Consider the following 72,089-nt stretch of genomic DNA (forward strand, 5'->3'; position numbering starts at 1 on the left):
ATAATACTCTATATTTTTTTTGTTTTTTTTTGTTTTTTTCAATTCTATTAACTATAAATATTTCTAAACTATACTTACCTATACTTACCTTACTTACCATAACTTATATGATTATATTAAGGAGGCGATCCTTGTCTTTGTTCTTCTTTCTTCTGGAATGTGGGGCCAGACGCAGCAAGGTGCTTCATTCTCCTCCTCTTCATTCCTGCAGGACTTGCTTGTAGATCACTGCAGTGGTGTCCAGTCTTCTTCTCTTCACTTGATCTTCCTCTTCCAGAGGCTCAGGGGGCAGCTTGCTCTGATGACTATGGAGCTGGTGTTTCATCAAGGGTTTCCAAGTTGACAAAAAGAAAATCCCTCGAACAAGGCCTGGTCCGCTGCTGAAATAGGTGTTCTGACCTCTGCTGCCTCCAGTTTGTCCAGATGGAATGGTTTAGGACGATGATGAGGTTCAGTTGGCTATAACAAGACAGAATTATAATATTAGGATTATGTCTTTCGATAACAGTCCTCTTTTAAAAATTAGGGCAGAATTATCATTGTCTTTAGCCTTTTTATGGTGTAAAAATGGTGCAAATAATGAGGCACCTTTTGCACCACTTATTTTCTCTATAAAATGCAACTTTCTACACTAAACTGGTGTATGAGTAGGCATAGGTTTGATTTTTCTGTCACACAAATTTTGAGTTTATGAAAAGTTTAGAAATGTTTTAAAAAAGAAAAAACTACTGCACTTCATCTACTTTACCTGACTTCTATGCCACAAAAAAGGGGAAGATGTACTTCATAAATATGGTGCTCTTTTTAAACACCATGGAGAGAATTTATTACACCCTGCACTCCAAAATTCGAGCTTGCAATTTTTTTGGGCTTTTGTGAACATAAATTGTGGCTTTTTGCGTCTTTACACTGCTCACTCCGGTTTTGAAAAGGGGTTAGGACGGTGGTTAGTTATGTGGAATAGTTTTACTCCATACTTTGAACTTTAGAAAGTCGCAAAAATAATCTCAAACTCACACCTATAGCAGGGTGGCGTATAAAACCCGGAGCAGCATTTCTACACAACAGTGTTAGGTTTAAAAACTTACCAAATTTATCAAACAATATGTGACATTTGACTTATTTGGCGAAAAATATGCTAGTGTAGACTCAAGGTAAACTGACTTCAAATATTAGCCTCATGATCAATGATCTCCTTCCTCTCTTCACATGGTACATGATAAAAGTGGATGCCTGCAGCAACAGAAACTGTAAAAATCTATTTTAACCCCCCAGTGGTAACTGCAGGGAAATGCAGTGGATTTATGTTGGCAGCAAAAGAGCCCCCCCACTACTAGTCCTATAGCACTGGTGTGGTCTGCCTCCATGTAGAGTACGCCTTGGGTGGGACAGCAGCTCTAGATGTTATTATCTTTCCAGTATTAGTGCCACCAGTAATACTCAACAACTTCAAGATTACAATGAATGTCCTCTTCCTAACAGTGCTTCTCTTATAAAGAATTAGTTCTGTAACCTGTAATAGAAGAGGTAGTGGAACAACATTTGGTTATGTACTTACCTCAGGTGTGTATGGTGGAGGCAACTCTAGGGCTTCCACAGAGACCCAGTCCATACGCTGAAAGAATCGGTGCTTTCTGATGTTACCATTCACTCCTAAGCGTCTGGCAGGATCTTTCCGAAGGAGCTAAAATGATCAAATAAAAACCCGTAAATAGAAGAGATACAGCCAATAAACCATGCTCACAGCCATCACTGTATAAACCGTAGTACTAATACCTTGTATGACTACTGACCTTTCTAATGATGTTCTTAATGCCGGAGGATGCATCATCGATTGTCTGATGGTACGCACAATCACTGGTAACCATTTCTTTCAAGATGACACCGAAAGAATACCAGTCTACTCCGGCGTTATACTCCTTCCTAGCCAGCATCTATCAGGAGGAAGAGAGTAGATACTGAATTGGTCAACATGTTCTACAACTGAGGTCACCATACTGAGTTATCACTATAATAATCTGGGTGATTATGTAATACACTGAGATTTGATGATCTCTAGTTATGGCTGCATGCAGCCTGAATTTGAGATGATGTTAAGCTTTACATATCTTTATGACCTATAACGGGTGAGGGTCTCTACCCTGTGACTACCACCAATCCCTCTCTGAGACTGTGCTTCTTTGTTTCTGACTCTTGGATCTCTAACTCTGTTGTCAGAATGTCTCATTCCCTGAAGAAGAACTGTAATGGGCATATGTCGGGCCATGTGTATGATCCGTGATGACTTATACAATTACAATATGGAAAGTCTCTATTCTGCTCACCTCAGGAGCTATGTAGCCGATTGTTCCAGCGTATGAAGTGGCTGTTCGGTCTCCATGCATGTTGACAAGTGCGAGACCAAAATCAGTGATCTTTACATGGCCCGTTTCAGCCACCAAGATGTTCTCGGGCTTCAGGTCTCTGTTTAATATAAAAAAAACTATTTGTTGGAGAGTTGATCCTACAATTTGATATATTTGACAAATGGCTGATTAGACTTTACGGTGAACCCTGGAACAGACAATTAAAGTGTAATTACCTGTGGATGACGCCCTTTGAGTGCAGGAATTGGATTCCACAGACGAGTTCAGCGGCATAGAATCTGACAGAAAGACAATGAACGAGTGTAACATCCTGGGATAACATAAGAAGTGCTAAGATATTTCTTCTGGTCCATAGATGATTGTCCACAAAACACACAACAAATCCTGTCAGACCCCAGTGACCAATAATGGGTCAGTCAGGCTTCTGATGAGGTTCTGGTGACTAGAATATGGCCGCAGTCTACACTATTGTTACCACAGAAAATACTAGAACCCTAAATGCACATAAAACAACACAGATATAAAGAGAGACGATCTTATATCTCATATACAGTTCTGATCAGATTTGTAGTTAATAGAAAACTTTACCTTGCACTGGGGATGTCAAGCTGGTCCTTCATCAGTAGGTAGGTGTAAAAGTCCCCGCAGCTCATGTACTCCAGGCCGAGCAGCACATGCAGCTGTTACACAGAACAGACATACAGGTATATTGCTACACATGGTACTATAGGGCAGTATAACTGTACTCTTTTTATTAGTTAAGTTCTAGTTGGTGACCATACGAGACATTGGACTTGAAAGCGATGTCCTTCTGTATGATCATTTACATATATGATTACATATAACACTTAACCACATAAATATGTATATATATATATATATATATATATAACTTTACATACTGATGTCAAAACTGACCATTATACAGAGATCAGTGGAGCTCTATAGTCACCACATATATCTTCCTATAGAAGTCTCCTGCCATAAGTTATTTTTGCAGGAAGTATAAGGCTACATTCACACAACCATATGTATTTTGCGGTTCGCAAATTGTAGATCCACAAAATATAAATAGTGTCCGTGTTGCTGTTCACATTTTTTCACAGACTCATTGACCCATTTTTCCATGCACCATGTTTTATTAATACAAAGAAACAAATTGATCTTTGCCCTCACTTCAGAAATAAGGGAAGCGGTTCTTCATAAATACGGTGCTCATTCTGAAAACCATATTTCTCAAGTATCCTGACATAAATACAGTGATCTTCTTTACCCCAAACTGTTCTGTCCAGTTTCCCTTCATACAGTGAATATAATTCAAAACTGTAATCTTGCAACCACCACTAGGGGGAGCTCATTGCTGCATAGGAATTTCTACAGTTCATGCACTTTCTGGTAGTTTTATAATGTTGATACTGAATTCCTGTTTTAAAATGTTTTTATAGTCCTAGAATCAATGCCCGATGTTATTCACCAAAGTCTCACGCAACTTTGGACTTAACCATCTTTGCTCCATCAAATCACATACATTTTTATGCTGTACGGAGACAGGTCCCGATACAGCATTAAAACGAAGTGGATCCGAAGCTTGATTCACTCACCCCTAACTGACACCACAAATTCTTCAACTTCTTTTCAAAAGGGGTTACTTGGTGTGAAAAGGTTGAGAACCACTGCTATAGGTGGCAAGGCCAATTCTTGTATTAGACATTTTGGTAAAAGAGGCCCAATGTGGCCCCGACTATATTAATAATATCAGTAGTCACTTTAGGCCATGGCACACCTTAGGTGACTGGTAATATTTTTTTACAGTAGGGGTACATTATCCCATTTACATGACATGTACGTAATAGACTGAGGTACCCGTATGATATGTTGTCAGAAGATGAGATCAGTGGGGCCCATAAGGCTGTGAAGGACGCGGTACATATAATGGCATTTCCTAATATCCTGTAGTCCATACTCTACCTTGGTCTGAAATGCAAAGTCTGCGTGGACAAGGAAAGGACTCCCAGATGCCAGCTGGAAAACTCGTCGCTCCACCATCACAGACTCATCATAACTTTCAGCAAGCAGGGCTCTTTTGCTGATGATCTTAACAGCAAAGTTTTTGCGGGTAGATGGATCTTCCGCCAGCAGTACCGTTCCAAAACTTCCCCGGCCGAGCACATGATGGAATAATAATCTCCTTTTGATGTTATCGGAGACTGTGCTGCTGGAGCCGGTTGGCCGAACACCGCTGCTTCCTAGGAGGAGAATAAATAGAGGAATTACACGGGGCAGATTTACTAATCCTGGCTCTAATGTGGACAGATTAAGGCAATCTGAAGATGCGCCAAATTAATCACAGTGACTGGATGATATCTCAGTTGCATGGCTAGACACCTTGGTCTTATTTTAAACCACCTATTAGTTGGCTTACTTGAGGCATTGGTGTCATATTGCTAGGGTATGCCCCTAATGTCTGATAGGTGCAGATCTCAACTCTGGGACCTGTATCTATCTCTAGAATGGGGCCCCTAAAGTGAACAAGAGCCACTGCACATGCACGGTGTGCTCTGCATTGTCCGGTGTGTTTTCCAAAAAAGCGCGCTCGGCTTTTTTCTGATCCCCATAGAAGGGAATGGGGGGTGTCCTCTAGTGATGAGCGGCAGGGGTCATATTCGAATTCGCAATATTTCACGAATATTCGTTAGGAGTAGTGTTGATTGCGAATTTTCGTAATGCAAATTTTTATAATGAGAATATTCGTAATGCAAATTTTCGGAATGAGAATTAATGAGATCGTGAAAACTCAGATCTGATAGTATATTCTAACCCCCAGGCATTCCCATGGTGACGGGGACGCTTGTCGGGGAGGAGTATGCCAAAGTGGAACAACTGTACAGATTTAAAAAAAAAATACGAATATTATAAAAAACAAATACTGTATATAAGTTTCTTAGAATATTCGTAATATTCTAAAACAAGAATATATAGCAATATAGCGAATATTCAAAAAAAATGAATGTAGAACAATTTAGCTAATATAGTGCTATAATCTTTTTTTTTTTAATAGTTGTAATTTTTTCCCAATCGGAACTTCAGATGAGAAAAAAATTACAACTATTAGACAAAGAAGATTATAGCACTATATTAGCTAAATTGCTCGTTTGCTCGTTTTTAGAATATTCGTAATATTGTAAAACAAGAACATATAGCAATATAGCAAATTATTAAAATTCGCATTACGAAAATTCGCAAATCAACACTACTCCTAAAGTCAAAGATATTGCAGCCTTCTCATTGGCCCACAAGCTAGAAGCAGGGAGGGATCATGTGTACTGATTTTAAAAAAAATCTCGAATATTTGCTATTTTGCTATATATTCTTGTTTTAGAATATTACGAATATTCTAAAAATGGAATATATCAGTTTTTTAGAATATTCGTCTTTTTTTCCATCTGAAGTCATGATTCCTCCCTGCTTAACTTAAGCAGGGAGGAATCATGAGTGATGAAAAAAAAAAAGATAAATATTCTAAAAAACGAATATATTCGATATAGTGCTATATATTAGTTTTTTAGAATATTAGTAATATTCTAAAACAAGAATATATAGCAATATAACGAATATTCGAGATTTTTTTTAAATCAGTACATCTTCAGATTGCCTTAATGCGTCATAACCCGGCAAACCCGGGCAAGTGCCAGGGCCCAATGCTCCTGGGGGGGCCCACTGAGCTGCTATGAGCACTTCCATCAATACAGATGGAAGCTCTCATTGCTGTCATTTCACTTATGCAGTACCCCTTTGATGGGCCCTCTGAGTCACATGAGACCTGCTGCTGCAGAGACTCAGACACACCCCTTCAACACACGACATGCTGCCTTAGGAGAGAGACCGGCAGGACTGGAGCAGAAGTGTGAACACATGTTGTCAGTGAGTCTGCACTGTGAAGGGCTGGAGCAGAAGTGTGAACACAGGTTATCAGTGAGTCTGCACTGTGAAGGGCTGGAGCAAGAGTGTGAACACAGGTTGTCAGTGAGTCTGCACTGTGACTGTCTCTTCTCTGTGGGACAGGAGGAGAGGGGGAGGAAGGGGGGGACTCTTCGATCTGCTGCTGGATGCTGCTTCATTCTATTTAGTTGTTTTACTGTTTCATTAAGCAGTTTGCCTCCATGACACCTGCCCCCCCATATCCTGTCCTATCACATCCTCATGGAGCCCCTGCTGTCTCCTTTCCTCCCTCATGTATCCAGAGCTCCTGTTCCATCCTCCTATCTCCTATTGCTGCCCTGCACAGACCTCCTGCCACTACTTGTTGTATGAATCCCCCTCAGAGCCTTTTCCAACCTACTTGCTGTGTCCACCACTCCTGTCCATCCAGGGCCCCGGGCCCCTGTCTCACTCCTCTGCCTCTCATTATGGTGGCATCTGAACCCCATTCACCATAAGAACCTTCTAACGTCACAGGGTCATGTAACTGTGCCCCCACCCTGTACTGTGGCCCTCACCCCGTACTGTGCCCCTTTATACCCTGCACTGTGCCCTCTTACCACACCCTGTGCAGTGCCCCTAGTCTTTCCCTGTACTATGCTCTCTTATACCCTTTTATCTGGTCACTGTATCGTGGTTTTATCATTGTATGGCGGTGTTATCACTGTATGGCGGTGGTATCCAAAAACTGGCAATATCTGCAGGATACAAAAAAGGGGACTGCTGCACATTTGTATACATCAAACTGGTAGGAAAAACATCATGTGAACCCACTGGGGGGGGGGGGGGGGTACTAAAATTTGCTGTGGGGCCCAGTCAGTTCTAGCTAGATCCCTGCACATCTCCTTCTCTCCTCTAGGCCTGGGCCAGGGGTGACGTGGGGGGAAGGGGGTACTAAAATTTGCTGTGGGGCCCAGTCAGTTCTAGCTACATCCCTGCACATCTCCTTCTCTCCTCCAGGCCTGGCCCAGGGGTGACGTCATGACGTGTGCGCAGGGAGCTGCGGTTAGTGAATGACAGGACCGCCGGCTCCCCTGCGCAACAGCAATGATTGGTATGTGAGGGGGCCGCTGGGGGGTCATTACACTGTGAGGACCCCTTACACAATATAATGACCCCTAGTGGGCCCCATTTAGTATAATGATCCCCATTGACCCTCCGTTTAGTATAATGAACACCAGAGCACCCATTCAATATAATGACCCCCAGTGCCCCCTCCATACAGTATAACCCCCAGTGTGGGGGCTACTGGGGGTCATTATTCTGAATGGGGGATGACTGGGGGTTATTATTCTGAATGGAGGGCCACTGTGGGGTCATTATACTGTGTGTGGGGCCACTGGGGGTCATTATACCGTGTGAGAGCCACAGGGTGACATGTAAATTTAAAAAATGCCTCAAGGGGGCCCACTGGGATTTATCGCTCCACATGAACCTGGAGCCGGCCCTGGGTAAGACCTACATCTATCTGACATTGGTGGTATATACTAGTGATATGCCACCAGTGTCTCAGATGACACAACCCCTTTAAGTAGATTGGAGACGGAGATTGACTGTGAAGTGCTCTCTGCATTAAGCCATTTTATAGCCCCTCCCCTCTGTTCTGAGTGACAGCTGTAGCATCCAACCAGGAGACTACTACAGCTATCACTCAGAGAGGCTGTGAAGCAGCTAAATGCAGGGTGCACTTCCTAGTTAGGCTCCGCCTCCAGTGCACTCTGCCTCCAGTGCTCATATTAACACTACTCTTGATGATAAAAGCTCCACAAAAGTTATGTTTATCCTGCTGTCCCCAGTGCTTTTTATTTATGTCGGTTAGGCTACTTTCACACTTGCGTTCGGAGCGGATCCATCTGGTGTCTGTACAGACGGATCCGCTCCTATAATGCAAATGCTTGCATCCGTTCAGAACGGAACCGTTTGCATAACAGTTTTTTTCAGATCTGATTTTTCACTTTGTGAAAACTCAGATCCGACAGTATATTCTAACACAGAGGCGTTCCCATGGTGATGGGGACGCTTCAAGTTAGAATATACTAAAAGAACTGTGTACATGACTGCCCCCTGCTGCCTGGCAGGTGCTGCCAGGCAGCAGGGGGCAGACTTCCCCCCTCCCTCCCTCCCTCCCTCCCCTACATTTAACTCAATGGTGGCCAGCGCGGCCGGCCCCCCCTTCCCCCTCCTGTTTTTAACTCATTGGTGGCCAGTGCGGCCGGCCCCCCCTCCCCCCCTGTTTTTAACTCATTGGTGGCCAGTGCGGCCAGCCCCCCCTCCCCCCCCCTGTTTTTAACTCATTGGTGGCCCGTGCGGCCGGCCTTCCCTCCCCCCCCAATTAAAATGACCGACCCCATCATTGGTGGCAGCGGAGAGTTCCGATCGGAGTCCCAGTTTAATCGCTGGGACTCCGATCGGTAACCATGTCAACCAGGACGCTACTGCAGTCTTGGTTGCCATGGCTACTTATCAAATTTAGAAGCATTATACTTACCTGCGATGTCTATGACCGGCCGGGCGCTCCTCCTACTGGTAAGTGAAAGGTCTGTGCTATAAGCAATGCGCTGCACAGACCTTTCACTTACCAGTAGGAGGAGCGCCGGGCCGGTCACAGACATCGCAGGTAAGTATAATGCTTCTAAAATTGCTAAGTAACCATTGCCGGCCGCACTGGCCACCAATGAGTTAAAACAGGGGGTGGAGGGAGGGGGGGCCGGCCGCACTGGCCACCAATGAGTTAAAAACAGGGGGGGGAGGGAGGGGGGCCAGCCGCACTGGCCACCAATGATGGTGAAGCGTCCCTGTGTTAGAATATACTGTCGGATCTGAGTTTCACGATCTTACTCAAATCCGATGGTATATTCTAACATAGAGGCGTTCCCATGGTGATGAGGACGCTTCAAGTTAAAATATACCATCGGATTGGAGAAAACTCCGATCTGATGGTATATTAATAGGGACTCCTGACTTTACATTGAAAGTCAATGGGGGACGGATCCGTTTGAAATTGCACCATATTGTGTCAACGTGAAACGGATCCGTCCCCATTGACTTGCATTGTAAGTCTGGACGGATCCGTTTGGCTCCGCACGGCCAGGCGGACACCAAAACGCTGCAAGCTGCGTTCGGATGTCCGCCTGCTGAGCGGAACGGAGGCCAAACGGTGCCAAACTGATGCATTCTGAGCGGATCCGCATCCACTCAGAATGCATTGGGGCTGTACGGATCCGTTCGGGGCCGCTTGTGAGAGCCTTCAAACGGAACTCACAAGCAGAACCCCGAACGCAAGTGTGAAAGTAGCCTTAACAGTTTAGCGTGGTGAAAACAGACTTAACAAATTCATATGGTGTTTCTTATTTTTGTAATAATGTTTTTTTCACCCGTTTTTTTGGGGTCAAAGACGTCTTTTTAACATTTTAGCATGCTCTGGGTCTCACAATTTTACTCCCAAAGACCTATACAAATAAATACAAAATAACTACTACTTGTTATTCCATCTGTTACTATATCTTACTTATACTTCTCTCCAGGGCTTTTTTTCTCAGAGAAAAGGTGGTGGAACTCACCCCCCCTCCCCTGGCCACGCCCCTACCCAACCCTAGGACTGCCCCCTTACCCGCCCCTAAGACCGCCCCCTACCCACCCCTAGGACCGCCCCCTCTACCCAACCCTAGGACCGCAAGTAAAATTGGAGGGGGGGGGGGGGTATAAAAGTCCAGCCCAGCAAAGAAACCCCCCAGATGGGGATGGCACTGTTAATGGGGGATCTGGGGATGGCACTGTTAATCTGTTAATGGGGGGATCTGAGGATGGCACTGTTATGGGGTGGAGGATCTGGGGATGGCATCCACAGATCCCCCATCCTATAATAGTGCCATCCACAGACCCCCCCCATCCTATAACAGTGCCATCCACAGACCCCCCCATCCCATAACAGTGCCATCCACAGACCCCCGCCACCCCATAACAGTGCCATCCACAAACCCCCCCCACCCCATAACAGTGCCATCCACAGACCCCCGCCACCCCATAACAGTGCCATCCACAAACCCCCCCCCACCCCATAACAGTGCCATCCACAGACCCCCCCCCACCCCATAACAGTGCCATCCACAGACCCCCCCACCCCATAACAGTGCCATCCACAGACCCCCCCACCCCATAACAGTGCCATCCACAAACACCCCCACCCCATAACAGTGCCATCCACAGACCCCCCCACCCCATAACAGTGCCATCCACAGACACCCACCCACCCCATAACAGTGCCATCCACAGACCCCCCACCCCATAACAGTGCCATCCACAGACCCCCCTCCTTAACAGTGCCATCCACAGACCCCCCCCCCACCCCATAACAGTGCCATCAACAGACCCCCCCACCCCATAACAGTGCCATCCACAGACCCCCCTTAACAGTGCCATCCACAGACCCCCCCACCCCATAACAGTGCCATCCACAGACCCCCCCACCCCATAACAGTGCCATCCACAGACCCCCCCACCCCATAACAGTGTCATCCACAGACCCCCCATTGCTGCTCCAGTAGAGACTTATAAAATGTGTAATTAAATGAATAATGATTCCTGCTGCCCCTCAGTAAGATAACTTTCAATATATTGTACTCACAGCCGGCTACTGTTATCGTAATGCAGGCGGCCGGGCAGACGAGCGGCAGCGTCACTGACTGACGTCACCTGCCTGGGCCGCCTGCTTTATTCATAAAGTAGGCGGCGCACGCACGTGACGTCAGTCAGTGACGCTGCCGCTCGTCTGCCCGGCCGCCTGCATTACGATAACAGTAGCCGGCTGTGAGTACAATATATTGAAAGTTATCTTACTGAGGGGCAGCAGGAATCATTATTCATTTAATTACACATTTTATAAGTCTCTACTGGAGCTGGGGGCCGGAGCACAGTGAACGCACCGGCCCCCTGCTCCTCCTCCCAGTCCCTCCCCGCTGATACATCGCAGGCTGCGATGTCAAAAGGTGGCGGAACGCCGTTCCGGTGCGTTCCGCCAGAAAAAAAGCCCTGCTTCTCTCTATATATACTTTACACTAATAATAACCACCACACAAAGAAAGAAAATCCTTTATTGTACGAGATCCAAAAACATACAATTTGTATTATATGTGACAAACTTACTTAATGTTTGTTACCCTAAAATAAAACTTTACTATGAAAAAATTGGTGCAAAGGAAAACTGACTTGGTTGTCCATAGCAACCAATCAGTTTCCACTTTTCATTTTGCAGAGCCCCTTGTGAAAATGTAAGGATCAATCTGACTGGTTGCTATGGACAACTAAGACAATTTCCATTTGTACCAGTTTTGAAAAGTCTCCCTAAAGTGTGTTTGCAGGTAATGCAGCTGTAAAAACATATTGGGGAAGATTTATCAAATCTGGTGTAAAGGAAAACTGGCTTAGTTGCCCATAGCAACCAATCAGATTCCATCTTTCATTTTGCAGAGCTCCTTTGGAAAATGAAAGTTGGAATCTGATTAGTTGCTATGGGCAGCAAAGCCAGTTTTCCTTTACACCAGTTTGATAAATCTCCCCCATTCAGTTTTTCCAATATGCTTAAAAACACATGACTCCCGCCCCCCACCCCTGTGTATCCCCAGCTTTTTACAGGACAACATAAGAGGAGAAGACGTCATTTCCATCAGTGTTCGGCCATTTCCCATGATACAATCATTCCAGGTGACAGAGCAGCATTAGACATGAGCTGTGTGTGCAGTGGGTATCATTGTATGGCTCCCCATACTGATCACATGTACATTATCTACCTGAGCCTCCCTGCTCGTCCTCTACATCTTCTTTCTTCTGGCCTTCTTCACCTTTCTTGTACTTCTTGGCCCCACTTCCTGAGCTGAAGATGGCTGCTCTCTTCTTGGCTCCCATCTTCTGGATCTCCTCTTCTCCTTTCTTCTGGACCGGTCCTTTGGTCCTCTTGACTGAAGACTTCCTCCCATCAGCCGATGAGTCCACGTTCAGTCTTCTTCTCTTCACTCCTCCCTTCTCCTTTTCTTCCTCCGCATCCATTTTGTCGCTCTGCTTACGTCCAGCAGACATATCCTCCTCCGTCGTCGGTCACTTCTAACTGTCACTTCTAACTGTCACTCACTGACATTCACATGTAATCATCACAATTGCCCTGGTCATGTGACCAGCAACTGACCAATCACATTCAAGAGAAAACTTTCATTTTGCCAAGATATAACACACAGACATTTACAATTCTGTCCAATATTGTTTAAGATGAAAAGAGCAGTTTCTGTTTCTACAGAGCATCTTATGAGTGTGATTCAAGTAATCTCAGTGGCAGCGGTGTCCATATATGTGAGAGGGCCTTATGGCAAGGATGAACATTGGGCTCCTTCTGGTGGTGTATAACTCTGCCACACCCCATGGATGTACATAAAGATTATAAGGTCCCATGACAAAACTTAATATATCCGTCCCTACCCGCAGTGGTCCAACAAAATAACACCCCTTTATGGGGAGCTCTGTTAATACTGACTCAGCATGCATGCGGAGTGCCGGTATCTCCTCCCTGCAGTGTATAACACCCTGGGGATGAATCTGGCTTAGACTTAGATGCCAGGTCAGAAAGCAGAGCTCTGTGCCTCACTGAAGCCTCACCCACACTGACTTCATAAATATGGCGCTTAGTTTGAACACCTCTCTTTTTAATGCATTTACACCAGAAAACTGGTTTATAATTCTCATCTATACAATTTTAATCTAATTTCCCTTTATATTGTAGATGACAAAACTGGCCACCTGCAGCCACCACTAGAGGGAGCTCAGTGCATAGGAATGCATATGGGTATCATTGAACCCAATCTCTATGCACTGACCTTCTCCAAGGAGTGGGACTTCATTGTCCTCTTTGATTGTGCGTCCTATAGTAGTGGTGTTATCTCCCTTCATGGTGACTATGACACTGCAAGACCCTTAGCCACCACCTTTCCATGATCCTTGACCCTTGTAGAGAAAAGAATCCTGCGCAGGTTCTCACCCATTACACTAAAACTGTGCTCGAACCTTGCTTGTGAACCAAGTTCAGGGGTCTTGTGAGCATATGCCAGGCCAGTAAGTGTCAGCATATCTGTTTTTCCACTAAATCCTGACAGAATCCACGGTGTATGAACTTGGCCTTAGGATACATTCAGACAGCCATATTTTTTTCAGTCCACAAACCGCAGATCTGCAAAACATGGATACTGGCAGTGTGCAAGTTGCATCACGGTGCAGACCCATTGAATTCAATGCGTTTATTGTCTGCATGTTGTAGCAAAGTATAGGATATGTCCTACAGTATCTTTTGCAGCATGGCCGCATAGATGCAAAAGCACAAGAAAGAGCTTATGTGTGCCCAAGTCTGAATTACCTCAGCAGGTCCTGATGACGGCGTCTTCTTGGATGTAGACATTTTTGTACTGCAAAACTGTGGACCACTAAAAAGGGTCTGCCTGTAAAAATTAAATAAAGAATTTAAAATGAAAAAATACACCACTTTTTAATAACAGTGTATTACAATGTGCCCAGGGTTGGACTGGCCCACCAGAGTATCAGAGGATACTCTGGTGGGCCCAACTTCCCAAGCTCTGACAATAATGGACCCCTAATAAAACAAGGCCCTTAAGGTCCAATATACAGTGGTCCCTCAAGTTACAATATTAATTGGTTCCAAGACGACCATTGTAAGTTGAAAACACTGTAAGTTGAGTAATCGGTTCCAAAATCCCAAAATGTCATCCAAGATAAGAGAAAATGAAGATTTAAGAAAAATAAGCAGATAACTAAGACAGATAAAACGAGTCCTTACATATAACAGTCAGGAATAGCTGCCAACTAGCAACTAATACAGCTAATTTACCAGAGAAGTGGCCTTGATTGGTTGGAGTCTGGGGCATTGTATGTGGAGTCTAGTTTCAACTTACCATGGGTCAGAAAAGACTATTGTATGTTGAAAATATTGTATCCTGAGGCCATTGTATCTTGAGGGATCAATGTACACAGAGAGTGGGCCCTCAGAATCGTTTCATATGCTGGGCCCAAGGGACTACAGTCCGATGCTGAGTCTGCCTGCACTTTTAACAAACTTTGACTGATTTGTCATGATATATAAAAAGTTTTGATCAGCACTCAGACCCCCACTAATCAACATCCTTGTTATGTCATTAATACATATCAAAAGTTTGTTAATAGAACACCACACTGTAAAGGGGTTTTCCCATGACAGCCACAGGATAGGGGACAAGTGGTCAGACAGTTATGTAGTGTTAATCGAGCACCAAAGTACTCGGGTGCTCTGGTGCTCGAGTAGAACCCTTTGGGATGCTCGGGTGCTATACAAAGCACCAGAGCACAGTGGAAGTTAATGGGAGAACCAGAGCATTAAACCAGGCACCCCCTGCTCTGAAGAGGGGAGGGTGTCCGGTTCACAGGAAAAGGTCAGAAATTGATGGAAACACCACTGAAATTGTTCGGGAACAGCAAGGGGGGGGGATGTCTGGATGCATCTTGGACTCCCAGGTCGCTGCTGGAAACTATGTTATCCGAGTAGTGCGCCACTTTTACAGACTGACAATAATACGCACAAAACCGAATATAAAATCGGAAATTTCTTTAGGAAACATTCTTTCCTGTATATTTACTTGTATATAAAGTGCAAGTGCTGCCAAAAATTACAAGGAAGAGGCACTCCGATACAACCTGTATATCACATAAAGGAGGGCCTCATTCACATTGTGGTACAATTGTTCAGGTAGTAGGACTCCTATACTCATAAAGCCTATGCACTAAGTGAAAGGGCTGCCAAAAATTACAAGGAATCAGCACTACAATACACTCTTTATTACACATAAAGGAGGGCATCATACACACCCTTGAAAAATTATGATGGGTGGCCTGCTGGTGACCCTCAAAAACTATTGAAGCAAGGGCCTGCTGATCTGACCCTCTAAAACATTAGGGGCGAGTGCCTGCTGCTGATGTGACCTTCTAAAACATTAGGGGCGACGGCCTGCTGCTGATGTGACCATCTAAAACATTAGGGGTGAGGGTCTGCTGCTGAGCTGACCCTCTAAAACATTAGGGGCGAGTGCCTGCTGCTGATATGACCTTTTAAAACATTAGGGGTGAGGGTCTGCTGCTGAGCTGACCATCTAAAACATTAGGGGTAAGGGTCTACTGCTAAGATGACCCTCTAAAACATTAGGGATGAGTGCCTGCTGCTGATCTGACCATCTAAAACATTATGGGTGAGGGCCTGCTGGTAACCCTCAAAAACATTATGAACAGGGGCCTGCTGGTGACCCTCAAAACATTATGGGCGAAGGCCTGCTGGTGACCCTCTAAAACATTAAGGGTGAGGGCCTGCTGGTGACCCTCTAAAACATTAAGGGTGAGGGCCTGCTGTGACCCTCAAAAACATTATGGACGAGGGCCTGCTGGTGACCCTTTAAAACATTAAGAACAAGGGCCTGCTGGTGACCCTCTAAAACATTATTGGCGAGGGGCCTGCTGGTGACCCTCAAAAACATTATGGGCGAGGGCCTGCTGGTGACCCTCTAAAACATTATGTGTGAGGGCCTGCTGGTGACCCTCAAAAACATTATGTGTGAGGGCCTGCTGGTGACCCTCAAAAACATTATGGGCAAGGGCCTGCTGGTGACCCTCTAAAAATTATGGGTAAAGGCCTGCAGGCAGGGCCGGATTAACGTAGGGGCAGGTGGAGCTGCAGCTCCAGGCCACTGCATGAAAATAGGCCCAGCAGCCCGCATAGGCCAACCGGAGCTAGGCCCGCATAGGCCGCCTCGCTGAGGTTGCCTGGCGGCCGCCCCGCAAGCCTTTAGTAGGACCGAACCGTGCCGACTGTCAGATGATGACAGGGCCGGCGCGCAAGGAGAAATCTCCCAGGCCGGCCCTTTACAGAACTCACCAGGACAGTGACAGCTGACAGATCAGGTCAGGTGACAGGTCAGCTGTGCACGCCGCGCTGCGTCGTCACGTCAGGCTCCTCCCCTGGGGCCTAGGCCATGCCGTAAAGTGAAAGACCGTGACGGCTGCTGCGTGCGGGAAGTTCAAAATTCTTCCTGCGTGGAGTCAGGGGTGCTGCCAGCGGTGAGTCGCGTTCAGCAGCCTTCAGTGTACTGCCCAGAAAACAACTCATAGGCGGTAAGTAAATCAGCATTGGCTCAGCTCACCTATTATACTGTATACTGTATAATTTATACATGTCATTCAGGAGCATGGAAAAGCTGGGTGATGATTTTTTTTCACCTACCGTAGCTTTTCCATGCTCCTGAATTGCATATCTGCTTATAGGCATATATATCTTTATAATAGCTGAGCCTGATCTATTATAAACAGATATGCCATTCAGGAGCATGGAAAAGCTAAGTGAGAAATAGTCACCTAGCTCTTCAATGCTCCTGAGTGGTATATCTGCTTATAATAGATCAGCTATTATAAACAGATATGCCTAAAGGCAGATTTGCCATTCAGGAGCATAGCATGGAAAAGTTATGTGAGAAATTGTCACCTAGCTTTTCCATGCTCCTGAATGATATATCTGCTTATAATAGTTCAGCTATTACAAACAGATATGCCTAAAGGCAGATCTGCCATTCAGGAGCATGGAAAAGCTAGGTGACTGTTTCTCACCTAGCTTTTCCATGCTCCTGAATGGCAGATCTGCATATAATAGCTTGGCTATTATAAACATGTATGCATATAAGCAGATATGCCATTCAGGAGCATGGAAAAGCTAGGTGACTATTTCTTGCCTACCTATTTTTCCAAGCCCCTCAATGGCATATCTGCTTATAATAGATTAGCTTTTATAAACACATATGCCATTCAGGAGCATGGAAAAGCTAGACGTGAATAGCTTTTTCATGCTCCTGAATGACATATCCAGCAGCACTAGTTAACTCCTTGGGGGGTGGCTATGCATTAAATATACAGCCATCTATATAGATGGCTGTATATTTAAACTGTGGCCAGAGATGTACACTTAGGCTAAGTTCACACAGCAGATTTTTTACACGCAAACCCGTGCGTAAATCTGCTTCAAAATTACGCATGAACTTTAGACCAATAGACTTGAATGGGATTACGCAGACCCGTTCACACTTCAAACTTTATGCATGTGTATTTGCATGTGTAATTTAGCGTAAATTCACACTTTATTTGTGCTATAAAAAGTTGCTCTGCGTTGCAATTTCATTTTCTATAAAAAGGCCCATTAAAATCTTCTGCACCAGGCCCATGATGCTCTTAATCCGGCCCTGCCTGCAGGTGACCCTCTAAAACATTTAGGGTGAGGGCCTGCTGCTGAGCTGACCCTCTAAAACATTAGGAGCGAGGGCATCATAATACATAAGAAGGTTGATATGTTGGAGGAGGAGAACGAGAAAAGGGAGATTGAACCATGTACCCTTTTTAGTGGTGGAAGGGGTGCATGGGAATACAGCGTATTCAATACACCATAAAAGCCACATTTAGAGTGCCTTTATGTTCAGTCGCTTTCCTCTGGAGGAGTAGAGAAGTCAGGAGCAATCCAGGCCTTGTTTATTTTTATAAGAGTCAATCGGTCAGCATTTTCAGTTGACAGGCGGATGCGCTTATCAGTTATTATTCCCCCAGCAGCACTAAATACACGCTCTGACAAAACGCTGGCGGCAGGGAAGGCCAGCACTTCCAAGGCGTTGAGGGCCAGTTCATGCCACATGTCCAGCTTGGACACCCAATAGTTGTAAGGCACACAGGGATCACTGAGGACGCTGACATGATCTTCTACATACTCCTTCACTATCTTCCAAAATCTTTCCTTCCTTGTGACACTAGACCGCGCATTAAGTTGAGGGTGCTTGCGGGGTGTCATAAAACTGTCCCAGGCCTTGGAGAGTGTTGCCCTGCCTCTATTTGAACTACTGTGTGTTCCCCTCCTTTCCCCTCCTCAGTTGGCCAAGGAACTATGTACTCTGCAGCCAGTGTTGTCAGCTGGAAATTTTTGGAGCAATTTTTGCACAAGGACCTTCTTGTATTACACCATTTTGCTCGTCCTCTCCACCACAGGAATCAGAGATGAGAACTTCTCTTGGTAGCAGGAGTTGAGAAGGGTGAACAACCAGTGATCGGTGTTGGCCAAAATGCATAGAACGCGAGGGTCACAGGAAAGGCAGCTTAATATAAAGTCAGCCATGTGTGCCAGGGTCCCAACAGAGATGACTTCTCTGTCCTTATCAGGAGGATGACCCTCAATCTCCTCATCTTCTTCCTCCTCTTCTACCCATCCATGCGGAACAGATGGAATAAAACTTCCATGGGTACTACCCTTTGTAGCGGAGGCAACCGTCTCCTGCTCCTCCTCCTCATCATCCAATTCGCTCTGAGAAGACGAACTGAGGGTGGTCTGGCTATCACCCTGTGTACTGTCTTCCCCCATTTCCACCTCTTCCACATGCAAAGCGTCCGCCTTAATTGTGAGGAGCGAGTGTTTGAGTAGACACAGAAGTGGGATGGTTATGCTGATAATAGCGTTATTGCCGCTCACCATCTGTGTTGATTCCTCAAAGTTGCGTAAAATCAGACATCAATGCCCACTCATCGCTTGTGAAGAGCGGAAGCTGACTGGAAAGGCGATGACCATGTTGCAGCTGGTATTCCACTACTGCCCTCTGCTGCTCACGAAGCCTGGCCAACATGTGGAATGTGGAGTTCCAGCGCGTGCTCACAATGTACAAAAGTTGGTGAGCTGGGAATTGCAAGTGCTGCTGCAGCGTTGCCAGACCGGCGGAAGCTGTTGATGACTTGCGGAAATGGGCACACACGCAGCGCACCTTCACCATTAGCTCAGGCAAATTGGGGTAGGTTTTGAGAAACCGCTGAACCACTAGGTTGAACACGTGGGCTAGGCATGGTATGTGTGTGAGCTTGCCGAGCTCCAAAGCCGCCACCAAGTTACGGCCATTATCAGACACAAACATGCCTGGTTGTAGGTTGAGTGGCGAGAGCCACAGCTCAGTCTGGTCCCTTATCCCCTGCCACAGCAATGCGGCAGTGTGCTGTTTGTCACCTAAGCAGATCAGTTTAATCACGGCCTGATGCCGCTTCCCCACTGCAGTGCTACACTGCTTCCAGCTACTGACTGATGTCTGACTGGTGCTGCAAGATGATAATTCAGAGGTGGAAGTGGAGGAGGAGAAGGGGGGGTTGCAGCCACTAACATAGGTGGTGGCGGAAACCCTGATGGAAGTAGGGCCCGCAATCCTTGGCGTCAGTACCTGTGCCATCCCAGGGTACGACTCGCTCCCGGCCTCCAAAATGTTCACCCAGTGTGCCGTCAAGGAAATGTAGCATCCCTGGCCAAAAGCACTTGTCCATGTGTCAGTCGTTAAGTGGACCTTCCCAGTAACTGCGTTGGTCAGGGCACGGGTGATGTTACAGGACAAATGCTGGTGTAAGGCTGGGACTGCACACAGTGAAAAATATTGGCGGCGGGACGTCCATCGACATCAGGCTGCGGAAAGCTTCAGTGTCCACAAGCCAAAATGCCAACATTTCCAGGGCCAGCAATTTGGAAAGGTGCACATTTAGTGCTATGGCCTGTGGGTGGGTGGCTGAATATTTGCGCTTTCGTTCAAAGGCCTGGTGTATAGACATCTGTATGCTGCGCTGGGACGCAGAAGTGGATGTGTTAGCTGATGGTGTTTGCGAAGGTCCAGGTGCATGGCGGGAGGCATCCGGGCCTGCGCCTTGGACAGGGGATTGGCCAGCACGTAACACAGGGGAAGAGGAGGCAGTGGTGTGACCCGCAGTCACTGATTGTGGACCCAGGCGTTCAGCCCACCTATTAGGGTGCTTTGATGCCATGTGGCAGATCATGCTGGTGGTGGTGAGGTTGCTAGTGTTCACGCCCCTGCTAATTTTGGTTCGGCACAGGTTGTAAATGACAATTCTTTTATCGTCCACACTTACCTCAAAAAAGCGCCAGGCTGCGGAACACCTACCCCTTGGCAAGGGAGATTGCCGCAAGGGGGTGCTCCAGGGAACAGTTGCGGGCCTGTTTGGTGTGGCTCGCCTTATCCCTTTTGCCTGTTGCGATGCTGCGGATTCCTTCCCCACTGTACTGCTGTCCTTGCTCGGCTTGCCCCCTTCCCAGTAAGGGTCAGTGACTTCCACCGCCTTTTCTTCCACTTCCTCACTCTGGTTATCCTCCTGACTTTTTAACCTAACAACAATCTCTGTTATTGACAACTGTGTCTCATCCTCATCATCAACCTCTTGAGACACTAATTGCCGTTGACCTTTTGGCAACTGTGTCTCATCATCATCATCCACCTCATGAAACACTAATTGCCGTTCCCCACCGTCATCTTCTTGTGACTGTGGATGCTCAAGAGTTTGGGAATCAGGGCACAATATCTCCTCATGTCCCTCTTCAAGCGGGCTTGTCGAGAGGCCCAAATCAAGGAATGGCGATGAAAAGAGCTCCTCGGAATATCCGAGTGTGGGAGCACTTGATTGCCAAGACTCTCCATGGTGGGAGGAAGTAGTATCAGGGTTAGGATTCTGTTGACCAGACTCTTGGCTACTGAGACTGGACTTTGTGGAAGACAGGGTAGGGCTTAACTGACTGGAAGCATTATTTGCTGCAATGCAACCGACCACCTGGTCGCACTGGTCTGACTACAAGAGTGGTTTCCTGTGCCGCCCTGCAAACTTGGCAATGAGCTAGGGATCGTGGATGAGTGTGTTTCTTGTGCTCTGGCAGTAGGCACAGTTCCCCATCAGCAGCACGGCCACTTCCCCGTCCCTTACTGCTCGCCTTGCGCATATTAAATGGTATATATGCTTGCAAGTATGTCACACGTACAGTAGCGCAGGTTTTGTAAGTGTATGCGCAAATGAATGTCACTGAATGTCACAGATATTTAAGATGCGCAAACGTTATACAGGAAATGTAGCGCAGGTAATGTCGCTGTCACCAGCGGCTAAGAAAAAATGACACTGAATGTCACAGATATTTAGGATGCGCAAACGTTATACAGGAGATGTAGCACAGGTAATGTCGCTGTCAGCAGCGGCCAAACAATTGCACGCAATTTAGCGCAGGTTGAGCTAATGATATATATTGCAGCCAGATAAAACAATAGTCCTTAAAAGGACTTTTGGGGTTCTAACACCTTTCAACACTAAACCCTGCCTAAAAAATACATGACGCGTTTCGGCCAGCCAATCACTGTAATGCCAGTAACCAACATGGCTACAGCATTACAGTGAGTGCCAGTACTTCCCTGCATGTTTATTGGCTGCGAGTCAAAATGGTGTTGGGCCGAGCATGCTCGCCCAACACTACACCTAGGATGTCATTCATTATTTACTAATAACTCCTCTAGCTGACGGTGGATCTGCCGAAGTTATGAAGAAGCACCGGCTACAACATAATTTCGGGGTATCCAGCGGCAGTCTAAATGTATGCCAGCTTATTTGGTGGCTTACATTTAGACCATTTTGTATGCCTTAAACAGACATAGAAAATTATGAATGAGCCCTTTCCCTTCCCCACCAGCGCCATGCTCACTTTTTTAGACCACTGCAACTCCCATCCTCCATTTTTTCCTCCCGGGCTGCCATTGCAATAAAATCTGTAGCTTCTGTTATCATGGATTTTCCTATTGTATTGGAAAATGAGAAAAAAAATATTTGCCGGGTGGAAATGAAAAAACCCACAAGTTAATTACATTTTGCCTTTAAAGAGGACCTTTCAACCATTATGACAATGTGAACTAAGTATACATACATGGAGAGTGGCGCCCGGGGATCTCACTGCACTTACCATTATCCCTGGGCGCTGCTCCGTTCTCCCGCTATGCCCTCCGGTATCTTCGCTCACTAAGTTATGGTAGGCGGAGATTTCAGTCACTAAGTTATGGTAGGCGGAGTCAGCCCTTGTTCTGCTGTAGCGCTGGCCAATCGCAGCGCAGAGCTCACAACCTGGGAGGTTCTTTTCTCCCAGGCTGTGAGTTCTGCAATGCGATTGGCCAGCGCTACAGCAGAACAAGGGCAGACTCCGCCTACCATAACTTTGTGAACGAAGATAACGGAGGGCATAGCGGGAGAACGGAGCGGCGAGAGTATAATTGTCCAGTCAATCTTATCCCCGAAGCAAAATTGCCAAAATCTTGGTTATATAATCTTTCTCAACCCGAAAGAGCAGCTATGCGGGAGTATATTGCCGAGAGTTTGACAAAGGGACAAATTAGACCATCTAAGTCTCCTTTCGCCGCTGGCTTCTTTTTCGTAAAGAAGAAGGACAGACCCCTTAGACCGTGCCTAGATTTCCGGGAACTGAATCTCATTACTGTCAGTGATCCTTATCCCTTTCCCTTGATTCCTGATCTATTTGATCAGATTGTTGGTGCCAAGGTGTTTTCTAAGTTGGATTTAAGAGGAACTTATAATCTGATCAGAATCAGGGAAGGAGATGAATGGAAAACGGCCTTCAATACCCCCGAGGGTCACTTTGAGAACCTAGTCATGCCCTTTGGTTTAACTAATGCTCCAGCAGTCTTTCAGCGCTCAATCAATGACAGTTTTCATCATTTGGTGGGAGGTTCGTTGTTATTTAGCTCGATGACATACTAATTTACTCACCCGATATGAAGACTCATCTGGATCATTTGAGACAAGTGTTATTGATCCTACGGGAGAATAAATTGTATGCTAAGTATGAAAAATGTGTGTTTGCTATTTAGGAGCTGCCGTTTTTGGGGTACTTGCTTTCTGCCTCCGGTTTTCGTATGGATCCCAAAAAGGTCCATGCGGTACTGGAATGGGACTGGCCGGAGAATCAGAAAGCCCTGATGCGGTTTTTAGGATTTACTAATTACTACAGAAAATTCATCCTGAATTATTCCACCATTGTCAAACCTGTGACAGATATGACTAGGAAGGGCGCTGACTTCTCTGTCTGGTCAGATGAGGCATTCCAGGCTTTTTCTGCTATTAAGAAATGTTTTGATTCTGCTCCCATTTTGATGCAACCTGATGTGTCTCAACCCTTCATTGTAGAGGTTGACGCGTCAGAAGTGGGAGTCGGAGCAGTCTTGTCGCAGGGTCCCTCTCCTAGCAAATGGCGGCCGTGTGCTTTTTTCTCCTAGAAACTCTCGGCCGCTGAGAGAAATTATGATGTTGGGAATAGAGAGTTGTTGACCATTAAATTGGCCTTTGAAGAGTGGCGTCATTGGCTAGAAGGGGCTACCCATCCGATTACGGTATTTACTGACAATAAGAATCTGGCTTACCTGCAATCTGCAAAGCGTTTAAATCCTAGGCAGGCTAGATGGTCATTGTTTTTTTTATCAGGTTCAATTTTGTGGTCACCTATCGCCCTGGGATTAAAAACATCAAAGCGGATGCGTTGTCATGTAGCTTTCCAGGGGGGGGGAGATTCGGAGGATCCCGCTCCGATTTTGGCTGATGGGGTGGTGGTTTCCGCTCTTTACCCCGAGCTGGAGACAGAAGTGTTGGGGGCTCAAGAGGAAGCACCTGATTCTTGTCCTCCAGGCAAGTTGTTTGATCTTTCTGAACTGCGATACAAGGTGTTCAAGGAACATCAAGATACTGTCCTTGCGGGACATCCTGGAAGTAGATCCACTGTAGATCTTATTTCCCAGAGATTCTGGTGGCCAGGGTTGCGTAAAAGTGTTGAGGGTTATGTAGCAGCTTGTGAGACCTGTGCACACTCGAAGGTGGCTCACACTCGGCCATCAGGATCTCTTCTTCCTTTGTCCATCCCATCTTGTCCTTGGACGCATTTGTCCGTGGACTTCATTACTGATTTGCCGAGTTTCTCTGGGAAAACTGTGATTTTGGTGGTAGTGGACCGCTTCAGCAAGATGGCTCACCTTGTACCATTATCAGGTTTGCCCAATGCGAAAACTCTCGCTCAGGTTTTTATTGATAACATTGTGAAATTACATGGCATTCCCTCTGACGTAGTGTATGATAGGGGGACGCAATTTGTTTCCAGGTTTTGGAGGGCGTTTTGTTCTCGTCTGGGTATTCAGTTGTCTTTCTCTTTGGCTTTTCATCCTCAGTCAAATGGTCAAACTGAGCGCACTAACCAAAACCTGGAGACCTGAAGTTGCCGAAGGTGTGTGCGATTACGTCAAAACACGCACCAGACTTGGTTGAGTGGCTCACTTAGCCTTCCGCTTCTGCACCCTCCTCATCCTCTCTATCTGCACCCTCTTCACTCTCTGCTGTGTGCACCTCCAAAGACACCACCACCATATCCCCTCTGCTCAAGTCAGAGGAATTATTTTGCCATCCATTACAAGACCTTACCGATGTGCATCCATTCTTGGCATCGGATCAGGAAGAGGAGGTAGCAACGGTCGCCACCCAGCAGTCTGACAACAGTATCCAGATCAGCCCAAGGAGGGTGATCCCCGCTGTTGCTGCCTACTCTGAGATCTCTAATGTCAGTGGTGGTGAAGGGGACGATGATGATGTGTCTATGGATGTCACATGGGTGCCCACAAGAGAGGACGAGGAGGGGAGTTTAGAGGGAGAGACGGAGCAGCAGATAGGGAGGAGAAGAAGGAGAAGCAGGCAGAACTTAAAGTGCACAGGAGGTAAAAAGGAGACTGCTAATGTATCTGGAACGAGCTATCCACCATGCAAGGTCACATGTGGCGCTCCCAGGATGCTGGCACATGGCCCTGCAGTGTGGGCTTTTTTAAACGTGTCCGCTGCTGACAATAGTGTTGCCATCTGCAGCCTGTGCTGTCAAGTCGCGGTAAGCCCAACACTCACCTAGGGACGACCGCCTTAAGAAGGCACGTGGCCTCCCATCAAGGAGCCCAGTGGGAGCAACACCATCAGAACTCTCAAAGACACACTCCTGGTGCTCCATGTCCTGCCTATTCTCCTTTCCCTTCTCCTCTCTCCTCCCATTTGTCCTCCACTCCACCTTCCACCGTGCCGTCAACCCGTTCATCTGGCAAATAGCAGGCGTCCGTGGCCCAAATGTTCTAGTGTAAAAAGATGATGACGCCAGATAACCCTCTTGCCCAACAGCTAACCGCCGGCTTGTTGGAATTGCCAGCCCGCCAACTACTGCCATATAAATTGGTGGACTCGGAGGCCTTTAGAAAATTTGTGGCCATTGGCACACTGCAATGGAAGGTACCCGGAAGGAAATATTTCTCCCAGAAGGGCATCCCGGAGCTATATGGCCACGTTCAGCGGCAAGTGAATTTATCTCTGGCACACAGTGTCAGTGCCAAGATACATCTGACCACAGACACGTGGTCTAGCAAACACGGGCAGGTAAGGTACATAACTTTTGCTGCCCACTGGGTGAACCTTCTGATGGCTGTCAAGCATGCAACCCGTGGCACCCATGTGGATTTGGTGTTATCGCCACGGATTGCATACAGGCCTGCCTCTTCTCCTCCTTCTACTCCATTCTCCATCTCCTCTTCGGCTGACTCCTCCTTTTCCTCTTCCACTGCGCCCCCCCAAGCTCCCCAGAACCTATTTGATGTGCCAGGTGAGACGTTGGCATGCTGTGCTGCGGCTGTTGTGCCTGGAAGCCAAGAGCCACACTGGTCCTGCACTCCTTTTAGCTTTGCGGTCACAGACTGATGAGTGGCTAACCCCGCTCAATTTGACAGTTGATAAAGTGGTATGCGACAACAGTGCCAATCTGCTACTAAGCACGCTGTAAGAGGGCAAAATGACACACGTGCCGTGCATGGCACATGTCCTGAACTAAGTCGTGCAGCGATTTGTTGCCAAATACCTCGGGGTCCAGAACGTCTTGCGGCAGGCCAGGAAAATCTCTGCCCATTTTAAAAGATCTTAAACAGCCATGGCTCGCCTTGCTGACTTTCAGTGGCGACACCACCTGCCCGTCAGACGTCTGATTTGTGACTGTCCGATGCACTGGAACTCTACCTTGTATGTGCTTGATAGGCTGCATAAACGTGCAGTTAACGACTACCTGAACGAACTCTGCGGCAGGACAGGTTCTGGGGAGCTTGTTTGTTTTTATCACTACGCCAGTGGCTGCTCAGACTTGTGCAGCCATTTGATGAGATCACCCAACTGGTCAGTCGCAGCCAGGGTGCCATCAGTGACATCATACCTTACACCTTTCTAGAGCGTACATTGCGTCGTGTCATTGATCAAGCCGTCGAGGAGCAGGAGCAGGAAGATGAGGAAGTCGCAATGCTGGATGAATTCCCAGGGGGGGCTACTGCATCTGAGACAAGTCAACAGGAGTCTGAAGAGGAGTCAGAGGAGGATGGTGCCAGGGCGGAGGAGGAGCAAGAAGAGCATGCTTTAAACGTTTCTGGGATCCCTGGTGTTGTCCGTGGCTGGCGGGAGGAGACCGAGGACGACATTATCCTAAACGATGAGCAGGAGCCAGGCCACTGCACCGCTTCCAGTTTAGTGCAAATGGTGGCCTTCATGCTCCAGTGTTTTAAGAGGGACCCCTGTATAAAAAGCATAAAGGCCAAGGACCAGTACTGGGTGGCAACGTACTTAGACCCCCGGTACAAACACAAAATGGCGGACATGTTACCACCATCACAGAAGGCTGTCAGAATGCAGCACTTCCAGGCCTGTTTGGCAGGCGCTTGCAGAGGAATTTTCACTCACAGAGAAACAGTTGCGGGTACCAATCCAACAGCGCATGCAAGAAGAGGGCGGTTCGAAGATGTGTTAGTCACTTCGGACATGAGATCATTCTTGCATAAACCCATCGACAGCCGCCCTCCGGATCCAGCCTCACGGAACGCCTAGACCGACAGGTGTCGGACTACATCAGGTTAACGGCCGATGTGGACGCTCTGAGAAGCGAGAAAGCCCTGGACTACTGGGTGTACAGGCTTGACCTGTGACCAGAGCTGGCACAATTTGCCATGGAACTGTTGGCTTGCCCCTCGTCCAGTGTCCTGTCCGAAAGGACGTTCAGCGCAGCAAGGGGGATCGTGACCGATAAGCGCACTTGCCTAGCTCACGACAGTGTGGACTACCTCACATTTCTAAAAATGAATGAGGTATGGATCTCGGAGAAATTCGACACCTGTGAAGACCAGGTTTAATTGAATTTCCTCATTCCAGCCCACAAATATCCGCCATCACCCAGAACAAATATTGGTCCCTGTCTTAGGTAAACAGAGCGACATAAAAGGCCTTTTCTGTCCGTTGAATGCCTAATGTTTTGGGCCTTGGAGGAATTCAACACCTGGGACGATCACATGTTTCAATTATTATCATTAGGGGTTTATTCTAGAGGGGATATTTTGTTAGCCATCTTTTTAATCCAATTTTATATTTTTAGTTCTTTTAAACATATGTATTTGACCTTTATTTATACTGGCCTTCAGTAAAATTGATATCCTTTGACCATCTAATAGACCTCCAGCCACATACTTAATTGTTCTTTTATGTACGCTGAATGCATAATTTTTGGGGCCTGTAGTACACTGGCCTGTTGGAAAATTTATATCCAATGACCATGTAATTTACCTCCAGCCACATACTTCAACACCAGTGACGACCACGTATTATCGAATTTCAACTATTATCATTATTTTTTTTTTCAAGAGGGGGGATTTCGTTAGCCCTGTTTTTAATCCAATTTTATATTTTTGTTTTTCTAAACATATGTATTTGACCTGTATTTGTACTGGCCTGCAGTAAAATTGATTTCCATTGACCGTGTAGTATACCTCCAGCCACATAATCACTTGATCTTTTCTGTCATGTGAATGCCTAATGTTTGGGGCCTGTAGTCCAGTGGCCTGCAGTAAAATTTTTATCCATTGACCGCATAATGTACCTCGAGCCACATAATCAGAATTTCTTTAATGTCAGGTGAATGCCTAAGACCTGTACTCCTGTGTCTTAAAATAAAAATTTTCTAGGCTCCAACAGGGCACATTTCAGAGAATTTCCCTTTAAGACGCACTAAAATGTCCCTGATTAAGATACAAATTTTTTGTTGGAATTTTTGTCATTGATCCCCCTCTAGTATGTCACTGTCCATGTTGTGGGACTATTTGTACACTTCTATTAAATATTTGGTGGCTGCAAATATGAGCTGAAGGTTTTTCAGGTTCGCCTGCCATTAAAGTGAATGGGTTCCGCCGCAAACTTGCGGATCGCGAACCGTCCCGGCCGATGTTCGTCCATCACTACTTGCGGGGTACCCCCCGGAGATGCTGCCACCCTTTTTTTTTTAAACATCACCCCAACGCCCCCCTGCGCCCTCATGAAGTTTTCGCGTTCAGTATACTAATACTGAGCATCAAAACAGGGAGGAGGAGATGCCAGGGTTTCTCAATGGGCGTCTCCTTTACCGTGGCTGTGCCGCGTTACAATCACATTGGAGAGCGTCACAGCCAGGGAGGAAAAACCTCAATAGCAGCTTTACTTGAATAATCGTTTCTCCAAAACAGTTTTCAGGCTTTGTCTTGGTTCCAGCAGGCTTTAGCATGAACTGTCAGGCAAACTCTACTCTGCTTTATCTTTTTCTCTCTACTATGCTGGCAAACTAGCTCAGTAACTGCTATATAGCACGTGTCCATTTAATTTTTATTATTGTGCAGGAGTGTGTATACAACGTTAATAACACGGTATATGTGCGTTTTTATGTATGTTTTATATTATTTTTAGGGGTGTGTTTTTAAAGTATTAAAGTACTATATTATCTACCATTGTGTTTAGGCCAATAAAGTCCATTATCCTTTGCAACTATTGTGTTTCCCTTCTGAGTGTGCCCCTTCACATTGCTTACACCTTAAATTGTACTTAAACTGTCATTTTGAATTCCGGACACTAGAGGCCACTGTTTTGCAGCTACAACCAGCACACTCTGGGATTTGTATATGTAAAGCAGGTAATGACTCATGCTGGCTGCTTCTGAGTAAACCAGGAAGTGTTGATCTGGCATGATGGAAGGATTGTGCTGTGAGAGACTGAATCCGATTCCATCTTGGCTTGTGGATTTCCGGCAGTGAATGGACACTCAAAGGAAGGAGAGTAGCTGTTGCCCCCTTACTGGATCCAGCTCTTTGAAAGAGAGGTTGCACCAGGAAGACCATTTCCAGTGTGTGGACAAGAAGCCTTATCATCAAGCAAGGCCGCACTGTTGCTGAGAGCTTGGTGGCCATCCCGGGTAAGCGGCATCCTAGGGCCCAGAACGGACGCAGGTCAGTACACCTGTTTACTTCGTGCTTTATACTAGTGGCGCCTGAAGCAACAGAGACTAAGCCTAGGCCTGAGATTAGATAGATAGTCAGGGTTGTGTGATTGCCAGGCTGTATAGAACTGTTCTGCGGCACAGTATTGACTTTGCAGGCTCTGCTGTGTCCGCCATCGGCTAGATTTGTCATATTTTGCGGCACAGTATTGACTTTGCAGGCTCTGCTGTGTCCGCCATCGGCTAGGCCTGTCCAGTGGGAAGGGACAGTGACTGTGAGTCCGGTATATAGCATTTTTCGGTGCATGTTTGTATTATTGCGGTTAAAATACTGTTATAGTAAAGTTTCTGTTTTTGCATAATAGCTGGTGTCTGTGTTGTTTTCACTGTTCCGTGGCTTCACTGTATCCTGGGGGTCCCTCCCCGGTTCACGGTCCTACAACTTGGCATAGTCGGCAGGATACAGCGAACGTTATGAACGGGAATGCGGCGGGAGATCGTCACCCGCACCAGTGGTGCCGGATCAGAACCCAGCCCAGGGTGCACAGGCGCAAGTCCAGCTTGCCCCCAACAATATGGCTACCCCAGTAGGATACATCCCTGTAGGGGCACTGCTGCGTCATCTGCCAAAGTTTGACGGTAGAAACATGACATTGTGTAACCTGACCCCCGAACTGCGGGCCGAGGTTGCATTGGGAGCCCTAGAGTGTGACATCAGGGGGACAGTCATGGTAAGGCCTGACTCTGAGAGAGATACCCTAGAGAAGATATTCTCCCTGCTAGAGAGAGCCCAAGGGGGGCAGGCCAAAGTGGTACAGTTACGGAGTCACTTCTTTAACCGACCCCAGCGAGAGGGCGAAACCCTGATGCAATATTCCAATGCTCTACAGGAGACGCTGAATGAGGTACAACGACGAGACCCTGAGGCCATGGGCGCCTTCCGGGAGGTGGACCGGCTTCTACAAGATCAGTTCATAGTGGGGCTCTCCAATAAATTTTTACAAGATAAATTACAAGAGATGACCCGAACAATGGCCGATATGACATTCTACAGCGTCTACTTAGCCGCCGTAGAGAGAGAGGAAGAGCCCATACCTACAGCAGCGAGCGTGGTGAATAGCACGCATGTTACAAGGGACCGGCCGGGGTCTGAAGAATCGGAGTCCTTAAAGGATGTGGTCCAGGCCCTGCGGGCGGAATTGAAAGAGCTTCAGCTGGAAGTGTCCCAGATGAAGGCAGAACCGTCCTGGCCTCTGGAAACAGTCCCCGCACCTAGTGCCACTCCACCCAGAACAACACCGGTGAGGGGGCCGGTCAGAAGAGGGCCCCTCTGTTGTACTTGCCGAAAGTACGGCCATATGGCCAGAGAGTGCCCAGAACAGGTAGCATCTGAGCCGACGTTAAACTTCCGACCTCTGCAGTAGCTGGGCGTCCTGCGGCGGTGCACCAGAAGTTAAAGGGCTTCTGTCACCCCACTAAAGTCCTTTTTTTTTTTTTGGGCTAGTTAAATTACTTATCCTGCCATATATGAAAATATAATGGTGTTACATACTTTGATTCAGCAGTTTCTTCTAAAAACGAACTTTTATAATATGTAAATTAGGTCTCTACCAGCAAGTAGGGCGGCTACTTGCTGGTAGCAGCTGCAGAAAACCGCCTCCTCGTCGCGTTGATTGACAGGGCCAGCCGGGATCTCCTCCTCCGGCCAGCCCTGTCGGCATTTTAAAAATCGCGCGCCTGTGTTCATTCTGCGCAGGCACTCTAAAATGAGGAGGCTCGCCTCCTCAGAACTCCCTCAGTGCGCCTGCGCCGATGACATCACCGAAATAGAAGACGTCATCGGCGCAGGCGCACTGAGGGAGTTCTGAGGAGGCGAGCCTCCTCATCTCAGAGCGCCTGCGCAGAATGAACACAGGCGCGCGATTTTTTAAATGCCGACAGGGCTGGCCGGAGGAGGAGATCCCGGCTGGCCCTGTCAATCAACGCGACGAGGGGGCGGTTTTCTGCAGCTGCTACCAGCAAGTAGCCGCCCAACTTGCTGGTAGAGACCTAATTTACATATTATAAAAGTTCGTTTTTAGAAGAAACTGCTGAATCAAAGTAACTAACACCATTATATTTTCATATATCGCAGGATAAGTAATTTAACTAGCCCAACAAAAAAAAAAAGACTTTAGTGGGGTGACAGAAGCCCTTTAAGCCCTCTGTGTGAAGAACGTGATCTGTATGCCAGCAGCCCCGTATTAGAAGCTGAGTTGGAAGGCCGAAAGGTCTGCTGCCTAGTTGATACAGGGTCAGAGTGCACCCTAATGCCTCTGGAGTTCTTCGAGAGGCACTTCGGGCATATAATGGAGCTGAAGACGGGAGCGTCATCAGGCTGACGGCTGCCGATAATAGAGAGATGGATGTTCGAGGGATACTCTGGATGCGGGTCCGACTGTTTGGGCAAGACATCGGCAAGAAAGGGGTCGTGCTGGTGGACCATTCGTCCCGGAAACAATGGACGTGACCCTGGGCATGAATATACTGAGAGATCTAGACCATCAACTCTATGCCAAGGAAGGGCCACCGCACACCGGCCTACCCAGAACGTCTTACAACAGATGGTGAGGAGATGTAGCCTGCAAAAGAGTAACCTATCCGATCGGGCCATTGGAGACATGAGGGTGCTCCGGAGGACCCCGCTGAAGATCCCACCTCGACAAGAGCGAATATTGATGCTGCCAGTGGGGGCTGGACGAAGACTGAATGGACTGGAGGACCTAATCGAGCCTGCTTATCAAGAAGAAACGCAGATTTGCCCACTGGTAGCCTAGGCCCTCGCTATTGTAAAGGACGGATGTGTGCCTATACGCTGCTGTAATGTGACTTAACCGAGTTAACCGTCCTCGCAAACACCCTGCTGGCCAAAGTTTATGTGTCTGAAGGGGGTATCGCTCGACGAAGGGGCTTTACACTGCAGCTGGATAGGAGATCAGCCTGGACCTATGCTGTGGAGATCCATTCAAGGGAAACCCAGACAGTGGAGTGGAACGGTCGAGTGATCATGGCCCGTATGGCGGTGGACTGCAGAACCCTGACCCCGGGGGAACAAAAGCTGCTGGAAGACACCCTCTGGGAATTTCAGGAGGCCTTCGCAAGACATGATGAGGACTTTGGGTGTGCTAATGCCATCGAACATGAAATCCCAACCGGCGATGCTGCACCGATCAGGGAACGTTACCGGAAGATCCCGCCTAAGATGTATCAGGAGGTGAAAGATATGGTGGCCAGCATGTTGGAGAACCGGGTGATCCAGGAGAGTCAAAGTCCGTGGGCTGCTCCGGTAGTATTGGTGCGGAAGAAAGACGGGAGTCTCCAGTTCTGCGTGGATTATCGGAAGCTGAATGCTCAGACCGTCCGGGATGCCTACCGCCTTCCGAGAATTGAGGAGTCATTATCAGCTCTAAGCCAAGCAAAGTTCTTCTCCACTCTTGATCTGGCTAGTGGGTACTGGCAGGTGCCGGTGGCCAAGAAGGACAAAGCCAAGATGGCCTTCATTCTACCTATGGGACTCTACAAGTTAAACCGGATGCCCTTCGGTCTCTCCAATGCTCCGGGGACATTCCAGCGATTGATAGAACACTGTCTGGGGGACCTCAACATCAAATCAGTATTGATATACCTGGATGATATAGTAGTGTTCATGTGCTTCCTTTGAAGATCACCTCCAGAAGCTGCGACAAGTCTTGGGACGGCTACGAGACCTTGGGCTAAAGGTCAAGCCAAAAATATGCCAGCTGTTCCGACAGCAGATAGAGTACTTAGAACATGTGGTCACCCAGGAGGGGGTAAAACTGGCCCCCAGCAAGGTGGAGGCCATACAGAAGTGGCCCCGGCCAAGTACGCTACAGGAGGTATGGGCGTTCGTGGGACTGGCCGGCTACTACAGAAGGTTTATACCCAAATACGCTCATCTGGTGGGCCCGTTAAACTAGTTGCTAAGAGGCACAGCTGGGGGCCCGAAGAAACACCCCATCGACTGGGGGCCCCTGCAACAAGAGGCCTTTGAAGCGGTGAAAGAGGCGCTGACCAATGGCCCTATCCTGGCTTACGCGCGGTTTGATCCCCCTTTCCTGCTGTATACTGATGGAAGCCTACATGGTCTGGGGGCCGTATTATCCCAAGTCCAGGATGGATGGGAGAGAGTCATCGCCTATGGGAGCCGGTCCCTAAGAGAGTCAGAACACAACCCTGATAACTATAGCTCCTTTAAACTGGAACTACTGGCACTGGTGTGGGCCATTACCGAAACGTTTCCAGAATACCTGACTGGTGCAGAAGTGACCGAAATGACGGACAACAACCCGTTGGCACACCTGGAGAATGCCAAGCTCGGTGCACTCGAGCAAAGATGGTTGGCCCGCCTCAAGTACCAATACTGCATCAAGTTCCGTTCCGGTAGGGAGAACGGCAACGCCGATGCACTCTCTTGAGTTCCAGTAGGACAGTCGACTCAGAGAGCCAATGAGGAGTTAGAGCATACTGAAACTCCTGACCTTGGTCGCTTACCTCTGTTCCCGGATGTGGCACATTCAAGTGGGGTGGCGTCTGGAATGACGCTGGTGCTGGTGAAAACGTTGACTGATTGGGATTGGGAGTCCAGAATAGCTGCCGGGATTTCTGGAAAGTGAAAGAATGGGTTCGGAGCAAGATCTGGCCTCGGCCAGAAGAACGAGCCTGACTGTCACCAGAGGGTCAGAAGTTGTTGAGGAAGTGGTACAAGCTGACAATTACCCAGGACCTCCTGTTCCGGATCATATACTTACAGTCAGAGCTGCAGTACTGGCAACAGATTGTCATTCCCATGTCGTTGGGACCGGAGGCCGCCATGGAAGCTCATGAAAAAGGAGCTCATTTTGGGAGCGACAAAATGTTAAAGTGGCTCCAACGGCTGGAATACTGTCCAGATCTGACCTACATGGTGGCTGTGGCATGTCTTAAGCGTCGATCCTGTGGGTTTAGTAAGAGTACTGAACAGCGGGCAACTGTGTAGACCATCCGCACCTCAGCGCCCCTATAACTACTGATGATCGATTATGTACAGATTGGATACTCTGCCTCGGGACATTCGTACTGTCTAGTCATGACAGATCACTTTACCAAGTATGCAGTGGCTGTGCCCACCAGAGACCAAACCGCAGAGTCGGCCGCCGAAGCTGTCTGTAAACACTTTATGCAGGTGTTTGGGTGTCCACAGAGGATACATTCTGACCAGGGAGCATGCTTTCAGAGTACTCTAATGAATGAACTGTACCAACTGTATGGGATTGAATGCTCCCGCACCACTCCGTATCACCCACAAGGAAACGGGGCGTGCAAACGCTTCAATCACACCTTGCTTCAGATGCTGCGGACTCTGGAAGACAGTCAAAAAGCTCAGTGGCCCGTATACCTACCTGAGTTGTTGTGGGCCTATAACAACAGAGTACACAGTACCACCAACGCCAGCTGAGAGCGGTCCACAAGGTTGTGGGGGAGCGCCTGGGACAGGTGGTACACCCTAACCCAAGACCAGTGCAGAAAGATGGGTATGTCCCAGGAGATCGAGTGATGGTCAAAGCCAAACGGCCATCTGGGAAGTTGGATGGACGGTGGGAGGCAGTTCCATTCACGGTGAAGAGAAGGGTAGACACCACTATTCCGGTCTATGAGGTAGAGCCAGTAGGGACAGGGGGGCCCTCACGGGACTTACATCGTAATATGTTGAGATGTTGCAATTTTGATGAGCCGGTGTGCGTGGAGGGGGTGCCTCCTCATGCTCTGAGTATGGAGGAAAGTCCCTCAGATGAGCAAGAGGAGGAATGGTGGGTTGTCCCTTCCCAGGTGTCCACAGAGGTTCCGGCTGTGACAGGTTTGCCACCCAGGTGCAGTGCTGAACAGTCAACAGCCCCTCTCTCGTCAGATATGCCTGATGTCCCCAGTATTTCTGAGCCCCTCAATCTGAGAAGGTCAGTGAGGCCCAATGCTGGTGTGCCTCCACAGCGCTATGCACAGGATGAGTTTGTATGGGGAGAGTTGCTGAGGACGCAACCTCTAGTGGGGTGGCATGTGAGATTGTGGAACAGCTATTCCTGCATAATCTTTGTGCCTAAATTGTACTTAAACTGTCATTTGGCATTCCAGGCACTAGAGGCCACTGTTTTGCAGCTACAACCAGCACACTCTGGGATTTGCATATATAAAGCAGGTGATGACTCATGCTGGCTGCTTCTGAGTGAACCAGGAAGTGTTAATCTGGCATGATGGAAGGATTGTGCTGTGAGAGACTGAATCCGATTCCATCCTGGCTTGTGGCTATCCGGCAGTGAATGGACACTCAAAGGAAGGAGAGTAGCTGTTGCCCCCTTACTGGATCCAGCTCTTTGAAAGAGAGATTGCACCAGGAAGACCATTTCCAGTGTGTGGGCAAGAAGCCTTATCATCAAGCAAGGCCGCACGGTTGCTGAGAGCTTGGTGGCCATCCCAGGTAAGTGGCATCCTAGGGCCCAAAACGGATGCAGGTCAGTACACCCGTTTACTCTGTGCTTTATACTAGTGGCCCCTGAAGCAACAGAGACTAAGCCTAGGCCTGAAATTAGATAGATAGTCAGGGTTGTGTGATTGCAAGGCTGTATAGAACTGTTCTGCGGTGCAGAATTGACTTTGCAGGCTCTGCTGTGTCCGCCATCGGCTAGGTTTGTCATATTTTGCAGCACAGTATTGACTTTGCAGGCTCTGCTGTGTCCGCCATCGGCTAGACCTGTCCAGTGGGAAGGGACAGTGACTGTGAGTTCGGTATATAGCATTTTTCGGTGCATGTTTGTATTATTGCGGTTATACTACTGTTATAATAAAGTTTCTGTTTTTGCATAATAGCTGGTGCCTGTGTCGTTTTCCCTGTTCCGTGGCTTCGCTGTATCCTGGGGGTCCCTCCCCGGTTCACGGTCCTACAGTAACACCGCTGAAGAGGTGGGGTTCTGAATATCACCGCTGAAGAGATGAGGTTCTGAGTATCTGGCTGAGCAGTTTCAGAGTGCTTTCAGTTGCTTTGGTCTACAGCGCCCTTTAAGACCAGTGAACAGAATGCCCTGTGTATCTTGTAAGTTGTTACAGACGACATGGCTTTGTAAAGTGAGTTCCACTATGAGTGTAGAGGAGACTGTGTTGCCAAGTTGTGTGCTTATTAGAGATGTGACCATTGTGTCCATTACTTGGAAGTGCCTGGCAGAGGGCCCACTATAAACTGTAACCACCAACCTGTGTAACCATTTAAGACTGCAACCACCAAGCCGTGTTCCCATCAAAGAATGCAACTTTAAAGCTGTGTGCCTAAGAGAAACTGTAATAGCAACATTTTGTGCCAATACTTGCAATGGTCAAACTGTGTGCCAAATTGTGTCTGCAACCGGCAAGGTCCAGGCCACTGTTTATGACCATGATACCTGTTGCCCCAATCAGAGTAAAGTTCTGTCGCTCTGAACCCGATTGCCTCATTTGTTGTGGAATTCAAGTGTCAAGTCAGGGTCAAAGGCCACACACAAAAATGTACCCTTTTACATGTGTGTAAAGGTCACCTAAGACCAACCTTCACAACATCGATATAGTATTGATCTCATTGGGGTCCCACATCTGTATGTAACCCTTCTTTAATAGTCTACTAGCTTTAGGTGACTGCTCCTTTATATTCACTACCATTTTGCAGTGATTTACTCACTGGTCACCTATATATCATCCAGGACAAACAAATTCATGTTAGCAGTATGGTTTTATTAAGATGAGCAGATTTTTGTTATATGGATTTTAACAAGATGATGCCCTATTAACAGGGAACTGCAGCAACTTAGAAACTCACCATATTGGCTGCCCAAAAAGCTTAAAGGGAATCTGTTACCCCTAAAACCTCCACCAGCCTTTATCTGTTATGGTGGCAGGCACATGCACAGTAAAGAAAGGTGTACCGGGCTCACCTTCAACTGCATATGCACCAAATGCCACTTTAGGAGACCTGTGGGATGGGGATCGGCCACTATGACTCCTTGGGAGAGCGGCTCCTCCCCCATGACTCCTTACTGATATCTGAAAACATCAGTTAACATTAGTTTACATATACACATAGATGAAGACAATCTGATATATGAAACATGTTGGCTGGATCTGTAAACTATCTGTAACAAAATAAAATCATGGAAGCAATGTGTCCTTAACAAAAGGATGGAAATGTTATCTAGATGAAGCAGCCAGAGGTTTTATCTGTGCGAATTCACCCCAAAAAGTCAAGTTAGTTTTGCTTTGAAACATCGGTTTAATTGTAGAATCTTGTCCTCACAATGTCCTGTGGGGTTTAAGTCTTTATCGTACGGATGTCCATTACTGAATACTAGATTACTGGTCCTTCACTCTCTTCTGGCTGGTTGATTTAATCCATATTTGAAGGGAACCAATAAAGGAGTGAGCTGGCCATAAAGCTCCAACAGAGTCCATTTTATTGGTCAGTCATCGAGTTGACATATTTTGCCCTTTCAGACACAACTGTAAAAAAATCCTGTGGTTCATTTGCTATTCGTTATTAGAAAAATATATATTCTTCTCGCTGTCATCTTTACTTCTCATTTCGGCCTCTAGGTGGCACTGGTGGGGCATTACTGTAGCCAGAGGTTCTTTGAGATCTAGAATGATGAAAAATAATAACTTAGTTGAACCAAAGAATAAAGGTTTTGTTATATAATATATGAAGACTCTGTTCACACTAGCATAATCTCTTATATGTATAACAAAAGCTATACTGGATCCATTTCTAAACAGATCCCAGTGAATCCTGACAACTTGTACTGACTTATAATGGGTCTGGACAGTTTCTATCAAGTATCCAGTATTTTTGCTAAGACTATTGCTGGAAACTGTGCTACTATTGTCCTTAAAAATACTGGAACCTCTAATGGAATGGAAAAACTTCAGTGTGAACAGAGCCTTAAAGGGGTTGTCCAGGTTTAGAGCGGAACCCGGACATAAGCTCCCCTTCACACCTTCAGCCTGTATCAGTGGAGCATCGTTGCATTTCTAGCTCCGATGCTCCCCCTTGTCATGCTCTGCTTAGCGCCGGATAAGGGCTGTTTGTTTACTACTGGTGACGTACCCGACCTTTTTTCAGTATGCTAGGCAGAGGCTTCCACGTAGCAGTAATCCTGGTGACGTCACCGGCACTAATGGGTGGTCATTAGCGCTGCCCTAACCTGTAAAACAGTCTAGGGCAGCGCTAAAGCCCATCCATTTGTGTCAGTGACGTCACTGGGCTCACTGCTAGGTGGAAGCCTCCGCCTTGCATGCCCATGAGATGCCTGGTATGTCACCGGTAGTGAAGAAAAAGCCCTTGTCCTGCTCTATGCAGGACAGGACAAGAGGGAGCATGGGAGCTAGAAATGCTGCAATGCGCCACAGATACAGGCCAAATGTGTGAAGGGGGTGTATGTCCGGGTTCAGCTCTGAGCCCGGACAACCCCTTTAATGTTTCTTGTGTTCTTGTCAGCAAGAATAGTGTTATTCCTGCCATCAATAAGGCCTGATTCACAAGTCAGTGTTATGGTCAGTGATTTCTATCAGTAATTGTGAGCCAAAACCACAAATGACAATATAGAGAGGTCTAATGGAAGGATCTGCACCAGTTCTGTGTTTAGATCTGCACCTGGTTATGACTCACAATCACTGATGGAAATCACTGATCAAACACTCAGGCCTCATGCACACGGCATGTCGACAATTGCAACCAATCAGAAGCTGCAGTGGTCACGCATCAGTCCACATATCACCACTGGAGACTGGGAAACAGAGACTGACTGTGGAAACATGAACATACTGTAGGATCACCTGCGGATTTGCAAAATTTACGCAATTTGCATAGCAAAATGCTTAAGCCTCATGCACACGGCCGCGGAACACGGACCGTGAGATACCGGCCTGGATTCCGGCTGAGTGCCGGAGCGCACGGCGTCATTGGTCTCTATGACTCCATGCGCTTCGTGCCGCCGCTGTAGTACTGTACTGTACAACAGCGGCGGCACAAAGCGCACGGTGTCATAGCAACCAATGACGCCATGCGCTCCGGCACTCAGCAGGAATCCAGGCCGGTATCTCACGGTCCGTGTTCCACGGATCTGTGCATGAGGCTTAAGCATTTTGCTATGCAAATTGTGTAAATTTTGCAAATCCGCTGGTGATCCTATGTTCATGTTTCCACAGTCAGTCTCAGTTCCACGGACGTGTGCATGAGGCTTTACATATGATCATATCCTTGGTGATTGACAGTAAAACCCAATTCCATTGGCTTCTTTCTATAGGACCAAGGACATGAATTATTCGGTTACTTTTTGCAACAAGCTGCAGATGACATTCCCAACTTATCTGGCCACCGGCAATAATAATGTTAGTGGGCCAAGTGAGCTGCACCAAAAATATTTGGATCTCTAAGGCCTCTTTCAGACGGGCATTGCGGGAAAATGTGCGGGTGCGTTGCGGGAACACGCACGATTTTTCCGCACAAGTGCAAAACATTGTAATTTGGTACCCAAACCCGAACTTCTTCACAGAAGTTCGGGCTTGGGATCGGTGTTCTGTAGATTGTATTATTTTCCCTTATAACATGGTTATAAGGGAAAATAATAGCATTCCGAATACAGAATGCATAGTAAAACATCGCTGGAGGGGTTAAAAAAAAAATAAAAAAAATTTAACTCACCTTAGTCCACTTGATTGCGTAGCCCGGCATCTCTTCTGTCTTCATCTTAGCTCTGTGGAGCAACAGGACCTGTGGTGACGTCATTCCGGTCATCACATGATCCATCACCATGGTAAAAGATCATGTAATGGATCATGTGATGACCGGAGTGACGTCACCACAGGTCCTATTGCTGCACAGAGATCAGATGAAGACAGAAGGAGATGCCGGGCTACGCGATCAAGTGGACTAAGGTGAGTTAAATTATTATTTTTTTTTTAACCCCTCCAGCGATGTTTTACTATGCATTCTGTATTCAGAATGCTATTATTTTCCCTTATAACCATGTTATAAGGGAAAATAATAATGATCGGGTCTCCATCCCGATCGTCTCCTAGCAACCGTGCGTGAAAATCGCACCGCATCCGCACTTGCTTGCAGATGCTTGCGATTTTCACGCAACCCCATTCATTTCTATGGGGCCTGCGTTACGTGAAAAACGCACAAAGAGGAGCATGCTGCGATTTTCACGCAACGCACAAGTGATGCGTGAAAATCACCGCTCATGTTAACAGCCCCATAGAAATGAATGGGTCGGTATTCAGTGCGGGTGCAATGCGTTCACCTCCCGCATCGGAATATTCACCCGTGTGAAAGGGGCATTAGGCTACTTTCACACTTGCGTTAGGTGCGGATCCGTCTGGTATCTGCAGACGGATCCGCACCTATAAATGCAAACGATGGTATCCGTTCAGAACGGATCCATCTGCATTCTATGTAAAAAAAAGTCTAAGTCTAATTGTTAGTCAGACGGATCCATCCTGACTTTACATTGAAAGTCAATGGGGGACGGATCCGTTTGCAATTGCACCATATTGTGTCAACGTCAAACGGATCCGTCACCATTGACTTGCATTGTAAGTCTGGCGGATCCGTCTGGCTCCGCACCGCCAGGCGGACAAGCAGCGTTTTGGTGTCTGCCTCCAGAGCAGAATGGAGGCGGAATGGAGCCAAACTGATGCATTCCGAACGGATCCTTATCCATTCAGAATGCATTGGGGATGAACGGTTCCGTTCGGGGCCGCTTGTGAGAGCCCTCAAACGGATCTCACAAGCGGAACCCCAAACGCAAGTGTGAAAGTAGCCTAAGGAGCACTACAGTCTCGGGATTGCTGAGGAGCCAAACTCCATGATTGCTATTTTTATGACATTTCAGAAGATATATTAGGTGAAATTCCCTCCTACTCTTCCAATGATAAAGTACTGACTTCATAATTACAATACGTTCAGTAGGTTATGATCCATTTTATCTTGCCAATTTACCTTCTAGTGCTTCTAGTTTGTATCCTGGGTGGTCTTGGTGGAGGTGTTTCTTCTGGTAGGGAATGCCTAGGTTTGTATGGTGGAAGATGTTCTGAAACCTCATTATCCTATATCATTAACAAAACATATTTTTTAAGCATTGAATTTCATACATATATTTATACTACAATGTCTATTCAGCATTTGAGCTCTTTTCACATTTCCATCGGAGGCTCTGTTGGAAATTCCATCATATTGGATGGGGAATATAGCGCAGCATGCTTCGTTATTCTTAATGTCTAAATGACAGACCCATTATAAGTCTGTGGGGTCTGTCAGAATTCGATTCGGCTGCTTCACAAGGAAATTCAATTTGTAACGAATCTCATTCCATTGTATGTAGCGGGCACAATGACAGAGAATGGCAATTGTGCCACGCCACGTCATTGAGCCCCTCAGATGCTGGATTCAACACTAATGGTGGCATCTGAGGGTCACATTCAGCCTATAAGGGGGTTAATCTGGGGTTAAAAAATAAATATATATATAAAATGTACTCACCTCATCCATTTGCTTGCGGAGAGGCTGTCGCAGCCATCTTGATTGAAGAAAATGCGCCAAATCTCACCCGAGCTGACATGATGACGTCACCACAGTGGGCAGACGCAGTGATGTCAATACTGAAGACGTCACTGCACCCGGCCAGCGTAGTGATGTCACACGGCAGCGCACATGAGATTTGACGCATTTTCCTCAATCAAGATGGCCGCAGCGGCCTCTTCACGAGCAAATGGATGAAATGAGTATGTATTTTCTGGAATTTAATTATTTCCACGAAGCGCGAGGAAATTCAACTTCGTGACAAATCGAATTTCTTCTGAAATTCAGATCGAAGTCCACTTTGTTAACTTCGATTCGCTCAACACTACTGTCCATCATAGGATGGATGCAGGACTCCATTATTTTAGCTTTTCTGCTCCTGCGATGGAGCTGAAAAATATAAATTTTAGCATAAGTGTGAAAAGAGCATAAATTGTACCTCCATTTTTAATATCAGTGCTATTTCTTTATATTTTAGGTTCAGTGAAATTGCAAATACTAACCCACTGTAACAATGTCCTGCCACAATGGCAAGGTGTCCCGCAAGCGGCAGCACTAGCCTGGAGTAGATAGATAGATAGATAGATAGATAGATAGATAGATAGATAGATAGATAGATAGACAAATAGATAAATAGACAGATACAGTAGATAGAGTGATAGAAAGATAGCCACATATACAGTGAGGTCCATAAATATTGGGACATCAACACAATTCTAAGATTTTTGGCTCTATACACCACCACAATGGATTTGAAATGAAACGAACAAGATGTGCTTTAACTGCAGACTGTCAGCTGTAATTTAAGGGTATTTACACCCAAATCATGTAAACGGTGTAGGAATTACAACAGTTTGCATATGTGCCTCCCACTTGTTAAGGGATCAGAAGTAATGGGACAATTGGCTTCTCAGCTGTTCCATGGCCAGATGTGTGTTATTCCCTCATTATCCCAATTGCAATGAGCAGATAAAAGGTCCAGAGTTCATTTCAAGTGTGCTATTTGCATTTGGAATCTGTTCCTGTCAACTCTCAAGATGAGATCCAAAGAGCTGTCACTATCAGTGAAGCAAGCCATCATTATGCTGAAAAAAAACAAAACAAACCTATCAGAGAGACAGCAAAAACATTAGGCGTGGCCAAAACAACTGTTTGGAACATTCTTAAAAAGAAGGAGCGCACCGGTGAGCTCAGCAACACCAAAATACCTGGAAGACCACAGAAAACAACTGCGGTGGATGACCGAAGAATTCTTTCCCTGGTGAAGAAAGCACCGTTCACAACAGTTGGCCAGATCAAGAACACTCTCCAGGAGGTAGGTGTATGTGTATCAAAGTCAACAATCAAGAGAAGACTTCACCAGAGTGAATACAGAGGGTTCACCACAAGATGTAAGCCATTGGTGAGCCTCAAAAACAGGAAGGCCAGATTAGAGTTTGCCAAACGACATCTAAAAAAGCTTTCACAGTTCTGGAACAACATCCTATGGACAGATGAGACCAAGATCAACTTGTACCAGAGTGATGGGAAGAGAAGAGTATGGAGAAGGAAAGGAACTGCTCATGATCCTAAGCATACCACCTCATCAGTGAAGCATGGTGGTGGTAGTTTCATGGCGTGGGCATGTATGGCTGCCAATGGAACTGGTTCTCTTGTATTTATTGATGATGTGACTGCTGACAAAAGCAGCAGGATGAATTCTGAAGTGTTTCGGGCAATATTATATGCTCATATTCAGCCAAATGCTTCAGAACTCATTGGACGGCGCTTCACAGTGCAGATGGACAATGACCCAAAGCATACTGCAAAAGCAACTAAAGAGTTTTTTAAGGGAAAGAAGTGGAATGTTATGCAATTGCCAAGTCAATCACCGGACCTGAATCCGATTGAGCATGCATTTCACTTGCTCAAGACAAAACTGAAGGGAAAATGCCCCAAGAACAAGCAGGAACTGAAGACAGTTGCAGTAGAGGCCTGGCAGAGCATCACCAGGGATGAAACCCAGCGTCTGGTGATGTCTATGCGTTCCAGACTTCAGGCTGTAATTGACTGCAAAGGATTTGCAGCCTAGTATTAAAAAATAAAAGTTTGATTTATGATTATTATTCTGTCCCATTACTTTTGGTTCCTTAACAAGTGGGAGGCACATATGCAAACTGTTGTAATTCCTACACCGTTCACCTGATTTGGATGTAAATACCCTCAAATTAAAGCTGACAGTCTGCAGTTAAAGCACATCTTGTTCATTTCATTTCAAATCCATTGTGGTGGTGTATAGAGCCAAAAATCTTAGAATTGTGTCGATGTCCCAATATTTATGGACCTGACTGTATATACTGTAGATCGCGCTCTCTCCCTAGTATAAAACTGCAGTTCCATGCGCCATCTGCCGTTTAGAAACACAAATTGCACCCTGGATTTTCTAACTACTCTTTTTACACACTTTGTTCTCTATTTAAACAGGATATCGCTCTGCACTCACGCGATTCCACTGTGAGCGCTAGCGCTGCTACATCTGTAGAATATGGAGCAGAATCTATTCTTTCAGTAATATGAGCAATGCAATAATGTTGGAGTAACACGGAGTCTATTGAATCACCAATAAGGCTGTGGGCGCTAATTGTCAGCATTTTAAATACAGCTGCAACATTAGTCACACAATCGCCTTCCAGGGGGAACAGGAGCAGAGAGAAGAACTCCTACATGTAAGTCAATTATACCTCGGTCATTTTAACTACAGACTTTGAAAGTTTGTCTGGTGTTTATCTAGTGTCAATTCAGTGTGAGTACCACTGGTGATTATAACCTTTGATTGTAGTGCGGGTCTTATCAAGACTATATGACAGGATAACAGAAACAGCATCCTGTTGGGAGCTTCCCTAGCATCTGAACTGTGAGTCAGCACTGACTATTGACTAATGATTTCACATATTTTTGGGTGATGAACACCAAACTGATCCTGGTATATTATTACTTTTTGCCCTATAGGATGTGGAGCACACCATCTGCTACTTGAAGGAGCCCAACACGGGCACGAGTGTCAAAATGTACATATAATCGGCCCTAAATGATGCTATCAAGCACATCCATTGGCCTGATTACATCCCCCTGCATCCATAAATTGTAGAGCGACTATCCTAGTTTGTATATGCCGGCACCTATCTTATATTATTTTGTTATGTGACCTGGCTATATGTCAGTATTTATCCAGTTGCATTTATTTTGTATAGACCAACAGTTTTGACTACACCTCCTGATGAACCCATAGCACTGTCTAGGGGGAAACGCGTCGAGGTAGCTAAGGTGTTTGACTACCAAGAGGTAGCCAAGGTGTTTGACTACCCAGTCAACCCAGACCAACTTTATGTTTTGTATATGTCTGTACTTTATGTTTTATTGTATTTTTTGTTTTTTCACTCCATTCAGCTGATTTATATATATTGATAAATAATTATCCTCACCTCAACCTGGGGTAATCTAGTGCTACCCCCTCTCTGCACTCCTCTAGGGATTTGTAAGGGGTAGTAGTCTAGGTACGTGGACAGGGGGCCTCCACCATCAGGAGTCCTCCCTGGGCTGAGGCTTTAGGATAGGGGTAGATATAGGGATAATCATTCCCAGACCCCAGGCTATTATTATTATATGCTGGATGTGAATATCGGTCACGTTCATTTCTTTATATATATTTGATGTTATGTATAGTGGACCCTAGTGGGATCCTTTTAAGGTATACCAATAAAATTATTATTTTAAGGGTTATTTCTCTATGCTGGACTTGTTAATGCAATAATATAGCAGTGCAGCTCAAGGGCAGACACAAGCTGTCTCATCACTGCATTCTGCTGATTTCTGGGGTAATAGAAGGAGCCCCAATGTGTGTGATCACCAGATATGAGGTCACTGATGGCGTATAAGTAACTCCATTTTGTCTTATTCAGCCACATGTATTACGATTGCATCAGGCCAGTGCACTATTCTAAGATTTCCATTTGTGTCTTTCTCCCTCTGTAGTATTGAGACCAGATTAGAAAAGGCCCATACATTTGTTTAACCAGCCTTACTTCACAAGGTCATTCTCATGTTTATACCTGAATGATTAACTGTCGCTACTATGAAACATCTATTTCTGTAAGTGCAGAGCTCATGTGTATTCAGGCCATACGATAAGACTAATGCTAACATATGATTGGATGTAATGGGAGGCCAATCCTCCCCTATATTAAGTGTTGGCACGCAGTGAATAAACCAGAATGGATCAGAGAAAGACACGTGTTTTTGGTCTCCATCTAATTCATTCTCTCGGTACCGAATAGGGCTTAATTCAAGCTGATCACCGAAATCTTGTGGGACACATTTAGGCAAAGGGCCTAATTTAGCCTTACAGCTTTTGGCGGCTCGTCCGTGATCGAGAGGGCCATCTTTAGGTACAAGAGACATCAATTGTCTTCTTCGGACCTGGAGGCACTGACCAAAATCTCGACTTAAAGTAAGTTGAACCATCTATTTATGATTTCGGTGAATTGCGGTGTCTGGGGTGTCTGGGGCACACGCAAAAGTTGATTGTAAGAGGCTCCGGGAGTCCATATCGTGAGATATAAAAAGTGCACTATGAATATGAATAATCTGTTCCGGGAACAGAAGGTACAAGCTTGGATTAACTCCTATATATATATATAGTATAAGTATTTTAGAAGTAATAAGATTATCTGTTTGTGTGAGATACTGACCGGGTGGTAAGTGTACGGTCGCATCCCACTGTTATTATCAAATTGATGTATTTTGGGTTAAACTACTGTTAATGTGTAAAATTGTTTGTGTTGTGGAGGACTGCAAGACGCCCCAGTTTTTCGGCTAAGAGTAATCTGTTGACCCGGAAAATTTGAACGCAAGTGGCGGTCCGAAACAACAATAGTCGATAGGGGTCCAAAGAGTATAGAGAGACATTAAGATACGAATCAGCTGATCAGTTGACAGGTCTTGTCGGCGCTATTTCAGTGCAGTACAGCCAGTCCTGACAGCGATTGTCTCACTTACTCTTTGAACTATAAATACTAACATGGGAGGACAAGGGTCTAAAACTAAATTCCCTAAACCCGAACCAGGAGAAACTTGCAAAGTCTATGTAGCCCGTGTTAGTCCAACAAACTATTACCTGATCAACCCGTGGGTAGATAATCTAGCAGGCTGGACTGAGGTAATGGATGCTGCAGATCCATTCCCCAGGGACGGTGATAATAGTATTTATCATATGGATATGGTCAAAGGACTATGTCTAGGTGATAAAACAGCCTGGCCGCATTTCAATGCCGATCCTTCCTGGGACATGGAGTACATGTCCAGGGGTGCAGAACAATGGCTGGAAATAGCCCCCCACTGGTATGATGCAGGTAATAGCAAGAAGAATAAGAATCTAAAAAGTCCCAAAAATGATAGGTCTCTACATGAAATAGAACAGGAGGTAGGCACAAAGAAGAGAAGTCAGAAATCCCCTCCACCTTATAATAAATCCACCCCCACGGCACCTCTGTACCCAGTTCTGACTCAGATTGAGGAAGATGCTGTAACAGCGGTTATACCATTAGAACTAGAAGAAAAATACCGACCCCCCATGCCAACATTTGGAAACATAGCAGAGCGCAGTCTAAATACTGGCACACCACATACTAGTTATACTACACGCAGTACAAGTAGAATGAAAGATGAAACAGAACAGGGTGAATCAAAGGAAGGAGTCCAAGTAATTGCTCCCTTTCTGACAGTAGGACAACACTTAGTAAAAAAGCCCATAGAAATAGAGGATCTCAACAAAATTATAAAGTATTGTCCCAAACCTTCCATAGCCCCACTAGGGACTATTACATACCTAAAAAAGGCCTGTAGAGGGCGCAACTACACACAGGAAGATTTAAGGCTTATCCTGGATGGTATTATAGGAACACACACAACCTGGGATTGGGACAAGGTTAGCTCCATATCTACTATTACACAACGCGGTGATGCTCTAGATTATGTATGTAATACAGAAGTGGGTCAGAAAAGGATATGGGCGGAGATTGAGGAACATATGAATGAGGTATTCAAACAAAAATCTTCATTGCCCGTAGCAGTAGCCTGCAAACAGAAATCTGCTGAGTCGGTCACTGAATTCTGGAAAAGATTCATTGATTGCTGGAAGACTGAGGCGGGGCTACCTGTGCGTGACAATGACAGTTTGATTATCTCCACATTTGTAAACAATCTATCAGATAAATTGATCCTAACTGTGAAACAAAATGTGTCCTCTTGGACTTCAGATACAACTGATGAGTTTGAGAAACATCTCTTTGAAAAAGAAGCAGCAGGATGCTTTGAGATAAGGAAAGCAACATCCCCCACACACGCATATACTAGCAGAGGCAGGGGGAGGAGGGGTGGGAATAATAGCAGACCCTACAATGGAAGACATGACTCATTGCCAAATAATTGTTGTTATAACTGTGGAAAAGAAGGACATTGGGCACGTCAATGCCGCGCACCAAAAAAGGGTAAGGGGAAAGGTCAAGATTACAACACACAGAAACCTGACACTCAGTCACAAAACAACCAACCAAGTCAGATAAACCACAGACAAGGTCCACAGAGTCAGCCCAGATTCCCATTAGATTGGCATCAGCAAAACTCATACTGAGGATGCCCTGAGGGACAAAGCCCCGCTTTCACGCAGGTCACCACACATTGGAAGGACACACCAGTAATTCTACTTAGAGTAGGAGGAAGAAAAGTGGGATTTTTAATAGATAGTGGAGCTACTTCTAGTGTGTTAAACAACTCAATGTACAAAGGGCCTTTAAGGAAGTGTGCGCCCTCTATGGGAATAAATGGGGTACTGACGAGGACATACAGAACAGATTCCTTACCAGTAGAAACCATTGATAGGGAATACATTACAGATCATGCTTTTAGCATCATACCTGAATGTCCTGTGAGCCTTCTGGGAAGAGACTTATTCATTAAGTTAGAATTGCAAATCACTGTTGAGAACAATGGCATCAGTGTATACTCTGATGCTTTGCCCATAATAACCCCCACACCTCTGATCCTTACAAACTTACAAGATCACTCAGAATTAGAGGATATAGACCCATCATTATGGGCAAAGGGGGACTATGACACAGGATTCATTGACTGCACACCATACAAAGCAACCATCAAAGAGGGCAGTACACCTGTATATCAGAAACAATACCCGCTGTCAAAAGAGAAACTTGATGGACTTAGGCCAATGATAAAGGAATTCCTACAAAAGGGAATCCTGGAAGAGGTGATTTCACCCTACAGCACGCCCGTGAATCCAGTGACAAAGGCAGATGGTACTACCCGCTTTGTGCAGGATTTAAGGGCAATAAATAATATCATTGTGCCTATTGCTCCTATTGTCCCAGATGTCACCTCACTTCTTTCTGCAATTCCTGCAGACGCTGTCTATTTCAGTGTGATAGATCTGAAAAATGCTTTCTTTTCTATCCCAGTTGATAAGGCAACCAGACTACTTTTTGCTTTTTCCTTTGATGGACGACAACTGACCTGGTGCAGAATGCCTCAGGGATTTGCTGATTCACCTGTAGTGTACAGCATAGTCCTCCAAGCCACGTTAAAACTATGGTACCCCCCCCAAGGCTCTGTGTTGCTGCAATATGTTGATGATTTGTTACTGTGTAGCATGTCAGCGGAGGCCAGCATTCAGGATGGTTTATCACTGTTAAAATGGTTGTCAGGATGTGGTCACAAAGTGGCACTTAAGAAAATGCAATGGTGTAAAATGCAGGTTGAATACTTGGGCTTTGTCCTCACAAAGGGTGAAAGGAGAATCAGCGCAGAAAGAGTCCAGTCTATTGCGGGTTTGGTCGCCCCGCACACCAGGAAAGAAATGTTATCTTTCCTTGGTATGATAAATTACTGTAGACAATGGATTCCTGATTGTTCTTACTACGACAATGTTTTGAGGCAAGCCACTCTGGATGGAAATCCAGATCTGATTAAATGGTCTTCTGAAATGTACAATGCATTTGATTGTCTGAAATGTTCACTCATGTCGAGTCCAGGGCTGGGCCTCCCTGACTATAATATGCCCTTCCACATGTTTGCACGCCAAAATTGTAAAACCATGGCGGGGGTACTGACACAAGAACACGGAGGCAAGTTGCGTCCTTGTGCGTTTTTCTCAAAGGTTATGCCCACCTCTGTCCAGGGGATGCCGGCATGTCTGCGTTCCCTTGCAGCCTGTGCAATGATGGTAGAATTAGCAACTACTTTCACCCTGGGACATTTAACCTTCTTGCACACTACACATGATGTTGTAGGCTTACTCAGAGGTGTACATACACAACACATGTCAGCGCAAAGATTATCTGGATATGAGATCCTGTTGCTCAGTAACCCTTCACTCCAGATTAAATATGCATCCAACATTACAGGACCAGCACCTATTTTGAATGCATTACTAGGGCTGAAAGGAACAGAAGATGCCCTTCCTGACACACATGATTGCCTACAGGTGCTCAATCATGAGACGTCACCCAGGGCTGACTTATCAACTGTTCCCATACCTGATGCACCAGAAGTTTTTGTTGATGGATCATGCTCTCGCCCCACTGATACTATATTCTGTGCAGCATATGCTATTGTTATGCTGCCAGATATAGTCTTGGAAGCAAATCCAATTCCCATCCAGTCTGCACAGGCAGCTGAACTCATTGCACTCACAAGGGCTTGCATACTACACACCAATAAACCTGTCACTATTTACACAGACAGCAGATATGCTCATGGTGTAGTATGGGATCATGGAATGATTTGGCAGAGGAGAGGATTCACTGCAGCAGACGGTAAGAGAATCTCACATGCACAGCTAGTCACGGACCTCTTGGCTGCAATCAGATTGCCTTCAGATTTAGCTATAGTACATTGCAGGGCACACACAAATGGAAAAGACAGAATTTCAAGAGGTAATGCATTTGCAGATAGTGTAGCTAAAGACACAGCCAAGAGTAATCCAAATAGAATGAATCATGACAATTGGGAAATGGCAGTCTTACACCCACCCTCACCTGATTTGACACACATGCTAACAGACCTACAAAGGTATGCCACTGAAACAGAGGAGAAGGATTGGTGCTATCCAATCTTGCAGAAAAATCCAAAGTCTGGATTGATCTGCAAGGAGGGGAAGCCTTGCATACCTCAGCATAGTGCATCCATCTTCATTGCACACTTTCACGGTGTAGGACACAACAGCATACAAACCACCCACATGTTGCTGAGCCAAAGTTTTTACATTACTGATAGCAAACAGCTAGTCACAGACTACATACACAGATGTATTACGTGCTTAAGAAACAACCCTAACAACCCACTGAAAATACCTCACCAACACCTTGACTACCCCACTACACCATTCACCCACTTGCAGGTGGATTATACGCATATACCTAAAACAAAAGGGAAACAAGAGTATGCATTAGTGATAGTGGACATGTTCTCAAGGTGGCCAGAAGTCTTCCCTACAAAGGCAGAAGATGCTAAAACTACAGCCAAAATTCTGACTCAGCAAATAATCCCAAGGTGGGGCTGTCCTCTGGTTATTGAATCAGACCAGGGGCCGGCCTTCACCTCAAAACTTAACAAGGAGGTAGCTAGACTGTTACAGGTGGAATGGAAATATCATATTCCGTATCACCCACAAAGCTCAGGCATTGTGGAAAGAATGAACAGGACAGTTAAAGACAAACTCAGGAAGGCCACTGCTGGTACATTTGAAAAATGGAAACAAATCCTACCCATAATACTTGCAGAAATTAGAATGACGCCTAATAAGAAGTTAGGGATTTCACCATTTGAAATTCTCATGGGTAGGCCTTTCCCCACACCATGGGCAAGAAACCCCCTGGTAGTGCAGGAAGGGGACTTGGACCTGATCAGAGAGGAGTATGTTACTAATCTGATCAAAGTCCTCAGTAAAACTGAAGAAAAAGTTGCTTGTAAGTCTCCTTCTCTTTCACAGGAACCAACCCATCCATTCCGGGTAGGCGACCAGGTGATGATCAAGATCTTAAAGAAGGGAAAGGAACCAGGAAGCTTCACCTACGGACCACCCACCGAGGTAGTCGCGATCACCAGAACAGCAGTCCTCACTGAACAGTCACCCACGTGGATCCACGCCACAAGGATTAAGTTGGTGAAGAAAAGAGAGGTACTAACGGGGGCAGACAGCCCTGACCTCCAACGAGGCCCAGAGGTACTAACGGGGGCAGACAGCCTTGACCTCGAAGAAGATACAGAAGGGGTACTAACGGAGGCAGACAGCCTTGACCCTCAACGAGATGACGCAGTTGGGAAATTCCTCGAGATGGCTGAGATGCAGTGCCTTAATAATTGCAATTTTGTGTCTCCTACTTACTGTCCCATGGCTGTGGGACAGACAGATATACTTGAAAACAGAATGCAGAGGGGAAGACAATCTGTGGAAGACAAAGGAGAACTTATGGCTGTACCTGGCCAAAACTCTGAACTTAACTGACTTTTGTCTCCAAACCACTTTATCGGCATCTAACATTTTGGAGACATGTCTGGTAGCAGTCCCCACCCCAGTAGCTGTATGGACGGGGCTCCTACGTTCCCAATGGAATGACACTGATTTGGAGGATCATGATGTTAAATATGGATATGTAAATCCTTATCATGCTTGTTATGACTGTCCTACATATGAGACTCTGCAGAGTAATATGATAGAAATAATTACAGGTCTTGTCACAGCAGCAGAAATATGTTATAACTTCACCTGTGATGAGACACTATTGCCTCCCTGCATACAAGCAAAAATGCAGAATAAGACTAAGCCAAATATTTGTGATAGAGATATAGATAGTTGTAAAAAGATAGTATCAGGAAAAAATATGCAATGTAATATTACTAAAACAGTACCATCCCTAGACAAACATGTACCTCTACCAGCAGGATGGGTATTGGCCTGTGGAAATACTAGTTACACATACATACCGGCCAATATTACAGAGGGACCCTGTACAATAGCTAGGCTGACATTAGCAATGTTACCACTATTCCCAGCAATGCAGACACGACACACGAGAGACACTTCCCTACAGCTACCAGAAAATTGTGATTATAATGTGAATCTCCTCTCTAGATCAGAATATATGAGTTTAGGGATGTCTTTGGTAGGAGTACCAGGGTTGGCCGTATATAACCACAGGACAATATCAAAACTTGCCTGTTTTATGGTAAAACAGATAAATGTCACTAGTGCAATTCTGCAAGATATGCTGCTGGATATACAATCGTATAAAAAGGCTATCTTGCAGAATAGGGCAACTATTGACTATTTATTGCTCCAACATGGTGTAGGATGCTCAGCGTTCGCAGGGATGTGTTGTTTCAATTTATCAGATCACTCCCGTGGTATAAAAGATAAAATAGGCCAACTAGAAGACATGATTAAACATATAAAACAAGATGTTGACCAAGGTTGGTGGGACTGGCTTTTTGGCTGGATACCTGACTTTGGTCAAATAAGATATGTTGTAGGAGTGGCATTTGCCGTGATCGCTGCAATAGTGGGTCTCTGCTGTTGTCTACAGTGTGTGCCCTCCCTTCTGGCCGTATGTAAAAATGTGTCCGAAAGAGGGGTACACTCAACATTCCTCTATACTCCGGTAGAGGTAGAAGAGGCAAACACAACCCCAACAAAGCCTGAGGATTATACTCCTGAAGGGTATATGGAATATCTAAAGGCTTACAAGCAAACAAAGGAAGAGCAGAGAAAGAACCATATAGTTTAAGATAAATATAAGGTTCTAAAGAGAGGATTGATGGCGTATAAGTAACTCCATTTTGTCTTATTCAGCCACATGTATTACGATTGCATCAGGCCAGTGCACTATTCTAAGATTTCCATTTGTGTCTTTCTCCCTCTGTAGTATTGAGACCAGATTAGAAAAGGCCCATACATTTGTTTAACCAGCCTTACTTCACAAGGTCATTCTCATGTTTATACCTGAATGATTAACTGTCGCTACTATGAAACATCTATTTCTGTAAGTGCAGAGCTCATGTGTATTCAGGCCATACGATAAGACTAATGCTAACATATGATTGGATGTAATGGGAGGCCAATCCTCCCCTATATTAAGTGTTGGCACGCAGTGAATAAACCAGAATGGATCAGAGAAAGACACGTGTTTTTGGTCTCCATCTAATTCATTCTCTCGGTACCGAATAGGGCTTAATTCAAGCTGATCACCGAAATCTTGTGGGACACATTTAGGCAAAGGGCCTAATTTAGCCTTACAGTCACCCTAGGATCTATCTGTACCCCGCTTATATAAGTTATTAAATAGTAATTATTACCTGGCTTCTTCACTGCAACCATCTTTAAAAACGCTTCCTCAAACATCTTTAGTTCCTTTAGATCCATTTCTTTCTTTTTTGCACGCCGACGATAGGCCATATAACTGTGAGACAGAGAAAAGTCCTTACATGAGCCGTACAGATGACAATATTCAGTTCCCCATCAGAAAACACCCATGGACCCCTCCCCCACTACAGAGATTGGGATATAAAGATGCAGTATAACAAGCAGGAAGGATCTGGTGTCTTAGTGTATATTATATCATAATATAGCAGCGGGAAAGGGAGGACAGCGACTACCTGATTATAGCACTGTCCGATCCAGCCCCTGTATTATAGACTGGCTGCTGTAGTTACTGCGCCACCTGTAGGTCAGACATTAAATCTTATACGAATAATGTGATGTTTAGAGTAGAAGAAAAAGGAAACTCACCAGCAAATTATGATGGTAAATACTCCGGCAAAAAGAAGAATTCCGAAAAGCGGCAGGACAATGCGCAATATGTCTGGTAATAAAGAAACGTGATGCTTGTTATTAATTCTTACTATAGAGAGAAAACATTCTACAAGACATTGTCCAACATCTCTAGATCCTCCTGATGCCAGCAGGGCCCTTCACGAGGACATCAGCTGGTAGGCACTGGCAGCTTGGCTGGGTATAGCGGTGGTGATTGCTAGACTGTGGACTGGTAACATCTGGATAAGGGGCACATCATTATAGGAAAGGAATTAAATGACTACTCACTGTTATTCGCACCTCCGCTGTCCGGACCGCGCGTTGTCCGCGGTGATCCATGGAAAGTCACTGTCCATAAAAGAATGAAGGAAAATAAAGACATGAAATCAATCAGCAGCTGAACCCCTAAACTGGACCATGAGGTGGAGATACTAACTGAACCCTAGAAACCTACACAACCCTCCCAGTGATAACGTCCATTACCGCCCGGTGTCTCTGGGACTTTCTGTTCAGCAAAACAAACAAAAAAATCACCAACAGACACAAGAGAAATCTGCTGAGCTCCATCTCCTCCAACTGCAAACCCTCAAAAGATTCCCATGTACCCCAACACATAGAAGACTGGACACAGCGGTGTGATGTCACCATCATCAGAGCTCTGGGGATGAGGCTGCTGCTACTGATGATGTCATCATAGATAACACCTAAAAGATGCACATTATATGAGAAGGGGATATTCTAAGTAAAAAAAAATCCCCCAATAGAAACTTTATTGACACTAAATATTGCAACTAAAATGAGTTTAGAACGGATGTTCATAATTTTGTGCTGATTAATTCCTTACTACTGTACATCTTCATAGCGATCAGTGCTATGTTTTTCAGATACAGAGCTCTAAATTCCCTGCATAGCCACAGATTTAATGATACCATTCTGGGTGCCATCATTATAGGAAATGGGTGTCTACTACACATATGCATACATTGAACTCAATAGATCACCTCTCTTGTCCATGGGTTGTGTACGGTATTACAGTTCACTGCCATTCAAGTAAATGGGGCTCAGCTGCAATGTCACACACATTCCACTGTCTTATAACCTGAGCTCCAAGCCACAGAGACTACAAACGAGTTTCGCCTCTAGGACCCATAATTATGTCAGGAGAAAAACTATATTTAGTCCCCATTCAGTGAGATAAACCCCGGTGATAATGTCCATTACCTGCAGGTGTTTTTGTGGGCTTTCCATCAACAGAAAATATAACAAATAAATGAAACAGAAGAGCAATTCTTCTCGCATCCATTTTCTCTAACAATTAACCCTCAAAAGAATCCAGTGCACCCCCAACACATGGAAACCTGGACATAGCATTGTGATGTCACACAGTATCAGAATTCTAAGGGGGCGGGGCTTCTGGCTGCTGCTGATGTCATCAGAGATATAGTCTGAATAAAGAACTGTATATAGAGCAGTGATATTAAAAGGGGAACGCCACCTCTAATAAACCTGGGATAAAGTCATAGAGACATTGGGAAGAATTTATCCTAACCAGGGAGTAATTGAAGTCAGTTTTGTTGTGGTCTGTGTTATTTTATTTTTTGCTAGATTTATCAAACGTCTCATGTTGTTTGATAAATGTGTCTTATACTTAAACCTAATTCTTTTGTCAAGAAAACGAGTCCAGTTTTTCTACTCCATCCTCCTATTGGATTAAATTTGTGACCTTTTTTGTGATTTTTTAATAAAGTCTCAATTATAAATGTGGAGTGAAACTCAGTAGCATAGCTAACCACATCCACTTTTCCACCCACATTGCAAAACTGGAGTGAGTGGTATAAAAATGCAAAACGGCACAACATTTTTGCGCAAGCGAGCGCAAAAGCACTTGAAAGCCCTATTTTGAGACCGTTTGAAGCCAGAATTCTGGAGTGAAAGCATATATTATATTAAGTGATGAGTGAAGTTATGAAAATTGGATTTGGTGCTTTTTCTAATTTCACTAAGAAATTTGATTTGTGACGAATTACTTATTGCTGATTTGGGGGTCCTACCATTGTATATACTATGTATTATGCTATATATTGTTTTATATGATTGTGGCAGTTTGATCTAACAAGGATGTGGAAGGCAAGTGTTAACAAGTAAGAGTGCTAACCACCCCGTTCCTCTCCTCTCTATAGGAGTGGGCTGGTCCTGCTTCCTGCCTGGAGTGGGGGTTTCTGTTAAACTACTGTGTGGAGAGGAAGCAAAGTTCAGAGCTCCTGCTCCTGGAAAAGGTTCTTCAAAGAGATCAGCTATATCTGGGACTCAAATGAATCCTTGACAATCAGCATTTAAAGACACTGCTATGAGGTGAAGAACTATGGAAAAGACACCCATCCCCCAGAACACTGCAAGGCCACTATGTCTTAGGTGCTTTTATTTTGTGGATTGGCAGGAAGAATTTACTTAAAACCTACATTGTACCAAAAATTCTTTACTTACACCAAATTCCACATATGGCTCCCCCTTAAATTTTTTAGCCAAATCTTTAGAATCTTTTCTGTGGTGTACAAGATCACCTTGAAATGCTTACTCCATTCCCACCAGAGAAAATACATTTTGTGGCTTTGGTCTTCAAGATATGTGTCCAATGGCAGATTGGCCATAGATATAACAGAGAAATCTCCTGGTGGGTTGATGCCCAGGGGGCTGCCTAAGGCTTCCTCTATGCTGCTAGCCGAGTATATACCAAGCTCTAAAGCTGTGAGAATCAGGTATTCATGTTCCCGGCCAGTGGTTCTGATGGGAAGGTATTTTGCGCTATGGTATTGTTGACCTACTTGTGTTTCCTCGCCTTCTCTCAATTTGGACCTATCTACTACATAGGGCTATTTTTTATTTATTTTTTGCCAGGGCCACTTTAAGCTCTCAGTCCGCCCCTGATTGTAGCCCTTAAAGGGAGCAAAAACAACTCTATGAACGTTTTGTCTGCCCTTCAAATCATCTGCTGTGTGGTTAGCTCATGGAGGGTAGGTCACTAGCTGGCATTATGGTGGGGCACTGACAGTATGGTGGAAAATTGGCATTGTGGTTAGGCATTGAGAATGTGGTGGGCACTGGGACTGGCACTATGGAGGGGCATTGACATTGTGGTAGATCATTAGCTGGCACTGTGGTGTGGAACTGTCAGTGTGGTGGGACATTGGCATTGTGGTGGGGCACTGACAGTGTGGTGGGACATTAGCATTATGGTGGAACACTGACAGTGTGGTGGGACAGTGGCCTTATGGTGGGACACTGACAGTGTGGTGGGACATTGGCATTATAGTGGGTCAGTAGCTGGCATTATAGTTGGAAGCAGTGTGGCTTGTTCTGCTATACTGTTTGTGGAGCTCCTTCTCACTACAATGGCAGTTACAGAGCTCCAGGCCACTCGGTTGTTTCCATAATCCGGGACACTTGTGCGCTTTGTTCCATCGCGCCCTGGAAACAGCAGGATGGGACAGTGTAGCAGTATAAAGGCTTTAATTTGGAGGACAAGTTCAGGGTGGGTGACAGTCCAGAAATTTGTGGACAGGTACAAAATAAGGCACTTTTATTAAGTTTGTGCGTCTGATTTTTTGTTAAGCGATCACTGTGATTATCATCATTTTACAGCTTACAACTAGAGATTAGTGAAGTTACTAAAAATGAGATTTAGCTGCTTCGCCAAATTTCACAAAGAAATTTGCATTGTGACAAATTACTTAGTTACAAAGCGTGTTTTCTTGTATGTAGCGGTTGTAACGACGATTTTCCTCAAATGTTCGCGAACGGGCGAACCGGGCGAACCGCCGTAGACTTCAATAGGCAGGCGAATTTTAAAACCCACAGGGACTTTTTCTAGCCACAGTAGTGATGGAAAAGTTGTTTCAAGGGGACTAACACCTGGACTGTGGCATGCCGGAGGGGGATCCATGGCAAAACTCCCATGGAAAATTACATAGTTGACGCAGAGTTGGATTTTAATCCATAAAGGGCATAAATCACCTAACAATCCAATTTTTTTTTGAACAACGTGGTTTAAAACATCCAGTGTGTGTATACGATCAGGTATGATGTTGCATCGATCAGGTAGTGTAAGGGTTACGCCCGCTTCACAGACATTGACAGACCAAACTCCCCTTTTAATGCACCGCAAACAGTCCATTTGCCCAACCGCAAACTCCCCATTTGCACAAGGTTGGATACCACGCTAGCCATGTCCCGTTGATGTCATTCAAGGTTTCTTCCTGCACCCAGCCACGTACAACACCAAGGATCCCCGTAAGGTGAATTGAATTGATTTTTCGAACGGGGAGATGGTTAAAAAAACGCTGGCTCCCTCCCCTTTGTTTGAATCCACGGTCACTGCGTCTGGTATTTTCTGTAGTACTATTCTCATCAGTTTAATCCCTGTTATGTCCCCTATCAGGACGTGTATTGAATGGATTTTAGACAACCGCAAACAGTTGTCAAAAGTTGACAAACTCCTTGCAGAAATGTGATTTATCTATGTGCGTCCTTCTTGTTACTTCCAATTTGGGGCACTGCGCGTGCGCCGTGCAATGTACTCTGCCACACGGTATGAGTGGTGTGTTAACTAGTACTATTTTTATCAGTTTAATCCCTGTTACGTCTCCTATCCGGGGACTTGTGTTGAATTGATTTTAGGAACCGGGAGATGGAAAAAGCAGCTTGGTCGGTCCTCTTACTTCCAAGTTGGGGCGCGTGCACAGAGCAATGTGCTATGACACCCTATATGAGTGGTGTCTTAACTAGTACTATTCCTATCAGTTTAATCCCTGTTACGTCCCCTATCCGGGGACGTGTGTCGAATTGATTAACCATTGTCGAATTAAAGAACCATTACGACATCCTGAAATAATTTAGTTCTGAGCTCTGTACTTGCTTTGTATTGGAATTGATGGGGATTTTTTTAATTGTCTGCATTATTTCTAATAAACTATTAAGAGACTTTATTATGATTTTTTTATTTTATGTATTAAAAACCCATACAACTTAAAAAAAATTAAAAAAAATAAAGTTTTTTTCTATGAAAAATTATCCTCCATCAACAACACATCTTTAAAGCGTCCTGTCCTTGCCGCCGTGGTCGTGGTAGGAGGAAGATTACTTTCACCTCTTCCCCAGTTAGATTCCCGTTGTGCTGTGACATCCCCCTTATAAGCTGTGTAAAGCATATTTTTTAGTTTGGTTTTGAACTGCTGCATCCTTTCCGACTTTTGTTAATTTGATAACATTTCCGCCACTTTCTGCTTATACCTGGGGTCTAGTAGCGTGGCCACCCAGTACAGGTCGTTCTCCTTCATCCTTTTTATACGAGGGTCCCTCAACAGACATGACAGCATGAAAGACCCCATTTGCACAAGGTTGGATGCCGAGCTACTCATTTCCCGTTCGTCATCCACACTGATGTCATTGACGGTCTGTTCTTCCCCCCAGCCACGTACAACACCACGGGTCCCAGATAGGTGACAACAACGAGCACCCTGGGATGCCTGCTGTGGTTGGTCTTCCTTCTCCTCAAAACCACATTCCTCCTCTGACTCCTCTTCCTCATACTCCTCTTCCAGCGTTGCCGCAGGTCCGGCAAGCGATGATGACAAGGCTGTTTCTGGTGGTGATGGTGACCACAACTCTTTCTCTTCCTCTTCACGCTCATCTAAAGCCTGATCCAGCACTCTTCGCAGGGCACGCTCCAGGAAGAAAACAAATGGGATTACGTCGCTGATGGTGCCTTCGGTGCGACTGACTAGGTTTGTCACCTCCTCAAAAGGACGCATGAGCCTACAGGCATTGCGCATGAGCGTCCAGTAACGTGGCAAAAAAATTCCCAGCTCCGCAGAGGCTGTCCTAGCACCCCGGTCATACAAATACTCGTTGACGGCTTTTTCTTGCTGGAGCAGGCGGTCGAACATTAGGAGTGTTGAATTCCAACGTGTCGGGCTGTCGCAAATCAAGCACCTCACTGGCATGTTGTTTCGCCGCTGGATATCTGAAAAGTGCGCCATGGCCGTGTAGGAACGCCTGAAATGGCCACACACCTTCCTGGCCTGCTTGAGGACGTCCTGTAAGCCTGGGTACTTAGACACAAAGCGTTGTACGATGAGATTCAACACATGTGCCATGCACGGCACATGTGACAACTTGCCCAAATTCAATGCCGCCAACAAATTGCTTCCATTGTCACACACCACTTTGCCGATCTCCAGTTGGTGCGGGGTCAGCCACTGATCCACCTGTGTGTTCAGGGCGGACAGGAGTGCTGGTCCGGTGTGGCTCTCTGCTTTCAGGCAAGTCAACCCCAAGACAGCGTGACACTGTCGTATCCGGGATGTGGAATAGCCCTTGGGGAGCTGGGGGGATTCAGTTGATGTGCAGCCAGACGCCGCAGCAGAGGAGGACTCAGCCGAGGAGGTTATCAAAGAGGATGGAGTAGGAGGAGTAGAGGAGGTGACAGTAGGCTTGCCTGCAAGTCGTGGCGGTGTCACCAACTCTGCTGCAGAGCCACGCATTCCATGCTTGTCAGCCGTCAGCAGGTTGACCCAATGCGCAGTGTACGTGATATACCTGCCCTGACCGTGCTTTGCAGACCAGGTATCAGTGGTCAGATGGACCCTTGCCCCAACACTGTATGCCAGAGATGCCATGACTTCCTTTTCAATAACAGAGTAGAGGTTTGGGATTGCCTTTTTTGAAAAATAAAATTTGTCCGGGTACCTTTCACTGTGGTGTCCCAATAGCGACAAATTTTTTGAAGGCCTCCGACTCCACCAGCTGGTATGGTAAAATGGTATGGTAAAAGCTGGCAGGCTAAGAGTTCCGTCAAGCCAGCTGTCAGACGCCGGGCAAGGGGGTGACTCTTTGACATTGGCTTCTTACGCTCAAACATTTCCTTGACAGACACCTGACTGTGGGCAGATGAGATGGAACTGCTAAAGGTGAGAGGCGGAGTGGCGGATGGTTGAGAGGGGGCAAGGAGGACAGCAGTGGTTGACGTGCCTGAAGATGCTGGACCAGGAGGAGGATGGTGGCTTTGAGTTTGTGTGCTGCTTGTACTCATGTGTTGATCCCATTGGCGTTTGTGATGTGAGATCATGTGCCTTTGCAAAGCAGTTGTACCGAGGTGGGTGTTGGCCTTCCCACGACTCAGTTTCTTTTGGCACAGGTTGCAAATGGCATTGCTGTTATCAGAGGCAGACACACAAAAAAAATGCCACACTGCTGAGCTTTGAAATGACAGCATTCTGGTGGTGGCAATAGCATGCGTTGATTGGCGTGCTGTCTGGCTGACCCCGGGTGCCGATACATGCTGTCTGACTGTGCCACTAGCTCCTTGCGACGACCTCCCCCTGCTTCCAACTTGTCTCCTCCTTCTCTCTGTCTCCCCTTCTGAACTTTCCCCCTCTTCTTCTTCTCTTCGAGCAGGCACCCACGTGGCATCCACGGACACATCGTCATCATCAACCACTTCACTTGTATCTGACACCTCAGCAAAGGATAATATAAGAACTCCAGCAATAGCGTTGCAAAAAAGGAATCTTTTAATTGACATGTGCGGCTGTTTACAATTCATGACGTTTCGGCCCTATATTGGCCTTCATCAGACTACAGCAAAAAAGGAAAGAAAGAAAAATGAAATAAATAATGTGATCACATCTTGTACAGTATGTACATATTTATAAAGTGTGCCAAGGCAAGTGACATGGAGTAGGACACACAGGTATTGGGCAATAATCAAGGTCCAGAGGGTTCTGTGATCATGTCCTCCTGTCAGTCCGTGGACGGACATATCATCGGTGCAGGTATTGTAATTCGGATCCATCATCATTGGGAGCATGTTAAGGTATATAATGTTCAACTAAACAGAAGTCCATAAAGTGCTGAAGAGTCCATGGGTATCAGCAACGCAACAGGAGTGGAAAATAAAATGGTCTAGGTGGAGCTTAAATCAAAGTAAAATGTCCCTACATTGAGGATAGAACGCTGGTGTATAAAACCACTGGGGGTGAGAACAGTTGGCAGCAAATCCATGGATAGATAAAAGGGATTTGGGAGGGGGAGGGGGGGAAAAAGGGAGAGAGAGAGAGCGTGCAGGGCAGGAAAAGAGATAATGAAAATGCATTGATATGTGGCTGGGTATCCAGGAAGGATTACATTGTCATTAGATACTAAACTGATATACACAGTTGGCATTATGCAATTGAATGATGTCCTACCTTCTGCCGCTTTGGGGTAGATATCCAGGATACAGGCGTCTGTGTGGATGTGCAATTGCACTGTCTGAGATGCGCCTCTGGTGTAGTGGGACGCGCGCCCTTATTTAAGAGAGCGCGTCCGGTGGTAAAGGGGATGGCGCATGTGCACTCAATTCCAGTGCGTGTCGCGCCTCGTTCCTGTTTCTGGATGAGATCCGGTGTGTCTGTGCCGATGCATCTCAAGCCTCGCTTGTGATGTTAGTGTTGCGCATGCGCAGATGATGTTAATGCGTACCAAGCCTCGCTCTGAACCCCGGCAGGAATATAGGGGGTAGTTGGAACGTGTGGAATATTAATAGCTGGTACAGAGGGAAAGTACAAATAGGGAGATATAATGGAAAGACGACATGCTTACATAGGGGAAGGGTAAAGTGGGGAGATGAAATAAAAAGATATAGGAAACATGAGTACAGATAGATGATAATGCTATTTGAAATATGGACATACAGACATAAACCATATACAGGTAACATACCAAAAAGGATACTATACCATAACGTGAAAAGGATACTATGGATGACCCAATATTGTGAAGGGTGGTGTGACTAATGCATCTAAAGAGGAACAACAGAGAGCATGAGATTGTGGTGGAAAAAGTATATCCACATACTACCACTTATATAGATATACAGATACACGAATACCAATACCACAACACGAGGAAATTCCGGCATCACCACAAGATCACAGGTACAATCATTAGTGATTAACATATCCTCACACACACTTGGGCCGGCAGAGTTGTCCCTATTGGAAAAGGGGCTCTCTTACTGTCCATCTAATCAATTGGATACCTTCCAACTTGATATAGATCTACAGAGACTATTTAGGAACATTAGACTTAAGGTCCATTTCTCCGGTAATCCTATTGATACCAACAGAGGAGACCCCTTACCTAAATCAGGGATATCCATCCGTGACCTTGGTCTACGCAACAAAAGTCATTTCACACCCCCCAAAACTCAACCTGCCATTGAGACCTTCATCACCCTTATCCAACGTGACATGTCCCTATTCAGGAAAAACTTAACCATGGGCAAATATAAATTTATGCACAACCTAGATAACACAGAGAGAAAAAGCTCTTTCAACTCTCATACAGAAGAAAGACCTTGTCCTCAAACCAGCTGACAAGGGAGGGGCCTTGGTCGTCATGGACAAACATAAATATATAGATGAAATCAATCGCCAACTAAGTGATCAATCCGTATACATCAAATTATCAAAAGATCCCACTAAATCAGTGTCAGAAAAAATACAAACAGTCCTACAACACTACCTTGGACAAGGAGTTATTGACGAGTCGATAGTGACCTTTCTATCCAAATCTAATCCAACTATGCCAGTCATTTATATACTACCGAAGGTACACAAGGATCTCTTGAATCCTCCAGGCCGACCAATAGTGGCCTCTACTGACTCTGTTCTCTCACCCCTGTCCATTCTGCTGGAAAAAGTCCTCACCCCCATCATTAGAAGCACTAAATCATTCCTGCTTGACACATCCTCCTTCTTAACTTTACTTCACAACCTACCCCCAGTATCCACAAATACCCTTTTAGTCACATGGGACGTAGTAAGCCTATATACATCCATCCAACACTCAAAAGGCCTACATGCAGCTCGTAGACTACTCTCTTCACAGGACATACAACCTAGTTTAACTGACTTCTACATGGACCTACTTGAGCTCGTCCTATTGAATAATTTTTTCCTGTTCCAAGATACTTACTATTTACAACAACAGGGTACCGCTATGGGGTCCAATGTGGCGCCCCCTTATGCAAATTCGTACATGGCAGATTTTGAAGAAACCCACGTTTACCCACATCCACTTTTCACACAAGTACAAATATGGAAACGTTACATTGACGATATTTTTTGCATATGGGATGGCCCATTGGACTCCTTACTGGAATTCCACACATTCCTTAATTCTATATACCCAGAATTACAATTCACTATACACTACCACTCTGATTCCATTAACTTTCTTGATACCATGGTCACCAAACTTCCTACCGGTTCCCTTACCACAGATTTATACAGAAAATCAACAGATCGCAATAGCCTATTACACTTCTCCAGTTTTCACTCCTTAAACACCAAAAAGTCACTCCAACATTCTCAATTCGAACGGATACGCCGTATAGTTAAAACAGCCCCACTTCAAGAAACCAGAATCACAGAAATGAAACAACGATTCCTAGCACGCGGTTATCCACAACATCTTCTCCATGAAACATCCAAACCCAAATCAAAAAAACTGACAGGAATAGCCAATAGGATACCGTTCGTTCACACTTTTCACCCGAGTGTTAACAAAATAATCAACAGCATTAGGAACCACTGGCCCCTTTTACAAAAAGCCTATCCAGATATAAATGAATTTAAAAATCCAATATTACCTTGTACACGCCGTCCCAAGAATCTACGGGACCTAATTGTGAAGGCTGACATTGGCCCGGCCAAGACTACCCTGAGACAAACATTCATGCAAAAACAAAAGACAGGAACCTTCCCCTGCATACATTGCACCCAGTGCTCGAATGTACTAAAAGGACCCCAATTTCATCACCCACAGTCAGGCAAAAGCTTCCCGATCCGCGGTTTCTTTACATGTGAAACTAATTTTGTCGTTTACTTATTAAAATGTCCCTGTGGGAAGATATACGTGGGGGAAACAACCCAGAAAATACGCGATCGGGTTTGCCAGCACAAATCCAACATTAGACGCAAAAATGTACTACTCCCGGTACCAGCACACTTTGAATCAGCAGGCCACAATCTTTCGCAACTCAAATACCAAGTAATTGAACAGATCACACCTAGTAGGAGGGGAGGCGACAGAATTAAACTGTTAAAAAAGAGGGAAGCATACTGGATTCACACACTTGACAGCTTGGAACCCAAGGGGTTAAATAGGGACTATGAAATTCACAGCCTTATTTGATAGTACATTACGATTCCTAACGGCCAGCATCCATGACGTTCTCCCCTCACCCTACACATTTTACTCCGGCTCTTACTATACCCAAAGACCCTCCCACGATCAGTCCACCTAGGTCATTATATCATATATATCATATATACTATATATCGTATATTCTACATTCGTGTATCTGTATATCTATATAAGTGGTAGCATGTGGATATACTTTTTCCACCACAATCTCATGCTCTCTGTTGTTCCTCTTTAGATGCATTAGTCACACCACCCTTCACAATATTGGGTCATCCATAGTATCCTTTTCACGTTATGGTATAGTATCCTTTTTGGTATGTTACCTGTATATGGTTTATGTCTGTATGTCCATATTTCAAATAGCATTATCATCTATCTGTACTCATGTTTCCTATATCTTTTTATTTCATCTCCCCACTTTACCCTTCCCCTATGTAAGCATGTCGTCTTTCCATTATATCTCCCTATTTGTACTTTCCCTCTGTACCAGCTATTAATATTCCACACGTTCCAACTACCCCCTATATTCCTGCCGGGGTTCAGAGCGAGGCTTGGTACGCATTAACATCTGCGCATGCGCAACACTAACATCACAAGCGAGGCTTGAGATGCATCGGCACAGACACACCGGATCTCATCCAGAAACAGGAACGAGGCGCGACACGCACTGGAATTGAGTGCACATGCGCCATCCCCTTTACCACCGGACGCGCTCTCTTAAATAAGGGCGCGCGTCCCACTACACCAGAGGCGCATCTCAGACAGTGCAATTGCACATCCACACAGACGCCTGTATCCTGGATATCTACCCCAAAGCGGCAGAAGGTAGGACATCATTCAATTGCATAATGCCAACTGTGTATATCAGTTTAGTATCTAATGACAATGTAATCCTTCCTGGATACCCAGCCACATATCAATGCATTTTCATTATCTCTTTTCCTGCCCTGCACGCTCTCTCTCTCTCCCTTTTTCCCCCCCTCCCCCTCCCAAATCCCTTTTATCTATCCATGGATTTGCTGCCAACTGTTCTCACCCCCAGTGGTTTTATACACCAGCGTTCTATCCTCAATGTAGGGACATTTTACTTTGATTTAAGCTCCACCTAGACCATTTTATTTTCCACTCCTGTTGCGTTGCTGATACCCATGGACTCTTCAGCACTTTATGGACTTCTGTTTAGTTGAACATTATATACCTTAACATGCTCCCAATGATGATGGATCCGAATTACAATACCTGCACCGATGATATGTCCGTCCACGGACTGACAGGAGGACATGATCACAGAACCCTCTGGACCTTGATTATTGCCCAATACCTGTGTGTCCTACTCCATGTCACTTGCCTTGGCACACTTTATAAATATGTACATACTGTACAAGATGTGATCACATTATTTATTTCATTTTTCTTTCTTTCCTTTTTTGCTGTAGTCTGATGAAGGCCAATATAGGGCCGAAACGTCATGAATTGTAAACAGCCGCACATGTCAATTAAAAGATTCCTTTTTTGCAACGCTATTGCTGGAGTTCTTATATTATTGTTTATACGGGGTGGGAACCCGACTTCCAGCGGCAAACAGACGGCAGAGTGCCACGAAGTTTTACCTTAAGCAAAGGAAGCAGCAGCGGGTACAACATCATCATCATCATCACACTGTACGTGCATGTGTGTAATCCTGCCTGACTGAGACATATCCCTGTTATCTACATCCTCTGGCAATAATGGTTGCGCATCACTAATTTCATCCAACTGATGTGTAAATAACTCCTCTGACGGATCAAGTGAAGCGGCTGTGGTGGCTGGGGTGGTAGTGGTGGTGGTGGCGGCGGGCGGGAGAGTGGTAACTTGAGAGCAGGTGACCGAAGCTGAGCTGGAGGAGGATGGTGCGTCAAGGTTCTTAGTGGAAGCTGAAGATTGGGTGTCCTGTGTAAGCCAGTCAACCATGTCCTCAGAATTTTTCGGGTTCAGGGTACGTGGCCTCTGAACACTGGGCATTATTCCAGGGACACTGGAAATCACAGCACCACGACGGCCCCTGCGCGGTGTCCTGCCTCTGCCTTTTTTGGTAAGTGGTACTATGCGTGCAAGGTACTGTGCCACCCTATATAAGTGGTGGGCAGTGGGCACAGTACAGTCTGTGTGGGCCTGACACTCACTGACTTGCAACTGCGATTATATCACAGAGAAAAAATAAATTGACTTTAGTTTTATCTGCAAGGTATTGTGACACCCAGTAACGGTATGAGTGGTGGCCTGGCCAGTGGCCACAGTACAGTCTGTGTGGGCCAGACACTCACTGGCTTGCAACTGCGATTATATTTATTACAGAGAAAAAATAAATTGACTTTAGTTTTATCTGCAAGGTATTGTGACCCCCTGTATAAATGGTGTGCACACAGTACAGTCTGTGAGCCTACAGCCTCTCACTGTCTGACAACTGCGATTATATAAAAAATAAAAAAATAAAATTGACTTTTTTTTATCTGCAAGGTACTGTGACACGCTATATGAGTGGTGTGCACACAGTACAGTCTGTGTGCCTGTAGCCTCTCACACACGGGCAGGCAACTGCAATATATATATATATATATATATATATACACTCACCTAAAGAATTATTAGGAACACCTGTTCTATTTCTCATTAATGCAATTATCTAGTCAACCAATCACATGGCAGTTGCTTCAATGCATTTAGGGGGGTGGTCCTGGTCAAGACAATCTCCTGAACTCCAAACTGAATGTCAGAATGGGAAAGAAAGGTGATTTAAGCAATTTTGAGCGTGGCATGGTTGTTGGTGCCAGACGGGCCGGTCTGAGTATTTCACAATCTGCTCAGTTACTGGGATTTTCACGCACAACCATTTCTAGGGTTTACAAAGAATGGTGTGAAAAGGGAAAAACATCCAGTATGCGGCAGTCCTGTGGGCGAAAATGCCTTGTGGATGCTAGAGGTCAGAGGAGAATGGGCCGACTGATTCAAGCTGATAGAAGAGCAACGTTGACTGAAATAACCACTCGTTACAACCGAGGTATGCAGCAAAGCATTTGTGAAGCCACAACACGCACAACCTTGAGGCGGATGGGCTACAACAGCAGAAGACCCCACCGGGTACCACTCATCTCCACTACAAATAGGAAAAAGAGGCTACAATTTTCACGAGCTCACCAAAATTGGACTGTTGAAGACTGGAAAAATGTTGCTTGGTCTAATGAGTCTCGATTTCTGTTGAGACATTCAAATGGTAGAGTCCGAATTTGGCGTAAACAGAATGAGAACATGTATCCATCATGCCTTGTTACCACTGTGCAGGCTGGTGGTGGTGGTGTAATGGTATGGGGGATGTTTTCTGGGCACACTTTAGGCCCCTTAGTGCCAATTGGGCATCTTTTAAATGCCACGGGCTACCTGAGCATTGTTTCTGACAATGTCCATCCCTTCATGACCACCATGTACCCATCCTCTGATGGCTACTTCCAGCAGGATAATGCACCATGTCACAAAGCTCGAATCATTTCAAATTGGTTTCTTGAACATGACAATGAGTTCACTGTACTAAAATGGCCCCCACAGTCACCAGATCTCAACCCAATAGAGCATCTTTGGGATGTGGTGGAACGGGAGCTTCATGCCCTGGATGTGCATCCCTCAAATCTCCATCAACTGCAAGATGCTATCCTATCAATTTGGGCCAACATTTCTAAAGAATGCTATCAGCACCTTGTTGAATCAATGCCACGTAGAATTAAGGCAGTTCTGAAGGCAAAAGGGGGTCCAACACCGTATTAGTATGGTGTTCCTAATAATTCTTTAGGTGAGTGTATATATATATACAGTACAGACCAAAAGTTTGGACACACCTTCTCATTCAAAGAGTTTTCTTTATTTTCATGACTATGAAAATTGAAGATTCACACTGAATGCATCAAAACTATGAATTAACACATGTGGAATTATATACCGTATTTTTCGCTTTATAAGACGCACTTTTTTCCCCCCAAAAGTGGGGGGGAAATGGCCGTGCGTCTTATAAAGCGAATACTTCGCTGGCCGCTATGCTGCACAGCGCGGCCAGCGAAGTATCAGTGACAGTGTGGAGCGAGGAGGCGGGGCCCGGTGCAGTGACTCTACTCTAATACACCGGGCCCCGCAACTGTTAAACATTCAATCTAATAGTATATGCTCTGTACGGGCGGCTCTTACTATAGTACCGTAAGTATAGCGCAGAGCGGCATCTCCATCAGTCATGCGCCGCTTGCCGCACCTCCTTCCTCATGTGCCCTCTGCTCCAGCTCCCTCTGTCATGCGCCGCCTGCCCCAGCTCCCTCTGTCATGCGCCGCCTGCCTGTTCATTGATAAAGTGAGATAAGCAGGCAGGCGGCGCATGAGGAGGGAGCTGGGGCAGGCGGCGCATGACAGAGGGAGCTGGAGCAGACGGCGCATGACAGAGGAAGCTGCGGCAGGTGGCGCATGACCGATGGAGATGCCGGTCTGCGCTATACTTACGGTACTACAGTAAGAGCCGCCCGTACAGAGCATATACTATCAGATTGAATGTTTAACAGTTGCGGGGCCCGGTGTATTAGAGTAGAGTCACTACACCGGGCCCCGCCTCCTCCCTCCACACTGATGCATCTGATGGGGGATCTGTAGATGACACTTATGGGGATCTGTGGATGACATAAGTGTCATCCACAGAGCCCCATAAGTGTCATGCACAGATCCCCCCTCAGTGTAATGCACAGATCCCCCCCTCTGTCATTCACAGATCCCCCCATCAGTGTCATCCACAGTGTCATCCACAGATCCCCCATCAGTGTCATCCACAGATCCCCCATCAGTGTCATCCACAGATCCCCCATCAGTGTCATCCACAGATCCCCCATCAGTGTCATCCACAGATCCCCATAACAGTGCGTCATCCACAGATCCCCATAACAGTGCGTCATCCACAGATCCCAATAACAGTGCGTCATCCACAGATTCCCCCATAACAGTGCGTCATCCACAGATTCCCCCATAACAGTGTCATCCACAGATTCCCCCATAACAGTGCGTCATCCACAGATTCCCCCATAACAGTGTCATCCACAGATCCCCATAACAGTGCGTCATCCACAGATCCCCCCATAACAGTGCGTCATCCACAGACCCCCCCATAACAGTGCGTCATCCACAGACCACCATTAGTTCAAAAGCTACCAAAAGCACACCTTTTGGTTCAAAATATTTTTTTCTTATTTTCCTCCTCAAAAACCTAGGTGCGTCTTATCATCAGGTGCGTCTTATAAAGCGAAAAATACGGTACATAACAAACAAGTGTGAAACCACTGAAAATATGTCATATTCTAGGTTCTTCAAAGTAGCCACCTTTTGCTTTGATTACTGCTTTGCACACTCTTGGCATTCTCTTGATGAGCTTCAAGAGGTAGTCCCCTGAAATGGTTTTCACTTCACAGGTGTGCCCTGTCAGGTTTAATAAGTGGGATTTCTTGCCTTATAAATGGGGTTGGGACCATCAGTTGCGTTGAGGAGAAGTCAGGTGGATACACAGTTGATAGTCCTACTGAATAGACTGTTAGAATTTGTATTATGGCAAGAAAAAAGCAGCTAAGTAAAGAAATGAAACTTTAAGAAATGAAGGTCAGTCAGTCAACCGAAAAATTGGGAAAACTTTGAAAAGTAAGGGCTATTTGACCATGAAGGAGAGTGATGGGGTGCTGCGCCAGATGACCTGGCCTCCACAGTCACCGGACCTGAACC

At 45.7% G+C, this 72,089-nt stretch overlaps 1 protein-coding gene and 1 long non-coding RNA gene across 2 annotated transcripts; both read right to left on the bottom strand.

Moving 5' to 3' along the window:
* Positions 1 to 135: 135 nt before the first annotated feature.
* Positions 136 to 2,404, bottom strand: LOC121005000 (protein kinase C delta type-like). The gene is made up of 4 exons (XM_040437482.1): positions 2,325 to 2,404; positions 1,794 to 1,934; positions 1,559 to 1,684; positions 136 to 459 (listed from the first exon to the last, which is right to left on the bottom strand). Exons 1-4 carry the CDS (start codon positions 2,382 to 2,384, stop codon positions 325 to 327), a joined length of 462 nt encoding a protein of 153 aa, XP_040293416.1. The 5' UTR covers positions 2,385 to 2,404; the 3' UTR covers positions 136 to 324.
* A 40,329-nt stretch (positions 2,405 to 42,733) lies between these two features.
* Positions 42,734 to 55,400, bottom strand: LOC121005001. Its single transcript, XR_005779855.1, has 4 exons — positions 55,362 to 55,400; positions 55,050 to 55,122; positions 54,617 to 54,720; positions 42,734 to 42,774 (listed from the first exon to the last, which is right to left on the bottom strand). It is a non-coding gene; the product is annotated as an uncharacterized LOC121005001 (long non-coding RNA).
* Between the last annotated feature and the right edge of the window lie 16,689 nt (positions 55,401 to 72,089).

This window comes from Bufo bufo, chromosome 6 (assembly GCF_905171765.1).
Source record: "Bufo bufo chromosome 6, aBufBuf1.1, whole genome shotgun sequence".
Taxonomy (NCBI): domain Eukaryota; kingdom Metazoa; phylum Chordata; class Amphibia; order Anura; family Bufonidae; genus Bufo; species Bufo bufo.

Coding starts and splice junctions, on each gene's coding strand:
- LOC121005000 (XM_040437482.1), bottom strand. CDS start 2,384: ATGCATGGAGACCGAACAGCCACTTCATACGCTGGAACAATCGGCTAC. Junction 1,685..1,793: donor TTAAGAACATCATTAGAAAG/GTCAGTAGTCAT, acceptor TGATCATTTTAG/CTCCTTCGGAAAGATCCTGC. Junction 460..1,558: donor CTCCACCATACACACCTGAG/GTAAGTACATAA, acceptor GTCTTGTTATAG/CCAACTGAACCTCATCATCG.